We start from the raw sequence: 60,948 nt of genomic DNA, 5'->3' as shown, positions 1-60,948 counted from the left end.
AATTCTTGATCAAGAGCTATACTACCATCCATATACAATTCAAATAAAGCATAATGTAATTATCTTAATCTGTTTAATGAAGTAGCCATTCTAGGGTTGAACGCAGAGCCTCAGCACAAGTGGCTGTTCTGTGTGATGCTGGTCACGAATATGAGGTGCTCTTGTTTTAGTTTTCAGATTGCTTATCTGTGTGTGATGTAATTCCTCTACTTTACACAGTATATGAATTTTCTAACTGATAGCATTCCCCATACCTAATTTATTCAATATCCCATTTGACCAGGGTGTGAGTTTCAATGTTCAGCCAAAAACAGGGCCCTAGTGAGACTCCCCCGATTAACATGGAGTTTTTCGCACACGTTGAGCAGCCAAGACTAAACAGTGCTGTGTGATTTCACAGGGTGTTGTGCCATCCGAGAGAATGTCCTCGTGATAGGTTAGGTTAGGTTAGGTTTCTTTATTTAGTCATGTTTACACAGGAAAACATGAAACATGACAAGGTGTGACTTTGAGGTTGTGCTGGGAGCTTCTACTGGATGAGAAGGTTCAAGAAATAAAAAGCCATACTAAGTCCTTTGTCAGGATATGGCCAGGGTTAAAGCCAGAATCTCGTTACTCAAATTTAAAACTAAGGCTGCATTCGAATATTTGAACAATCTGGACAAGAACAGGCCATTCACCCCAACAAAGCTTGCCAGTCCCATCCACGTAATTCTTCCAGAATCACATTGTCAAGTTTTGAAAATTTCAACTGGTAGAACATTTCCAGTGGCTTGCTGCACACATCAAAAGACCTGAGTCTCCTTACCAAGTACAGTCTGCTTTGGCCCTTCATGTACAGAGAGCACCACTGTGTTGTCAGGACAGTCCAGTTTGTTGTTTATGTGAACCACCAGGCACTTGTAGCTTTGCATCACTTCCACATCTTCCCCCTGAATGGTGACTGATGTGAAAGGGTCCTTGGCACATTGGAACTCCACCACCAGTTCCTTTGTCTTGCTGATGCCGAGTTGCAGGTTGTTGTCCCTGTGCCACAAGATGAAGTCCTCCACAACCTACCTGTACTCGTCTTTCATTAATTAGCTGACACTTTTATCCAAACCGACTTCCAAAAGAGGTCAACATAACTGCCTAAACATCGGTCTGAGAACTGCTTGGTAATAAGCGTTACAGGACAATGATACAGACCTGATCACTGCAAGTGAAGAGCTCAGACTAAAATGCAAGCCAGTTACAATTTCTAGGTTATAAAACCCTAACGGCTAATATCACTTAGACTGAAGTGAGTGTTCAAACGCTTCTTAAATGCATGGAGGGAGTTGAATTGGGGTGGGTAGCTAGGAGCTATACACAAAAAGAGTCTGAAATGAAATTTCATACCATGCAAATATGGTGTCACTACATGTCACTCAACAGCAGACCTGAGTGGTCGTGAAGGAGTATAGGACTGCACAAGTTTCTCCACATACAGTATATAGGTGGATTGAATAGTCAAGAATTTGAACTTAATATGTGCCACTATAGTGAGCCAATTAAATACTCTAAAAAGGAGTGCCTTGTTCTCAACTCTGTTGGTTTAACACCAGACATACCACTACATTTTGAATTATCTGCAGCACCTTGGTGACATATGCCGGTAACCCTGCCAGCAAAGGGTTGCAGTAGTCCAACCATGAGAAGACCAAACCCTGGACTGGGAGTTGTGCCGCATACTCAGTCAGAGATGGTCTGATGTTGTACAGAGCGAATCTACAAGACCACTCAAAGACAGTAGTTAGAGAAGGAGGGCTGGTCATTGATCACCACCCGAAGGTGGGTGTTAGCAATAATGAGCCGTGCTGAACAGAAATGGGATAATAAGGAGTTCTGTCTTCGTCAGGATGAGCTGGAGATGATGCTTCTTCACTTAGGTTGAAACATCACTGAGACATGCAGAAATTTTAGCAGATATTGTGTGGTCACAAGTCCCTTCAGCTAAGATTCAGGCTTCTCTGTAAATAAGTGGTGTTGCTGTTTCAAGATGGTACTTGAACAAAAAGCCTTTACTGCAGCCACTTACATTATGCCAAACAGCATCTAGACAAGCCTCAAAACCTCTGGAGTAAAGTCCTTTGGAGTGATGAGACCAAAATTGAACTTTATGGTCACAACCATAAACACAATGTTTGGAGAGGATGAAACAAGGCCCATGACAAAAAGTACATCATCACTACTATAAAGCATGGAGGTGGATCTCGCCTGTATGTCAACTGCAGTGGCTTGTGGGTTTTTCTTGGCATCTCGACAAATGATCCTGGCAGTTGTGGCAGAAATCTCAGTTGGCCTACCTGACTATGGCCTGCTAACAACAGAACCCTTACCTTTCCACTTTTTTTTTTTATCAGAGCCTGACACTACTGACAGGCATTTTCAGATCTCTGGATATCTTTTGATATTCTTTTACTGATTTATACAAATGAACCTTTTCTTGCAGGTCCTTTGACAGTTCTTGTGTTTTCCACATTGGTTGGTATCCAGCAAAGTCAGTGCAGCGCTGCGTGAATTTAAATTGACTCTTAACACATGGACACCGATTACAATCAAAGAAGTTACAAGTCTGGACACTCTCCCTTAATTTGAACCTGTGTGTGTCAATTTGTTACATTATCAGCCCCAACATTCAAGGGTGTGTAAACTTTTTATCAGGCAGATTTGGGTGATTTCAGTTATCATTATGATTTTAAAAGGGCACACCCAATTATGTGATAATAAATTGCCTCCCCTGAGCACACTCCCTAATTAAAAGGAAAGCTTTCTGAATGGTTACTTGTATTTTCCAAATAACGGCCAATATTTCACAAATTCTGCCAGGGTTTGTAAACTAATGCATACCTGTATGCTGATGTATTTCCATATGCCAGCATAAACATCACATGACTTGTCTTGTCATTAGCTGTCTGTTTGTCTTCGGCTCCCAGTGTAGTATCAGAGAAAATGCGGCTTCACCTTCCTGCACTTAAGTGCTGCAATTCATTGTTCTTTTCGTCCTGACATCTGACTTGGCCATTTGTAATTAACGATATTGGCACTACCCAACTCACTTAAAACTAATGCCATTCCAGTGGTGCTTCAGATCATGTAAAGGCTTCCAAAGTCTAGTCCTGTGGTGACTGCACTGCTGCACGGCCCTCAATGTATTCTGAAACAAGCTGCTTAATCCAATTGAGGGCTGCAGGAGGATGGAGCCTATCCTGGCAGCACTGGGTGGATGACGAGAAACAACCCAAGCCAGGGTGCCAATCTGTCATAAGCCTCCTTGCATGGGCCGGTTTAGAATGGTCATTTGACTTTTTTCAGCACACCTAGGAGGGGCAACCAGAAAGCGTGCAGGAAACCTGTCTGTGCACAGGGAGAGCATGGAGACAACAAGTGGGTGCAGGACTTGAACCCTGGACACTGCTAAGAACTGCTCCTAATCTGAAACAAAGACAGTAGGAGGAAACATTTTACTTGTGAGTAAAACGTCTATATAAAATGGTTGATACCTAAAGGCTCTGATGGTATATAAATTGGCAAATAAACATTCCCCGTTAGGTGTATGGTTTGGAAGATGAATTTATGAAAAGCGAATTACACATGGGCGGCACGGTGGTGCAGTGGGTAGCGCTGCTGCCTCGCAGTTGAGAGACCTGGGGACCTGGGTTCGCTTCCCGGGTCCTCCCTGCGTGGAGTTTGCATGTTCTCCCCGTGTCTGCGTGGGTTTCCTCCGGGCGCTCCGGTTTCCTCCCACAGTTCAAAGACATGCAGGTTAGGTGGATTGGTGATTCTAAACTGGCCCTAGTGTGTGCTTGGTGTGTTTGTGTGTGTCCTGCGGTGGGTTGGCACCCTGCCCAGGATTGGTTCCTGCCTTGTGCCCTGTGTTGGCTAGGATTGGCTCCAGCAGACCTCCAGTGGCCCTGTGTTCGGATTCAGCGGGTTGGAAAATGGATGGATGGATGAATTACACATCCCAAGGGAGGAGCTCTTCCTGTACTTCTAAAGCTATAAATGTAACTTTCCTCCTTCGGGTCACACAGTTAGGCAGGAGCCTTGTGATTACAGTCCAGTTCCTTATCCAGTATGCCCCCCCCCCACCCCAGTTATGTGGATGTTTTTTTTTTTTAATTTATCCAAGTCATTGCATTTCGAAATGAATAAGATGGGAGGAGGCAGCAGTGACTTAGAAGAACAGCAAAAGGCTTCAAAGATTAGACAAGGCCCCTGCACTCTGCAGTGCAGCAGCCCACCAATGCACCGAGCACAAGATCTGTGCCTTTGAAAAGCCGCCTTGTGCCACTCTGATAAGATATCTCAGGGACACAGCATCCCGTCATGATTGGCGGAGGGGGCTCTTTAGAAGGCGTCAGGATGTGATCCTGGTCAGCGATAAGACTGATGATCATCCAGAATGCCTGCTGCTGGGAGTTGAGAACAGGAAGCCCACAAGAAGGCGTTGTGATGTGCCTTGAGCTCTTACACTGAAACTGCAACACGGTGCAGGCTACTGCTGGAAACGTTCTGCTGATCAGGTAGGACTTTGGTGCTTCGTAGTGTGACCTGCTGATGCTTTATGAATGGGATGAAAGGTGCCAAGGTGTACTGAGGGTACCGGTGAGGGGGTTTGTGCTTTTTGAAAGACTGCTGTCCAAGGTGCTGTTTCCTTTTTAATTCTTCTTCTCACCAGAGTTTCACTCACACAGTCCATTCTGCTTATCTAAAATATCTTTATAAAGTTATTTATGACAGTGCATATTATAGTCAATAGAGTGCCCTTTTAAGGCCGACCGCTCTTCTTTTATTGTGACAATGTGAATGTTTGCTGCTAGGAGGTTTGGGGCCGTACTGTCTTGGACTCCACTTCTGGTGCTTTGTGTGTTGACCTGAAGAGGAGTTTAGTGAAGCGGCACCCCGGCTTTAGCTGGCAGGGACTCCTGTGAGGAGCGCTGTCACTCTTTACATGACTTAAATACGGACAATCCACTCCGCATCACACTCGGAGCTTGAATTGCCTATTTATGCAAACCTCTGATGGAGGAGTAACTTTCAGAGGAATTCTTAAGGACTGGAAGCTACCAAATATGTTCCTGTTATATAAAAAAGATGATTGTGCTGATGCAAGCAACTATGGGCCAGCAAGCTTAACATCCATCCATCCATCCAGTTTCCAACCCGCTGAATCCGAACACAGGGTCACGGGGGTCTGCTGGAGCCAATCCCAGCCAACACAGGGCACAAGGCAGGAAACAATCCTGGGCAGGGTGCCAACCCACCACAGGACACACACAAACACACCCACACACCAAGCACACACTAAGGCCAATTTAGAATCACCAATCCGCCTAACCTGCATGTCTTTGGAATGTGGGAGGAAACCGGAGCACCCGGAGGAAACCCACGCAGACACGGGGAGAACATGCAAACTCCACGCAGGGAGGACCCGGGAATCGAACCCAGGTCCCTAGATCTCCCAACTGCGAGGCAGCAGCGCTACCCACTGCGCCACCGTGCCGCCCAAGCTTAACATGCATCATGGGTAATTTAAAGGAAGGAATTAATAAAGAAAAAAATGAGCATCACATGTCAAGAACAAGAGTGTTAGCAAATAGTTAGCAGGGGTTCAGACATGGAGGTCGCGTTACATTAACTTGCTGGAGTTCTATCATGAAGCAACAAAAGGATATGACCAGAGAGGTGGATATGATATTACTTATCTTATATATCAGAAAGCTTTTCATAAGGTGCCAAGTGAGAAGTTGGGCATTAAACTAAAAGAAGTGGCAGTTCAGTGTGTATTGTGGAGATGGGTGCAGAATTGGCTCAAACCCAGGAAGCAGAGGATGATGGTGATGGTGAGGGGAGTTTTGTCAGAACTGGTGGTGTACCTCAGAAGTTTAGTGCTGGAGCTGCTACTCTTTTTAATATGCATACATGATCTTGATAAGACTATAATCAATAAACTGGTTGGGTCCACAGATGATACTAAACTAGGTGGCATGGCAAATAATGTAAAATCAGTCAGTGGGGCACTTGGACAGCACACAAGCATGGGCAGATTTGAGGCAGATGAAACTGAATGTAAGTAAATGTAAATTACACGTTACATCTGAATGCATTGTCTGAAATTTGAAAATATGTCTTAGGAGGGACCCAGGGTTTGAGTGCCACGCAGTGTACAGAAGCGATCAAGAAGGCTAACAACAGGCTTGAGTGGAGCACCAACACAAGAGGCCATACAAGAAGAGTCAGAGTCACCTCATTTTCCTGAGGAGGTGGAGGTTGTTTGGTGCATGAAGTCCATTCTTATACGTTTCTTTACCAGTCAGTAGTGACAAGCCCATCTATGTATACAGTAGTGTGCTAGGCAAATGGCATTAGTGCAAGTGATGCCAACAGACTATGTTAAGTGATTAAAAGAAGATTTGTTCAGTCTTGAGAGTCAGGCTGCACTCACTGGAGGAAGCTGCTTAATAATCTGGACAATGACCCTTGGCTAAAGAGAGGAGAACCTTCAGTTTCAGACTAAGACGACTGTGCTGCTCTAAAGATTTAGTTCTTTATAAGGTCAAATCTAACCTTAGCCAAGAGCGACATTTGGGACTGCCAAGTGGGGCGACCACCCCAGGCTCCGTGCCTAAGGGGGCCCCGCTTTTGAGGTCCATGTGTCCTGTTTGAGCGAATTTGTCAAGTTATATTCTCCAGTATATATGTATTTGAGATGCTTCTAAGAGGAACCCTTTTAAAATCTCTCTTTAAGGTCAAATTCTGTACATGTACGTCTTTGAAAACATTCCATAGTCTGAATATTAATGCACAATAACATGTATCGCTAATGATAACTGGTTGACATGACATCAACGTCAGTTATGACTATGACATCCTGCATATCGAGACTCAGAGTATACTTGCAGTTTGGCTGCTTTTCTAGAAGTGGCCCTGCTAATTTCCGTATGACACCGCATCGCATTTCACACTGTCTCCCTAACGGGAGCAGCCGAAAGAAGAAGTGGTATGTCATGAATTATCAATTTTAAATAAATTATATCCTTATATTTTGATAAAGTCCGCGTGTTATCTTGCAGCCATTTAGCTGAATACTGTAATGAGAAAATCGGGTGTATGTTAACATTATTTTATTAAATTCACTTGCAAGTTTATACAGTCCACCCATACCAGTAACAGAGTTTTGACGTAACCGGCCCTGCGTGGGACTGGTCAGCCCTAGGCCCTAAAAACACCTAAGGCCGCCTCTGCCCTCAGCTATCAGACTCTATAATGAGTCACCCCGCAGCCGAGGTCGTCTTGTTACCCGTGTGCTGAACAGTACTGGGCTGGTCAAGCAGACATCTGAACAGACAATACTAAAATGTACACTATACAGTGCCAAAGATGGACAACTAGTACTGCGATATTGTAACTGATACATATGTGCAGTTCTAATCACTTCACACTTGGTGAATATCTATACTTTGTTAATACACTTAAAATTCTTTTTATATGTGTCTTTATATCTTGCTAACATATTTATGATTATGATCATTTTTGTTAAATGTATATTAATGTCTTTTTTATATGCTACTGTAATCCTGCAATATCCTTCAAGATTAATAAAGTTTTATCTATGTACAATATAGTGCCTTTAATATCTATCTATCTATCTATCTATCTATCTATCTATCTATCTATCTATCTATCTACAGTATGTGGAGTACAAGTCTCAGGAGGTTATGATCAAATATACAGTATAACACGCTCGTGAGGCCTCGCCTAGAGTACTGTGTTCAGTTTTGGTCTCCATATTACGAAAAAGACATAGCAGAGAAAGTCCAGAGAACAGCGACTAGACTGATTCCAGGACTATCTATTATGAAGACAGACTGAAGGAGTTAATCCTTTACAGTTTAAGCAAAAGGAGATTAAGAGGTAATGTAAATGAATACTTTAAAATTGTGAAGGGAAATGATACAGTATATCCCAGTTGTTACGTTACAGTAAATTCTTGAATGAATGCAGGGACACAGGTAGAACTTTGTTAAGAGCAAATTTTACACAAATATTAGGAAGTTTTTCTTCACACAGAGAACTATAGACACATGAAATAAGTTACCAAGTAGTGTGGTGGACAGCAGGACTTTAGGGACCTTCAACGTGAGTTGATAGAGAATGTAAAGGATTGGGTTTGGGGAGCTTGTTGAGATGAGCGGCCTGCTCTTTTCAGGGTTGTTCTGATGTTCTAATGAATTCTCGTACTTGCTTGGCGCTGGCTGAGTGGTCTGTAGGCCTCCCCTAGCTGATGTTCATTCTTTATTGTTTCTTAATGGAAGTGTTTCATTACATTTTATATTCATTACCACAAATATTCTAGCCTCACATTTTCTGGGTCGATTTTTTCCATAAGGGGACGCAAAGAGCAGAAGGCCATCCCAGCAACACTGGATGTAAAGCAATAATCAACACTGCTTGGCATGCCAAGGTATAAAGAGTACATGTTTGAAACTGAAATACCCAAGACCACCTACTGTCCTAGCAAGGTGAATACCCAACAGCTGCCTATAATCAAACCCATTTAATCCAGTTTGGGGTTGGACACAAAGCAGGAACCACCCCTGGATGGGACACCAGTAAAAACCCAGTAAAGCAGGTCTCCTCAGCCTGCTTAGACCTTTCTAAATATGACAGCTAGTGGGTGAAGACTCAGTAGCTTGGAACAAAACCAATCATTGGGGTTTAAAATTAGGCTGGTGGGCTTACTGCTTTTATACGAAACACTGAGGTGACAATAAAGGGCACGGCAGGTTCCAGCTTCTCCCACACTTTTAACAATGCTTTAAGGTTCCTTAATGGCATTTTATGGCTCTTTACTGGGTTGTGTGGTTCCTTGCAGAACCTTTGCTTGACAAAGCACCATTTCATTCTGTGGAAAGGTTCTTTGCATATAAAGTTGGTTCTTTGTGCTTTCAAAAACATCCTAATATGCAGAAAAATAAGCTGGATTTTTTAAATTCACGGTAGACTATCTAGTAGGACTCTAACAGGTTGAGAGAACCTGAACTATGCCTGTGATATTGTGTGCAGTAGGCATCCTTTTAAAATCAGGAATCGACTGGTGTTTCACAAATCTGTTACCGTATTTTCCTGATTATTTACAGCACGGAGCCTGTTACTGATCTAAATAAATAAAGGCTATTTCTAGAACACTCATGTGGATTGGTCTTTCGGCAACCAAAAATGGTTCACCTATGGTATCGCTCCGAAGAACCACTCTGGCCCCTTTAATTTTAAGAGCACATCAGGGGCTTTAAAACATACATACGAACATAAGAAAGCTGGCAAACAAGAGAAGACCATTCCATCCATCAGGCTTGTGTGTTTGGCTAATAGCTAAGCTGTCGTAATATCTCATCCAGATTCTTCTTAAAGTTTGTCATCTCTTTGTATAAAGAAGTGTTTCCCGGCTTCAGTCCTAAATGCACTTCCCTGTAATTCCCACTGGTATCCTCGAGTATGTAATTCACCATTTAGTTGGAGGAATTCTGCGGGATCAATGCTTTTGAGTATTTTGAAGACTTGGATTAGGTCCCCCCAACAGTCTCCTCTGCCTGAGACTACACAGGTTTAGTTCTCTTAGTCCTTCTTTGTCTGACGTGTCCTTAAATCTGGGGATGTACCTGGCTGCTTCAAATGTTGATGTGCTTTCTTGTACTGTGGTGACCAGAACTGCACTCATAAAGGCGTCTCACTAGTTTATTATACAGTCAGTCCCTTGACGTCTATTCAACAGTTTTTATGATACAACCGAACATTTTATTTGACTTTTTATTTGCTTCTGAACATTGCTTAGATGAAGAGAACATTACGACAACATAAACCCTTAAATCCATTTCAGAGATTTAGGACAGTGTCTAAACCATAAGCAATACTTTCATTGTAACTGGTGACCATACGCTCCATTTCCAACCGTGTGACACAAATGATGACTGTGGAGCCAGTGTGTAGGTGAACCTATTTCACTGCTGGTCAAAATTTGTGTCACATATTGCATGTCCAACGGGGAAAAATATAAAGTGGCCTCCCGAAGTACAACATTTTCCTAAAATCGAAAGCAGAGCTTCACCGTGTGCTTGTGTCAGCTTACGCACAAACAGGCAGACACATACAGCGCCTATTTAATTTTACGTTATTTTTTCCAAATACAAATAAATGGCAAAAAATTCGTATGAAATAAATATTCGTAAAAATCCACAATTTGTGCTTATCCGAAAATCGTATTCAGATTTGGCTCCACCCCTACATTACAGGGTAAGGCAAACGTTTAATCTGGACCAAAACCAGATCGAGAATGTCACCTAAAATTGAACTAGCTCACGTTCAAATTCTTCACTTGCAAATACGTTACGTTAAGTTCACCGAGCTTGATCAATGAGTGCGCTCTGTTGAACTCGTTCATGCACAGCACTGAGTGTCTACCATCTTGTATTTATAATTGATGTTCCTGTTGCCCTCCACGTGTCGCACTTTGCACTTTTCTACATTAGACCTCATGTTCCTGGTGTTCACCCAGTCCTGAGGCTTGTCCGGGTCTTTTTGAATTGTGTTGCTGTCTCCTCAGTGTCTGCCATTCTCCCAATTTTAGTATAATTTGTGAATTTCAAAACTTTACCAGTTATACCAGTATCAGTGTCATCAATATAAATCATAAAAAGTGAAGGTCCAAGGACAGACCCCCGAGGGGCTCCATTGATGACCTCACTCCAAGTGGAGACTTGCTTAAGCTCAGTATAGTATAAGAATTCTTCAGCACCAAAGTCGAGTAAAGCCAAACACATGGAGAATGCCATGGCCTTGGAAATGTATATATAGAGTAGACATGTTTGTTTGTTTTTATGTAAGGTTTTTATATGTAATATTTATTATTTAATTTTAATTATCTGTGTTGATGGAGTGGTCACATGCATTCTTAAAATGAATTTTCTCTTTTGGGGATAATAATGTTATATATTTTAAGAGGGTAAAGGGACATACTTGATACCAGAGGGGGTCCTTATCAGCGAGGGGCTGTACTCACCGCGACCTTTCTATGTGGCGACATTTAAAAGATGGCTACCTGCCTTTGGATCAAAACACAGTCTGACTGAAGGGCCTTAGTTCAAGGGCCTCACCTCAGGGGATTCTCTAGTGATGAGGGGAAGACTGAAACCGGGGATCCCCCCAATGAAATGTGCTGCCTGTCCCTACACTGATGTGAGTTGCTGTAGTTCTCCTTGTGTTGGACATTAAATGAGGAGAGGAGGAGAGGCTGGAAGCATACACTGATAGAACAGACCACCTGGATTGGGGTCCGAGTGCAGCGGGTGACACCATTAAATGTTGCTCTGGCTCTTTGTGTCTTCAAATTTAAATTAAACATTTAAAATAAATGGATGGATTCATTTTGAAGGGTAATGTAATATTGTGTATTCATTACTCTGAAAGGCGCTATACAAACTAAATACTTGGACTGGAGGTCCTAAGGCTGACAATTCCGTGTGACTTCAGTTCACTTTCTGTGCCTTTGTATGAATATCTCACTGTCACGAGCCTCACGTCACATCTCGTCAACTGTGTGACACGGGAAGCTACCTGCTGAAGTCTTCTTGGAGGTCCATTCAGGGCCAGGCCAATAATAGACCCCCAGGGCATTGTGACAGATAAAGGCTGTTTCTCCCACCTTGTCGCGCCTTTCCTGTTGTTGTCACATAATCCTGCTGAGCCACTCAAACTGCTGCTCTTTTGTTCCTCCTTCCCCACTTAATGTTGTCTCGTGACTTTTGATGCCATTGTTGTTTTCATGCCTCTGACTCAGCAGAAGTTTCTTTGAACTTTTTCAGCCCGATCTGCGGTATGCTATTTCACCCTTTCTTTTATGCCCCCCTTTATTTTCATGCATTTTCTGCCGCTGCTTTTCCTGCTTTTACACTTCACTACGGGCATCACTTGGCCTCAGTGGTGACTGATTGCTCTTCCTGCACTGATAAGCAGTTCCTTCCATTCTCTTCTCAGCTCCTCTGTTTTGAATTGCAGCTTCTAATAATGTTAACCGGATGAGATGTTATATAAAACAAATTCAGAGCTGCTGTGAATGCCTTGAAGTCAGTGATAAATAGCGTGGTGTGTGCTCGAGTTCACAGTGTTTAAGACTAGGCCCACCATTATCTGATAGCACATGTCTGTCCATCCATTATCAAGCAGGATCCATTCCATGGTCACAAGAGCTGGTGGTCTGAGTGCAAAGCTGGTGAGGGCCAGTGCTGCCCTGAAAACACAGGTGCTGTCCTTGGATATGTGTCTATAAGCTTCACTTACTTTTAAAATTGTAATAAGAAATAATAATATTAATACATTTTATTTATATAGCACCATTCTCAAGGAGCTTCATAGAGTCTTTGTAATTGTAGAGTATGAATCTTGCCTCATCCACACACACACAAATACAAATACACAGCACATATATAGATACACAAACACACATATATAGATAGATATGTATACACACATACATATACAGTAATCCCTTGCTGTATCGCGCTTCGACTTTCGCAGCTTCACTCTATCGTGGATTTTTCATGTAAGCATATCTAAATATATAACGCGGATTTTCCGCTGCTTCGCAGGATTCTGCGGACAATGGGTCTTTTTACTTCTGGTACATGCTTCCTCAGTTGGTTTGCCCAGTTGATTTCATACAAGGGACGCTATTGGCGGATGGCTGAGAAGCTACCCAATCAGAGCACGCAGTTAAATTCCTGTGTGCTGATTGGCTCAGTGACGGAGCACAGAATTTGATTCCGCTGCGTTAACCAGGAAGTCTCGTCTCGCTCATTCAGCATCAATGTGCTCCTGCTACTGCTTCAGGGGCCGTGTCCAAGCGCCAATGGAAGATACTAACGATTTCCGAAAAGGTAAAAGTTTTGGATATGTTGAAGGAAGGGAACAGCTACACCGCTGTAGGACGCCATTACGGCATCAATGAGTCCACGATTCTTTTTTATTTAAAAAGGAGGAAAAGAATATAAGATCTACGGCCGCAGTGTCCTTTAACCAGGGCGCAAAATGAGTTGTAAGTGAATGTAATAAGGCGGTAGTCCGGATGGAATCTGCTTTAGGGATTTGGATTGAAGACTGCCGGAAGAAGAACAATGGTGGTGCAACACAGTCGCCTAAAGAGGCTCCTTTAGAAGAGCTGTAACGCTCTCTTTTGTTGTGCAGTAAAATTAAACTAATCGGACAAGTCGTAGTGTCATTGTTGGTGAGTAACATAATTAATTTTCTACGTACAGTACTTATTACATGTACATAGTTTAGTATCACTGCACACACATTTTACTGTATACAATTTTTCTTGCATTGTACGTATTTATTGCTGGTGGCCTGTCTGTCGTAATGGCTGTAACATATGTGATATTGGAGACGCTCGATATCTTTAAAATAATATTTAGGTTTTACTGTAAATAAACAAACAGTGTGTTTACATACATAATTTCAATGAATCTTACCTAATATCTAAGAATACAAATGGTTTATGCTGTATAATTGTGCAGGAAATGTTTATGAGTGTGGGAGAGTTTATAAGGGCTTAAAATATATAAAAATAACCATATGAACATATGGTTTTTACTTCGCGGATTTTCACCTTTCGCGGGGGGCTCTGGAACGCAACCCCCGCGATTGAGGAGGGATTACTGCATTCAAATATTTATATACAGTATATATATATATAATATACACTTATACAGTACCTATACAGATACACACATCCACACTCACACGCATACAGTATATACAAATATATACATACACATATACAGTACACATACAGATACACACACTCATATATACAGTATATAGATATTGATATAGATATATATATATCCATCCATCCATTTTCCAATCCGCTGAATCTGAACACAGGGTCACGGGGGTCTGCTGGAGCCAATCCCAGCCAACACAGGGCACAAGGCAGGAACCAATCCCGGGCAGGGTGCCAACCCACCGCAGGACACACACAAACACACCCACACACCAAGCACACACACTAGGGCTAATTTAGAATCACCAATCCGCCTAACCAGCATGTCTTTGGACTGTGGGAGGAAACCGGAGCACCCGGAGGAAACCCACGCAGACACGGGGAGAACATGCAAACTCCACACAGGGAGGACCCGGGAAGTGAACCCAGGTCCCCAGGTCTCCCAACTGTGAGGCAGCAGTGCTACCCACTGTGCCACCATGCCGCCTATATATATATATATATATATATATATATATACACACACACACATACAAATATACAGCACATATATAGATTATATTTTCAAATATATATATGTATACACACACACACATATATATATACAAAAAAAAAATATATATATACTGTATATATCTATTTTAAAAAATACTTGCTACAAGACGAAATCTTTTGAAGAGAGACAGAGAGACACTTTCACGTCCCGCAATGCGGTCAAGTCACATGACACACATGCAGAGCAGGTTAGAGTTAATGGAAGTAGGAAAATTCGAATGTCTCAAAAAAATAAGAGTAAAGATCGAATTAGCACAAACAAACGGAAAATATTACTGAAATGATGGAACAACGAAAAGAGATTGAATAGTGTTTGAGGATGTCGGGGGGAGAAGAGAGACAAGGCAGTGAGACAAAAGGACAGCTGCTGTACAGGCTTTTAAACGTTCAAAGCGTGAAAAGCAGATCACGTGGCATGGCAGCAGCAGCAATCCAACAGCTGATCGAGCAAAGAGGAGGTTGAAAAAAAACTGCATTTGTCTCCTATTGTATCACCGATTAAGAGGGGTTTCGGAAGAGAGACCATGTCTTCTTGCGGTGTGTTCAGCCCCCCTAATCACAATGGCACATAGCACTGGTGGTGGTGGGTGGGGTTGATGAGCAAAGTGAGCAAGGGGCAAAGCCCCCTAATATGTACAGTGCATATACAGTAAACCCTCGTTTATCACGGTTAATCTGTTCCAGACTCTACCGCGATAAACGAATTTCCGCAAAGTAGGATTCTTTATTTATAAATCGAATATTTTCGCAGTTAGAGCATAGAAAACCTGTTTACAGCCTTCTAAATACATTTTTTAACATTATTAGAGCCCTCTAGACATGAAATAACACCCTTTAGTCAAAAGTTTAAACTGTGCTCCATGACAAGACAGAGATGACAGTTCCGTCTCACAATTAAAAGAATGCAAACATATCTTCCTCTTCAAAGGAGTGCACGTCAGGAGCAGAGAATGTCAGAGAGATAGAGAGAAAAAAGCAAACAATCAAAAATCAATAGGGCTATTCGGGCTTTCAAGTATGCGAATCACTACGTGGGAAGCATACTGTATATCATTGAGGAGTTTTATTTAATATGTAATACGTGCTCTGATTGGGTAGCTTCTCAGCCATCTGCCAATAGCATCCCTTCTATGAAATCAACTGGGCAAACCAACTGAGGAAGCATGTACTAGAAATTAAAAGACCCATTGTCCGCAGAAATCCACGAACCAGCAAAAAATCCATGATATATATTTATATATGATTACATTTAAAATCCGCGATGGAGTGAAGCCGCAAAAGTCGAAGTGCGACATAGCGAGGGATCACTGTATAAACTTATAGAGTACATATATAGACATATATATATATATATGTATATACACACACACACATATATACATATATATATATATATATATACAGTATATACACACACATATACTGTACATTTATAGATTAACACACACAGGAACAGAGATGGACGCAGTCTTCATTAGTCAAAATAAGAATCCATGGGTTTGAGAATCGTAGAGGCCTTGGCCGATTCAGTATTAGCCAGTTGTTGAGTGATGCTGTGGAGCACACTGCCAGTTCTTCTGTCATTTTTTCTTCAAAGTGGTTGGTCAGCTATCAGTTGAGTGAATTTCACTTCATTCTGAAAATTCTCCCTGTAATTGTTTTTTCCCTCCTTGTATTTCAGAAGCCAGCAAAATGAAAGCAAGTCTCTTCCTTTGCACCCTTCTCCTAATGCCTCCACCCCTGCCAACAAATAAAAGCTGTACAAGTGACAAGGACCCTGACAACAGAGCTAGAGTGACCTGTGTAAAGGGTGGGTTAACAGCAGTGCCCAGTTCCCTGCCAGACACCACAGAGGTCCTGATCCTACACTTCAACAGTTTCACCACCATTTCTTGGGAGGTGTTTGCTGGCTTTCCTCAGCTGTTTGAGCTGGACCTTTCCCATAATCATATTAGTTTATTGGAGAAGGGGAATCCTCCATCTGTTGGGCCCGGTGATGGTGGGGTCAGCTCTTGGAATCTTGGAAAGCTTGCCAAACTACACTTGGTTAACAACAGCATCTCCACCTTGGCTGAAGATATCTTCCAGCCTTTCCCAAACCTGATGGAACTCTTCCTCTCAGGCAACAAAATTAAGATATTCCCGGAGCAGATCTTTAATGGTTTGAATATGCTGGAAAAGTTGGACATCTCCTCCAATTCAATTAAGGTTCTGCCAGCTGATCTAATCAATCATTTACCAAAGCTAAAACACTTTGATGTGCAAGACAACCAAATGCAAATCCTCCCTGATGGTTTCTTCCCAGATCGGGAAATTCCCTATGTATTCCTGGGAGGAAACCACTGGTTCTGCAGTTGTAAGATGGAGTACTTGAGAAATTGGGTGGAAGAGCAGTCCCATAACATTTACATGTTAACTAATGGCTCGATTGAAAATAGCCCAGAGAGTGTGTTCTGCTCTGGACCAGCACGTTTACAAAAACATGAAGTACAGAATTTAGAGAATAGTGACATCTGTCCAGCTGATGACATAGTAGAACCATTTGCTACTACTACACAGTTCTTTCCAACAAGTTTTGAAACTCCTTCAATCATTCCAAATTTAACAACTGAAATAAAAACGACGAGGAATGACACCACTGCTATCAGTATGGCACCTTCTTCCTCAGCGACCTCCCCTAGCATGTCTACTTTGAGACATGTCACCAGTACTTTGATACAAACTTCTTCTTTTGTACCTTCAGAAGAGACTTCCCAACCCAACATCAGTGATTTTTTGCCACCCTCTACGGCCACATCAGCTCCTTCACAGGAGACCCCCTTCTCAACTGTTGCTTCCCTACACCCATTCCATACGACAAAATCAGGATTCCTAGTAGAAACCTCCCACTATCCTGTTACCACCATGGTAACTGTCCTTTCTAGTGTCATGAACACCACCGAGCTAGACTATATCTGGGATATTGCAGGAGGTCACCAAGAGAGAAGAAGCACCTCTCACAAGGAAAACCCCGTTGTCCTTTTCTGTCTGCTGCTCTTCAGCTGGTGCTTAGCCTCTTGCCTCCTCCTTATAGTCTCCACCTGCCTTCTTCTGTACTGGATATGGCGGCTGTACTTCAAGTTCTACAGGCCTGCTAAGAAGCTCCTGCTTAAACCACCAAACGTCCGACTGATCCGGTACAGCACACTTCTGAGAAACGAAGAAGGAAAGTCCACCTCCTGGTTAAATGACACACTAGAGCACCCAAGAATAGAGGAGGCTGATTTTTGTGAACCTGAAGATCTTTGCTCTTCCAACGAAGTGGGAAGAATGTCCTCCATCAGTCTGAATGAGGGCCTCGAGGGCTCTGCTTTCTAGCTTTGTTGAACTGCAGAAGCACACGGCTGATTCGAAACATCTAGTCTTATAAATAATTTTGTATATTATTTTTAAACTTCGGATCCTCCCTGCATGGAGTATGCATGTTCTCCCCGTGTCTGCGTGGGTTTCCTTCCACTGTCCAAAGACATGCAGGTTAGGTGCATTGGCGATTCTAAATTGTCCCTAGTGTGTGCTTCCAACAGAATTGTAGTCTTGCAACACTGCATTCATACGTATTAATCAGTCCCACTTTTATATAAGACATCGAATGTAAAGTTCTGAGCTCGGCCCGAGTCCTTCCTCTCAGTTCTTGTGTCTTTCCTTTCTGATTGGCCGGATCACAAATGCGGCAGCAACATGCCAAGAAGGAAGCTGAACTGAAGGCTTTGTCATAAACTGGAAGTGCAGTGATGGTGCACCACTGAAGGGTTGGTTAGTTAGTTAGTTAGTTAGGTAGGTAGACTTTATGATCCAAAAGGGAAATTTGTTTGAAGCAGGGAAGTACAAAACTCAGGACAAGTTACACAGATACAAGAAAATAAGCAAAGGCCCAGCAACTAACGACCAGTGTTGTCATAAGTTCACACACTCAAGATTAGTCCTTTAACAGGACACCAGATAATCATTCTCAATTTAACATTTAGCAGCATCCCTACAAGTAACACAATTTCAAATGTTTATAAATTCCTGGAATAAAAGAGTTTTTACTGTTCTGTTGCTCTTTACTCTCAGAAACCTAAATCTGCAGCCGGATGGCAACAACTGGAAATTGAAGGAAAGAGGATGGTGACGGTCTGACAGAACTGAGTCGGCCTTCTTTCTAACCAGTTTGTGACACGGCTCAGTGACAGGGGTCTGCTGTGAACCAGTAATTTTACTGATGATTTTTACAATGTTCTTAATGCTGAAGTTGCCAAACCAGCACATAAAAGCAAATGTAACAACAGATTCAGTTAAGGATTATTATAAAAAGTGGCCATATAGCTTTATCTACTTTAAAACAGTTGAGTTGCCCAAGAATGAAAAGCCGTGTCTGCCCCTTCCTACAAATGTGTTCTGTGTTAAGATCAAAGTTTAGCCTGTTATCAGTGATTGTCCCCCTTCTCCATTGTGTCCCATTTAATTCAAGTTAAGACAGTGGAAGAAGGGCAGCACCTGAGATCTATAGCCGTCTCCTTGGTCTTAGACAAATTTAGCTGTACAAAGGAACAATCGCACCTCTGAATAAAGTCATCAACAACAGGTCCATGGCTGTCCTCCTTGTAGAAGACTCACAATGAGAGAGCCATCTGCACATTTCAGGATATGTCTGTCCTCGTGTGGACTCCTGCAGTTATTGGTGTATAGGATGAGCAAAAGAGGAGATGGACAGCAACCGTGGGGGTACTGATAGATATGCTCAGGTTATTAGAAAAACAGATATCAGCACTCACGTTTTGTGTTGTTAGTTGAAAAGTCCAGAATCCACCCCACCAAGTTAGGATCCGAACAGAGCTGATCATTCGGTGTATCAACTAAAATGTGACACTGGATTGTATTAAAAGCTGAAAAGAAAACTGCAAACAACAATCTTGTGTGGTTTTTTGGTCCTTCCAAGAGTTCATACAGTAAAGTTAGAGGTGTTGCTGCGGTGTCCTCCACCCTCCTTTTTGCTCATCATAGGCCTGAGATTAATCAACCTCACAAAGTATTTAATGACATGAGAGATTAATGCCACCGCTCTGCACTCACTTAATGCCATGGAGTTTGTGGCTTTTTACTAATTGAGTAACAGTTGCCTGTTGTCATAGGTTGGGGACTTCCTGTAAATCCAGAGACATCTCAGATACGGAGTGGAATATTGGAAATTGTGAAGCATCTGCACATATACATTGGAAACAAAAAAAGACGTTCAGCTGTGCCCAGAGCCACAACTACAAAAAATGGAGCAAACCAATCCAATTGCAGCTGCTGCGTGGCACTGCCAATGTGGGACTCTGCAAGTGCAGTGACCTACAGTAGATTTGGTTTACTAGTTGGTGGCTCTTTGCTCGTTTTTTTGTTTATGATACTCGTTCTGTCTGATTTTTTTGCTGTTTGAGGCATGGTGGAGCAGTGGTTAGCTCTGCTGTCTCAAATATTTGGCCACAATATTTGGTCCAGCATAACTGGCTGAGTTTTCCCCAGCACTCAGGGACACTTAAAAAACTACTGCTCTATTATAATCCACTGAAAAATATAACAGAAGTTGAGCTTAAGAAACAGAAAGAAAAACTGTTTTTACTCTCTGTAAGACACAATTAACACAGAACTGGCAGGAGGTCAAACAAAGACAGACAACTGTAATAAAGTCCAGAAAAGAAAAGAAAAAAGGAAAACTAACAGCAAAATGACTGAGAGTGCTCTCCACTTACTCTATTTTATCACCTCTGGTCTCATGTATGGTTCCAGATGACTAGATCTGAACCTGGGTGTCTGTGTGGAGTTTTTCTCCAGTATCCCAAAGACGTTCAGATGAGGTTAATAAGCACCCAACAACTAACACTTGGTGAGGTGAGCATCCCCAGCAACAAATTGATGCTCATTCCAGAATCCGCTCCTGGTTTGTTTCCAGTGCTGTTGGAATAACTCCTGCCTGTTGTGACACTGCACTGGGCAAAGCAGGTACAAATAATGGATGGATGAACGATATTATGTGACCTAAGTATAATAGATTGATAGATAGAACTTTATTGTCCTTAGGGAGAAATTTGGCCTTTTACAGAAGTTCTTAGAAAAAAAAAAATGAATATATTAATACAAACACACACACACACACACACACACACACACACACACACACACACACACACTGTGGTCAGAACACACATCTGAAGGAATAAAAAAGGAAGAAAACTTCGGAGTTAAATGTCCCAGTGAGGCATTACACAGGCATACTGCCATCCGTATAAAGGAGCACTACCAGTGTTTCTTCACACACTTCTGCTGAAAGTACTCAATGTTAGTGTGTCAGAGAGAGGATGTGCATCATTGTTTATAATGACACTCAGTTTTGTTTTCCTTCTCTTCTTTGCTACTACCGCCACAGGGTCCAAAGTGCATACCGTACGTAACTGATCCTGCCCTTTATAATTTGCTTGTTGATTCGGCAGGCCTTTCTTGAAGTGATGTTACCAGCACAACACAACACTGCTTGGAACATCACACTGGCCATAACTGAGTTGTAGAATATGTGAAGGACACCATCTCCTAAGAAAAAGAACATCCCTTGCGTATATGGCTCCTCTGTGTTTCAACACCAGTTGAAGCTGTCATTGATGTGGACCCCAAAGTAAATGTACAAGTACACCACCTCTACATAGTGATTGGACATGGAGGCTCTATGGTACGCATATGAGAAGAGGGCCTGGGATGGAACTCAAGATCACACCTGGCAATTTGACTGGGTCCATTACACCCTTCTGCAAAATAAATACTGAGAAGACACCATGTTTCAAGGGAAAATAACACAGGGGTGATTAGGATTTGTGATGCAACATTGTAGGGATTAAACTCATATTCTTTCCCCATTAAGAGTTTATAGTATTCACAGTATATAGGGGGGTTACGGTGTCAGAAAAGATGATAGATAAAGATTATAGATTAATAAAGTATCTATTAATAGACTTCTTATCTGGAATATTCACTTGTATAAATAGAATTCCTGTTTTTTGTTTATAACAATACATTCACTTAGAAACGATCACAAAAAATTATTGTATGGTATATGTAAATCAATGACATCAAGAAATATTAACAGGCACAGAGTGAATCTTCAGTATTTCAGTGACTCTTTAGAATACAAAGTACAAGATACTATAAAACAAGTATTTCTATATGTTCCATAACTATAAATATGTTAACTACTCTGTAAATATTTCATTTAAAAAAAAAAAAATAAAACACACACACACACAAGCAAATCATCCACAGGCCTGTGGCCCTCATCACCACCAGGAGTAGGGGGTGCCAAGATGTTTTCACACTGGAGAGCACCGTCACCTGCCTCAGCACACCCCTAACATTACATATTGTCTGATGTGGCGATTCCAGAGTTCAAACACCAACCACCCTGGCCCAGGTGCCAAGTCTTTGCCAGGCCACTGATGCTGTATTAGCACTCGGTTTTGGTTTCTGTTCAAAACCTGATTGCAACATGTAATTATGAAGACATGGCCAGCAGAATGCGACAAAAACCAAATTGATTTGTCCACTGGTGAAGTCAGGCGAAACAGCCCTGGAGCAGTTTTCAAAATAAGGTTAATCATGGCATGGATGCAGTATGGCGATGCCTTTTTGGGAATACTAAGTTGGCAGATTTCACAGCTGTCAAACAGTGCAAATGATCCGCAAGGAAAAATTAAAATTGAGACAATGCTCTTTCCAAATAACTGCATGACAGGCTGTGACAAAAAAAACTTGGTTGTTCATCTACTAATTATAAACTGTAAACACGATTAAAAAACACTACATCCAAATCTACTGTAATAAATTTTAGTATCTAGTCCAAACAGATTTTATTTTATGAATGTAATTAAGGATTACTGCAGCAAAGCCGTCATATTTTAATAAGCAAACCAAGCCCCAACTTCTCATCTCCACACACAACTGAGTAAAGCATACTAGTTAGGATTACAAGCAGCATCTCTGGCTCATTACAAAGGAATTAAAACCAAAACACAAAAGAGGCTGAATTAGTATTTAACTACTTTATTTTTACTTGTTTACAATTGATTAAAACATTCAAATGTATCACAAGTGCTAGCTGAAGTTGTAGAAAGGTTATGTGACTGAGCCAATTCTTTTATGCTAAACAGGACTTCTCAAGACCTGGGGAACTTGGGCAGATTATTGCCTAAGATAACTCTTTTTTCTACACCATCTTCATTAATGGCAGCTAACCTAATTACACCTCCACTGGAGCCATCACGTTCCATAGCCAAGGAAAGTGCTGAAAGTGAGAAAAACAGGGGGGAAAAAATAAAAACAATGAAGATGCAAGAAGACAACAATCAGTATTGTTTCAGTTCTCTAATACAAGCTTCCAACTACATTTTAATATTTTTATAAAATGCCAATATTCCTCAAAAGTAGCTTTAATTAATCAATAAATCAATTTTAATCTATTTGTCAAGAATTTACCATTGGCAGCGAACTCCAGACACTCATCTTTTGACATCCCACTGCGATATGATGCATCCACGTATCCATATATGTAGGAACTTCCTGATCCTCCAACTGAGAAGGGCTGTCTGACCATCATCCCTCCCATAGGCACTGTGTATACCTGTAAAGAACAAACAGGCGCACACATCACCACCAAATAAATTGAAGACCCCTTCAAATCTTTTGCTAAATAGCTAATGACTTCTCAAATCAGTTTACTGACGCATAAAATATTTTACACACTGCAATTTGACATTAATCTGTCCTAACATAAGGAACAACTACCAAGAGATATTGTGAAACTGTCCACAACAGAGAAAATGTTTAAGTTGTTTTGTTATTTTTTTGACTTAACTGGATATGATGGAAAAATAATCTTAATATATAATTCGCCTGCCTCCTCACTCACTCACTCACGTCCGTCCAAAGCTGAATGCGCAGTCGCCCGAAAAACCTTACAAGACCGACATCCAACCCCAACATCGCGGCAGGCGGCAGATTTACTGCCGCAAAAATTCAAAGAGAAAGGCGACTTCGATTAAAGCTCTTAGAGGCCTGAAAGGTGATTTCGACTACAGCTCGAGGCCTAATTACGCATTCTGATTCAATTACGCATTCATTCAATACACCTATATCAGGTTTGTGGTGCTTATACTTATTACTATTCCATATTGTACTGGAACATTCATCATTCAATATTATACTATAGGCCTGGAAAATTCATCAACTAACAGTACAAGCCTGTACAGTAATGAGTAAAGCGGACTACAATCATTACAAAACAACTTCTTCGTTACTTAGTATTTGTTCTTCATACACTGCTGACACAAACTCGTGCCAGTTTCATCTTACATTGTCGAAACGGGCTCTTTGTCTAGTTTGAAATAAATCACATTCATCCCCTTTCATTTAAATATGGCATGTTTCATACTGAAAGTGTCCTAGCCTGTACAGAGTGAGAAACAGTACACAAATACATTGATTTGAAAGGAAATAAAAAATGACATTGTTTTCCAAAAATATCCAAAAACAAAACACAGGAGATACAGGTAACAATTCAGACATTGGCTGTCAAAAGGAAAAAAATGCTTCCTTGGAAAGAACAAACATCAGGATGTTCAGAGTAATTATTAACTATTTCCAGCTAAAAACATAGACATGGAGTATAATAATCAGTAAAGGTTATTGATTACCTGCCCACCAAGTCTTTTGTCCCATCCAGCAACTATGATCCCAGCCATCAACTCCTCTCGGTACTTGTAGCACATATCCTTGAAGAGATTGGCAGCAGTCTGGACAAGTGGTGGCTCATCAAGCTCAATGCTAAGTATAAGATGGTGGAAGGGAGGGGTACAATAAGACCAAAAATATCAGGTCAAAGTATATATCAAGTACCTTCATAATGCAAACAAACATAGCCACAGCTGACAAAGTTTTAAACAGAAATGGTCACAAGCTTTTCAGAATGTCTACCTGACCTCGAGAATCTTTCACCTCTTTATTATTAAAAAAGAAAAAAAATTGTCAGCCTCTGACTGTACAGTTATTGTGCTATAACTAAATTACACTGGTAGAAGGTGATCCTTTATGTCAACTTAGATAGCTGCATTGCTCCTTGTTTTGTCATCTGGGTGTCAAGTATCTTTTTGGTTTCAAAATTTTTTTTAAACAGAAGATTCAAAATTTCATCATAGAAGTGGATTTTCTTAAGTGCAACTTGGCAGAAAAGTACATGAAGACAGAATGTGTGTATACATCAATAAAAGGTGGCTGTTTCAATGACCACAAAAATTTGGGAACGTTCTTATTTGTTTGGTTTATGTACTACCAGATGGTAGGGCTACAAGAGCCACATCTTTGGTAGTGGATTGTATGTATGGGCAATTAATTGTATTTGAACAATATACTAAACTAGGGGGCTCTGCTCCCTGCTCACTTCGCTCGCCCACCCCCGGGTTTGGTTTACCAGATATAAAATTTAAAGAGATTGTTATTTTCATGGGAATTGTTACATATGCATTATTTACACTTTTACTTTAAAAGTTTTGTAAAAACAATATTGTACTTGTCCTTTATTTCTGGCCCGGACGTGGTTAAATCTCTTTCTCGCAGGACGTATAATGCTGCTCGCATTGTGAATGGGGGGTGGCTGAACGCACGCTAAGGAGACAGGCTGGATCATCGGCTGGCTTATTGCTGCTACTGGCAAGCGGCATATTCTGCTTGTTGTTGTTTTAAGAGCTGGGAGCACATGAAGTGTGTCTGCCAAAATCATTCCAACAACTGCTAGGTTAGATGTCCGTGAACTTGTTATAATTGTTGTCTCACTGCCTTGTCTTGTGTGACATTGAAGTGTCTCTCGCGGGATGTCAAATTGTCTTCCGAGAAGATCATGTCTTGTCTCCCTTCCAAGGTTTTTTTTTTTTTTTTTTAATAATAGAGAGATGTGCAACCATTTACAGGGTGCGCACAAAGTCTGTATACCCCTATCTTTAGGAGCATTTACAGGAATAACCATGACAATTTGGTTCGTGTGGACATCAGCCCAAGTCTTCCCGGTATTTCGAGGTGTGTTTCCGACATCCTGTCTGGTGCTGCCACCTGCTGCCGTTCAAGAAATCGCAACAACGTGGCGGTTGTTCCAAGACGAAGCAATGGGCGACACAAGTGTTTTCACGATTGAGGAGTGTTTTGTGGCCACTGTGTGGGTTCATGAGCAGCCCGTTACTGGGATATCGATCAAAAATGTCATGGATGACTTTGTTGTGCGTTTTGGGAAGGCATCGCCGACAAAGAGGACGTTGTTGCAGTGGGAGAAGAAGGCTTTTGCCACGGGCAGTGTCCGAGATGCACCGCGAAGTGGAAGACCACCCACATGGCATGAAACATGTGCAGATGTGGCAGAGTCTGTCCAACAATCCCCAATGAAATCCACTTGTAAAAGTGCTGCTGAGTTGGGAATAGCAGAATCGACAATGCGAAAACACATCAAACAGGACTTGCAAATGAAATGTTGGCGTCCATTGCCCGTTAACGAGTTATCAGTTGCTGACTTGGACAGACGTCAGGAAGCTTGTGATCTGATGCTGCACCAATTTCCAACAAATGCTGAGAAGGAAAAGGTTATGTTCTCTGACAAGTGCGAGATTTATCGCAGCTCCCGCAATCAAAACGTGTTTTTCTTTGAAGAATTTGAGCATACCTCACCACATGTGATGATCTGGGCCAGAATGACAACACAGCATTTGTTTGGCCCTTATTTTTTTGATGGTTCTGTTAACCAAATCAGTTATCTGGAAATGCTGAATAGCTGGCTCATCCCACAACTGAGAAACCAGGGCGTCCTTGACAGTGTTTGGTTTCAACAAGACGGGGCACCTGCCCATTTCGCAATCACCGTGCTTGATCGCCTCAACGATGTTTTTGGGAATCGTTGGATTGGACGAGGATCAAACAACAATCCCGCTCCTCTTCCGTGGCCTCCGAGAAGCCCTGATCTCACAACTCCAGATAATGCACTCTGGGGGTTTATCAAAGAAGGCGTGCGGAAGCGCCGTTATTCATTGAACGATGAACTGAAACATGTGGTTCGCGCAGCATTCCAGAAAGTCACCCTGAAAATGTTGCAGAACATGAGCAGGTGTACCTGGCGGCGCATTCGGCCATGCAGATATCATGGAGGGACCCATACAGATGTTTTGGATTCCTAAGAGGTAACCTTTAGCTTTCAAAATCCTCCCAAAGACAGGGGTATACAGACTTTGTGCGCACCCTGTACAATCACATTTTTAATCACTGTCATGGTACTATTAAAAATGAATATACTTCCATATTTAAACTACCTTTAACTATGATCATACTTCATTCCACCTATTTCCCACATAATATCCAAAAGCAGCAAACATTTTTTAAAAGTTAATATATGGACAGAAGGTATGATGGGAACTTTGAAAAGAGGCCTTTTTTGTGTACCGACTGGGATTTTCTAATTAACAGCAACTCAGCTTAAGTGGACTTGCTCACACCCTGCAATAAGAAAAATAATTTCAGATGGACTTGGACAGGATTCAGATTTGGGCAGATACAGAAAATAAAACGTTTCACACATAAAACGCAAAAAGTCTTTTGGGATAAGCACACATGTACTAGCTTTGCAGACTGATCCATGGTACTGTGCTGGAACATATTATGGACACAAAGACACCAAGTTTGATGATAACATCTGAATAAAGGAGAGTACGACCAAGAACAAACTAGGTCCATGTAAAACTAGCTGATCACAAGAGGCTCATCCCTTTCAAATAATGAATTAGTCTACACTATATACTATATACTTAGATATAAACAGGTAAAATGCAGATTACTGAACCATTAAACACCACACAGTGTACAGTATATCTACATCTCTCCATGTTTAGAACCAGGAAGCTTGTCAATCTTGCAGAATGTGTCTGTGAAATCACACACTGCATTGCACTGCTACAAGAAGAAGCCTATTTTTTTAAAATAATAAACAGAGCTCATGAAAACGTTTAACATGAAAAGATTAAAGGCTAGTCTCATTTTGTCGGCAAACAAAACCAGAGGGCATCAGAGAAAAAGTGAGCTGTAAGTGAGTTCTGTGCCCTTGTATTGTGAAAGCAGGGTGGCTCAACCACTGCCAATATGGATTTGTTTATATACTGTCTTATTTTTAAATATATATTGTTTCTAAAATCCTTGTGCTGTAAATAAACAATACTGCCTTATATGCAGCTTTTTTCCTATCACATAAATGGTAATGCAGTCAAACAGCTCATCAATTAAACAAATTGTTTTTTTAAAAAAAAAAAAAACAAGGTTCATTGGTATTGCTTAGGAATGGTAAAGATGTAAATTAATTCACCAACATACTCAACATTAAAATCCCAGAAGTCAGTTCAATGAATACCGAGGGACTGTGTGTTAGAATACTGGAGAACCTAAGGCAACTGCCCTGCCTCCCTTCCTTTTCAACCTCTATACAACAGACTTATAGTAAATATCAGCAGTTGCCACCTCCAAAATAGGCTGCATGAATAATGGAGATAAGTTAGATGACAGGAAGGCTGCGGAGGACTTTGTCTTGTTGTGCAGGGACAACAATCTGAAACTCAACATCAACAAGGGAAAGGAATTGGTGGTGGAGCTCCAATGTGCCAAGGAGCCTCTGAGACAAGTCACCATTCAGGATGAGGATGTGGAAGTGATGCAAAGCTACAAGTACCTGGGGGTTCACATAAACAACAAACTGGAATGGTCTGACAACACAGAGGCTCTGTACATGAAGGGCCAAAGCAAGGACACTCAGACTAGCCACATTTCAGGAGGAGGATGGGGAAGTGGCAAAATTACAAGAACTTGGTGGTTAAACTATATATATATATATATATATATATATATATATATATATATACACACACAGTGAGGAACATAAGTATTTGAACACCCTGCAATTTTGCAAGTTCTCCCACTTAGAAATCATGGAGGGGTCTGAAATTCACATTGTAGGTGCATTCCCACTGTGAGAGACAGAATGTTAAAAAAAAAAAAAAAAAAATCAGGAAATCACATTGTATGATTTGTACAGAATTTATTTGTATTGCACTGCTGCACACAAGTATTTGAACACCTGGCAATCAGCAAGAATTCTGGCTCTCAAAGACCTGTTACTCTGCCTTTAAGAAGTCCACCTCTACTCCACTTAGTAATCTTAATTAGTAGCACCTGTCTCAGCTCTTTAAAGACACCTGTCCACCCCACAGTCAGTCAGACTCCAACTACTACCATGGGCAAGACCACAGAGCTGTCCAAAGACACCAGACAAAATTGTAGACCTCCACAAGGCTGGAAAGGGCTACGGGGCAATTGCCAAGCAGCTTGGTGAAAATAGATCAACTGTTGGAGCAATTGTCAGAAAATGAAAGAGGCTAAAGACGACTGTCAGTCTCCCTCGGACTGGGGCTCCATGCAAGATCTCACCTCGTGGGGAATCACAGATGATAAGAAAGGTGAGGAATCAGCCCAAAACTACACGGGAGGAGCTAGTCAATGACATGAAGAGAGCTGGGACCACAGTTTCAAAGGTCACTGTCGGTAGAACACTATGCCGTCATGGTCTCAAATCACGCATTGCACGGAAGGTTCCCCTGCTCAAGTCATCACATGTCCAGGCCCGTCTGAAGTTTGCCAATGACCATCTGGAAGATCCAGAGGAGGCATGGGAGAAAATCATGTGGTCAGATGAGACCAAAATAGAACTTTTTGGTCTAAACTTCACTCGCCGTGTTTGGAGGAAAAAGAAGGAGTTGCATCCCAAGAACACCATCCCTACTGTGAAGCATGGGGGTGGAAAAATCATGCTTTGGGGGTGCTTTTCTGCAAAGGGGACAGGACGACTGGACTGTATTAAGGAGAGGATGAATGGGGCCATGTATTGTGAGATTTTGAGCAACAACCTCCTTCCCTCAGTCAGAGCACTGAAGATGGGTCGTGGCTCGGTCTTCCAACATGACAATGACCCAAAGCACACAGCCAGGATAACCAAGGAGTGGCTCCGTAAGAAGCCTATCAAGTTTCTGGAGTGGCCTAGCCAGTCTTCAGACCTAAATCCAATCAAAAATCTTTGGAGGGAGCTGAAACTCCATTTGCTCAGCGCCAGGCCCGGAACCTGACAGATCAAGAGGAGATCTGTGTGGAGGAGTGGGCCAAAATCCCTGTTGCAGTGTGTGCAAACCTGGTCAAGAACTATGGGAAATGTTTGACCTCTCTAATTGCAAACTAAGGCTTCTATACCAAATATTAACACTGATTTTCTCAGGTGTTCAAATACCTTTGTGCAGCAGTGCAATACAAGTAAATTCTGTACAAACCAAACAATGTGATTTCCTGAATTTTTTTTTTTTTTACATTCTGTCTCTCACAGTGGGAATTCACCTACAATGTGAACTTCAGACCCCTCCATGATTTCTAAGTGGGAGAACTTGCAAAATCGCAGGGTGTTCAAATACTTATGTTCCTCACTGTATACAGTGCATCCGGAAAGTATTCACAGCGCATCACTTTTTCCACATTTTGTTATGTTACAGCCTTATTCCAAAATGGATTAAATTCATTTTTTTCCTCAGAATTCCACACACAACACCCTATAATGACAACGTGCAAAAAGTTTACTTGAGATTTTTGCAAATTTATTAAAAATAAAAAAATTGAGAAAGCAAATGTACATAAGTATTCACAGCCTTTGCCATGAAGCTCAAAATTGAGCTCAGGTGCATCCAGTTTCCCCTGATCATCCTTGAGATGTTTCTGCAGCTTAATTGGAGTCCACCTGTGGTAAATTCAGTTGATTGGACATGATTTGGAAAGGCACACACCTGTCTATATAAGGTCCCACAGCTGACAGTTCATGTCAGAGCACAAACCAAGCATGAAGTCAAAGGAATTGTCTGTAGACCTCCAAGACAGGATTATCTCACAAATCTGGGGAAGGTTACAGAAAAATTTCTGCTGCTTTGAAGGTCCCAATGAGCTCAGTGGCCTCCATCATCCGTAAGTGGAAGAAGTTTGAAACCACCAGGACTCTTCCTAGAGCTGGCCGGCCATCTAAACTGAGCGATCGGGGGAGAAGGGCCTTAGTCAGGGAGGTGACCAAGAACCCGATGATCACTCTATCAGAGCTCCAGAGGTCCTCTGTGGAGAGAGGAGAACCTTCCAGAAGGACAACCATCTCTGCAGCAATCCACCAATCAGGCCTGTATGGTAGAGTGACCAGACGGAAGCCACTCCTTAGTAAAAGGCACATGGCAGCCCGCCTGGAGTTTGCCAAACAGCACCTGAAGGACTCTCAGACCATGAGAAAGAAAATTCTCTGGTCTGATGAGACAAAGATTGAACTCTTTGGTGTGAATGCCAGGCGTCACATTTGGAGGAAACCAGGCACCGCTCATCACCAGGCCAATGCCATCACTACAGTGAAGCATGGTGGTGGCAGCATCATGATGTGGGGATGTTTTTCAGCGGCAGGAACTGGGAGACTAGTCAGGATAAAGGGAAAGATGACTGCAGCAATGTACAGAGACATCCTGGATGAAAACCTGCTCCAGAGCGCTCTTGACCTCAGACTGGGGCGACGGTTCATCTTTCAACAGGACAATGACCCTAAGCACACAGCCAAGATATCAAAGGAGTGGCTTCAGGACAACTCTGTGAATGTCCTTGAGTGGCCCAGCCATAGCCCAGACTTGACTCCGATTGAACATCTCTGGAGAGATCTTAAAATGGCTGTGCACCGACGCTTCCCATCCAACCTGATGGAGCTTGAGAGGTGCTGCAAAGAGGAATGGGCGAAACTGGCCAAGGATAGGTGTGCCAAGCTTGCGGCATCATATTCAAAAAGACTTGAGGTTGTAATTGCTGCCAAAGGTGCATCGACAAAGTATTGAGCAAAGGCTGTGAATACTTATGTACATGTGATTTCTCATTTTTTTTATTTTTTAATAAATTTGCAAAAACCTCAAGCAAACTTTTTTCACATTGTCATTATGCGGTGTTGTGTGTAGAATTCTGAGGAAAAAAATGAATTTAATCCATTTTGGAATAAGGCTGTAACATAACAAAATGTGGAAAAAGTGATGCGCTGTGAATACTTTCTGGATGCACTGTATATATACATACACATATATACTGTATATATACACACATATATATCTATATACATACACACATACATTAGAACAATCTAGACGGAAACAGGCCATTCAGCTCAACAAAGCTCGCCAGTCCTATCCATTTAATTCTTCTAAAAGAACATCATGTCTAGTTTTGAAAGACCCTAAACTGTTACTATCTGCCTAACTGCTTGGTCACTTATTCCATATGTCTATTGGTTCTCTGTGTAAAGAAAAAACCTTCCTAATGTTTGTGTGAAATTTACCCTTAACAAGTATCCACACATACATACATATTATATATATATATTTATCAATTGATTGATAAATATATATTGGCTGTATTTTTGTCCTGTGAGTATGTATCCTTGCTTTTTATGTTTCTGAAGCTGTATTTATCTGAACTTCCCCATGGGATTAATAACGTTTAACCCAATTTAAAAAAACAGAATTGTGATGTGGATGTCCAAAAGAAATATGAAAATGTCACTTATATTTTATAGCTTAAGCATATTTTTATAAATGTGTGTAACAATGTATTATGAAAAACTGTTAACAATTAATAAAAAAAATGTACCTTAAATACTCTGCATTACATCATCACGGCTTTAAGAAGCAAATTATCTTCCTGCAAGCCATTTCTTACCTGTGAAACCCTAGTTGATATGCGACGGCATCTGCTATTGCCTGTGTGTCAGCAGCTGAACCGGAACGGCAGCAGTAGATATAATCATGAATCTTGGTAAGCTTGTCTGTCACCCTGTTAGCTATATAGGCCCTGTAGAACAAAAATAAGGACAATGAAAATTTAATCTTAAAAGAGTTCTTTACAAAAATAAACTAACAGAAAATAAGGACTAAGATGAATTAATGTGCTTTTACTCATGAAATAATTTGTACAAGAATGACAAGATAGAATGAGCACACTAGTAAGTCATAGAGTAAACTAGATTCTAATTTAGAAAGTGGCTGGAGCAAAAATCCATAGCTACTGTAATTCTCTAAAGACTGACACTGAGGACCCCTACCTTAAGCCTAAACAGCAAAACTGCCAATGTTAACACTTAAAAGGTATATATGGAAACACATACATACAATTTGAAGAGTTCCTTAAAAGTTAATGTAATGCAGGCAATTTTATTATTTACATCCTCCTAAGCTATAGAGTGCATCTTCTGCACCTTCAATGCCTGATTTTCAAATTCAAAGCACTTAATTTCAATTTAAAAAAATCTGCCTTGCTTCTGGACTGCACTTTTGCTTTTAATAATGCTAATCACAGTAACTTCCTGAAACATCTAAAGAATTGTGGTAGACTGAGATAAAAATACTATTTTGGACATTATCTTACCTTTCTAGCTACCTCCTTGCAAACTGTTGAGCCTCCTGATACTCTGTACGCGGCCAACATTTCCGGTTGACTGAATTTGTCAGAAGATTACACCCCATTTCTCCAGGTTGCAAAACTGTAAAGGATGATTAGGTTTCCCTCCTTTGTTTTGTTTGCAATTTCTCATTACTGTACAGTTATACAGTATCTATCTAGACTTTTTTAATTCTGTTACAATCCTGCAGTTTTTTTAGATGAACATCTCGTTACATAATCCCACGTTAAAAAAAATGTAAATTAATATATGAGCCTTTGCCACTCTACATAAAGTTTTATAATCTCCTTTACTCAGCTTCTTTAAAAATCATTACCCACCGTATTTAAAGAATCTAGGTCTCTCCCTGAATTTGCTAATGTAGAAGCCATAGGGGCAAAACTTTACACTTTACTACTAGATGTGGACTCATTTCTTTATCAAGATGATAGTTAGTGAAAGGAACTAAACCTGACTTGGAACTTAATTTTGCAAATGATACAAACAGTAACATGGTACAAAGCACAAATGCAACTTATTCTCAAACTATATCTTACCCAGTGGTGGTCCGAGAGTCTGCACCAATTACAACACCCCCATCAAATTCAACTGCCATGATTGTAGTCTGAAAAAAATGTCAAATTTGTTACAGCATGAAAAGTACAGTACTATCACTGACATAGACAATAAAATGTTTGCTTGAAATACAAGTTGTGATACTCTATCTGAAATTAAGAGTGTGTGATTTCAAAGCATTTATAATCACAATTTTAAAAAGTATGAGTTATTGTTTAGTGCTGCCACCACCTTACACAACAGTGTGGAATGTACCACAACATCCCATGTGAGCTTGTTCAGCTTCTGTCAGGGCAATCTTTACTGAAAAGTCGTACAATTGGGCAAACTTTAAGATGTGCCTTAACAGTAATATATCTTCATTAATAATTCTGCCTTCAGCTACATTGTTAAAATGTATATGGCCTTACATGAAACACAAAATTTCAAATAATCTAAAAGGAGTGATAAATACATAATTATACCAATCGAGCTGTACTTTCAGGTAAGTACATATGTAAAAAGGAAACAAAAAAAAAGCTATAAAATTCTTTCAATCTGTAGTGTAAAGATTTATATTTAACAAACATGTTCTAAGAAGCGGAAACTGCACACCCTAGTATTTGTAAAGCATGTTGTACAGTGAAAAGCAAGCTGTTGGCAAATAATTTATGCTACACAAGACACCAGCACAAGGTAGCGCAAAGCACACGAAAAAGCAACAAGAGGTTTTTCATTACAACGTGCATCCTGATTATTTCTGCTAGAAAACAACTACTGTAGCCTTTTCTTATATGGCAGTATTTCTAACATTACACATAACAATTATGATAAAAATATGTTGGGCAAAGCACTGCAGCATTACATTTAGGGGCTCATTATAAACTTCCCATGTTTGCGGAAGTCCCCCATTATGTGGTTTTTGATTGCTGGTGTAAGATAAACAAACACTAGCACACTAGAGGATGGAATTGACTAAATATTGTTTAAAAGTACAAAACAATTTATCCGTGACAGTGGGTGTGTGCATGAGCGGGCCTGGTGATGGACTGGCATTCTGTGCTGCCAGAATAGGCTCCAGCCTATAGCAACCCTGTAGTTAATAATTATCTGTGACAATTTTGTTTGGGTTGGCTCTACAGCTTACCCCATGTATATGTGGGAACATGGTGTGTCTGTGGTCACAAAGGCAAAATTTCAACCTTAATCAGTCAGTTTCTACTGTTGTTCTGTAAGAGTAAACATGGCTGCTCCACACCCTTTTGGCACCAAAGAAGAGCAGCGAGTGGTGATCTGCTTTTTATAGGCAAAAGTATACCAGAGGTAGAAATCCTCATTGGTTCATCAGAATCATGATATGGACTTGGTCATTGTGGTTATCATTACTGGACGTGGATAGGAGTCCAGGGCCTTCTTCATGTTTAAAATCTGTTCTACCATTGTTTAACTTCTCCATGCATTTGTAAACACTCTGCTGGGGTAAAACAATTTCTTTAAATTGTGCAGAAAGCCTTCTATGGATATTAGCCTCTGGTACACATTTAGCTTATAAAAAGTGGAACAAAATGATGGCAAAATTGCAGACAATTATTGACTTACTCTTGTATAATGCAATAAGCTGCAAATACCCTATTAACTATGAAATCTGAAACAGATACTATTGTTTACTTATCAGGTTTAGTATAGCACATATCTGTTATTGTACACACTAAAACCTACAATTACACAATACTCCAAAGCAGGCATCTATGATTTGTTAAACTCATTTTGATATTTTTCATAAATTCAGGGATAACAGCGCAGAAAGCAACATTAAACTAAAAAACAAAAAACTACATTAGTGATGCAGGTTTTAGAAATTAGTAGGATCAAGTGCAAATTAACACTACTTAAATCACTGTAACTAACTGCACATTTTACAAAAGAGCAGCCAGAAGTTTTTAATAGTAGACCTGCAACTACAACTGACTACACCTACCATGTACTTTGCTAGGGTAGACTGGAAACTAAACTATTATATTAACTGAGCAGTACAGTCTCTATAACATTCTTTACAGACTGACAAACCGAGTCCTTGAAAATCACAGTTAATGCAGATTCTCTATCAGACCTATTTAATTTAAAGCTAGTTCCAGTTTTTTTGTCATTCTGGTGTGTTTTCAGACCTTAGTGTGCAGGTGTATATATTTATGTATTGAGCTTCTGTTAAAAAAAAAAAAATCCCCTGGGGGCAAATCTATCTATGCGTTCACTTAAATGTAATTATAGTCCTATCATTCTAGTATGGCAAACTATAAAAGACACAAAGATATATAAACTATATAGACATCAACACATGTTGTGGATAAAACCTCAAATATTTAATTCGACCAGTTGATGAAAACATACAAGTGAACTATACAGGAAACTAACTGGTTACTTGTTAGTTACTGGCAAATAGCTATACGAAAAAGAACTAAATAAATAAATAGAGAATGCAGCGTTCAAGTGTAAAAGACACAATTATAGGTTCTGGATCTTGACAAGCGTGTGAAGTTACAGAGAATCTGCAAATTCGATTTGCAGCAAAAATGACTTTTAAATAAGAAATTGGCTGGAACAAAAACCTCTAACCGCTGTGCACTTCTGGAATCATAAGACATCCTCTTTTTTCTAAATATCTGGTGTTGTATGGAAGAAGATGATCCGCTGTGGCAACCCCTAACGGGAGCAGCCGAAAGAAGATGAAGCCATTAGGCTGTAGATTTAGGTTCCAAAGGATAAAGAGCAGCAGATGCAAGAACTCTTATTCCTATATCTACAAGCATTTTGAATTCTGTTACTCGAATGGATGCTGCTGAATTCTTATTTTGTATACTGTTAAAATTAATTAGTTTTCTCTGTACTAATCTTGCGCGTGCGCATTTATGATGACACTGGTTTCAGTTGTGTCTTTGCGTATTTTCTTGTACCTGTTTAACAACGTATTATATGCCGTACTTTAAATGTACGGCCGGACTAATAATGTCTACTTAACCTGCCCTAACATAACCACTACTTTACAAGAAAATTACAAGAGCTAAGCGAACTTGTTAACAGGACCACGAACATATTAACATCACAGTTACAAGCGACGGATCCCAGGCATGAACAGACAGAGCATCTCTAGAAAATAAATACTTTCGTTCTGCTTCCTTTTAATACGTGGAATCCTGGTCAGCCCTCACCTCCACATTACAATATATGAATGTGCTAAATCATGGTATGGCGGCAATGCAGCCTTCCTATCTTCTACTCCTTGCTCACGTTCACTAACGTCAACACGGTAGATACCCCGTCACCCTCAACTTTCTTACCCCAGTGCTGACTTCCTCCCGAAGCCATTCGGGGAACATATTGCTACCGTAAGAAAGCCGAGGAGCTCCTCGCGAGCCTGTCAACAAAGCCGCCATTTCCGTCGTTCTAGCAACTTCCTGTGAGGATGACGGGATGGCTCGTTGCGTACTTCCTATCACGTGCCTAAATCAGCGCTGCTCCGCCTCCTTCTCCTCCAACCTAGACGGACTGTTGGCGTGAAAAGATTTGGTTATAACTGGAATAATCGTGGTATTTTATTTCAAGATAAATACAAAATTTTAGATGCTGGTTCAATCATAATATTTTGTTTGTTACACAGTTACTCAATTCAGAAGGTAATTTTGAGGTTACACAGACTTATTTTCAGTTACTTATTGTTAGAAATGCTATCCTTCAAACTGTAGTCATGCTTGCATCTGCATTATTAACCAGAATAAAATTAAATCAGAAATTTCAGTAGGGATTTTTGTTAAATAAGTTCTTGATGGTCTTGTAATAATAAAAAATAAGTGCTGCTATTTATGAAGGGACTCAGAATTGGAAAACTATTCTAACTGGTTCAACAGTCCCAGAGTGACGCAAATATGGCACAACTCTTAGGATTAGGAGTAAAAGAATTTCCTCGGTTTTCCTAATTTAGGAAGCTACTCCTAACTTCTCTATGACATAGGAGAGCTCGTGACTGACCTAACTCCCCAGGAGCTGCCAGAAGGTGGCGTTCAGGCAGAGATCGGCACGCACACCGCAGTAAAGGCTGAATCTTCATCTTCTTCTTCTTCTTGTTTCGGCTGCTCCCGTTAGGGGTTGCCACAGCGGATCAATGTTTTAGAAAAAAATATCAGTTTGACAGAAATGAGGTTAATGATTTGAAATCACGTGGTGCAACTGTAACACATTGTACCACTCATTTTTTTTACATGCATGTCCAGATAAATAAAGGTGCCCATAAATGCTCAATGATAGAAAAGCCTAGCCAGCACCATAATATTTATTTCAGAATCTGACTGAAAGCCTGGGAAAAAAAAAATAATCTAATGTACTCATGTTTATTTTATTATTTTATTTTTTTGCTGACTCTGGAATTGATATTAGAAATGGGGTCCTTATAAGTATTGATTTGTTCTGCCTGCAGCTGCTTCAAAATTGAATGAGTCTGATGAATGTGAGTCAAGGCAAGACTTTATTCTGAATACGTATCGTTTGCCACTCACTTTAAAGCTTCTTGGCTTGCTGGTAGGATTTACTTGCAAATGAAGACATAAAAGATAATGAAATGAGAGACTGAGACGTAAAACTTAATAGGCCTCCAACAAATCTGCAAAGAATATATCTTTGTTTTATAATTATAAAAAGAGCAGTTACATACAATAGACAGCACAATATTTTTTTTCCATTGTCAAGACAATGATAGCAAATGGCAACACAGTGCACATTAAGTACATGATGTATGAATCATTATCTTAAACTGTACAAATGCACTTACACTTTATATTTTATTATGACTTATAATGCTGCGGTGGGTTGGCACCCTGCCTGGGATTGGTTCCTGCCTTGTGCCCTGTGTTGGCTGGGATTGGCTCCAGCAGATCCCCGTGACCCTGTGTTCGGATTCAGCGGGTTGGAAAATGGATGGATGGATGGACTTATAATGTAAACTTTATGAGATGGGCCACTGGAACTGTAGGGGATAGAGAGGTGTATCACTCAAGCATTTTGACTAAACAGAAATATTTAATTGTAGGTAAAAACAACAAGTATTGGATGACTTTTTTTTTACCATTTGCCATTAGATATTACAACTTATCATGTAAGTGTTTTGTATGCTTTTTAATTTAACATTTTCAAATCCTCTCAGTCCAGTTGTTTTGTTAAATTGGGTGAACGTTTATAATCCCATGGAGAAATTCAGATGCAAACAGCAGCAGAAAAATTGAAAAAACAAGGATACAAACTCACAGGACAGATAATACAACCAATCAATTATGAAAACACTGTTTATATGTGTGAATGCATTGTGTGCTGAATGTTAGCCATCAGCCAAACTACATGCACTTCAGAACATGTCATCCACCTGAAGCTACAGTAAGTATGTTTGGGCCTGGCCAGTACTTGGATAGGAGACCAACCAGGAAAAGGCTTGGGTTGCTGCTGCAAGAGGTGTTGGCGAGGCCAGCAGGAGGCGCTTACCCGGTGGTCAGAATGTGGACCCCAGTGCAGCAACATGACACTGTGCTCTAAAAATGGTGCTAACCTTCAGATAACATGTAAAACTGAAGTCCTGGCTCTCTGTGGTTATTAAAGAGTGTATCCTGATATCCTGGCTAAACAGCACACCATGGCCAAGTCATTCAGCCCCCCAAGTCATCCCCTGTGTCAGACTGGCTAATTATCTTTCACCCATTCACCACCTAACAACTAATGTGTGCTGGGCGTACAGGTGCAAAAATGGCTGCTGTGCATCTTCCAGGTGGATGCTGCTCATTGTGATGGTTGTGTAAAGCACTTTGATTAGCAAGAAAAACTCTATATAAATGTAAAGAATTATTATTATTATACAGTAATTATGTGTAGGCATAGGCTTGTACCCAAGTGGGATTTACTTTTGTGCAGCACTAGATATTGCTGTCAAATGCTGATAATGGCAGACTGTTTAAACATAACTTAGGTTACCTTGTTATTCTCTTTGTTGTCACAGTTATTTCAGACATCTTCAAAGACCAGCAATTTAGGACGCTTAATTCAAAATGTGTAGTAACAAAGAAAGACTATCAGGTTAAAGGTACAGACATGTATAAGTATAAATATTTCTTGTCTCATATAAAAAGTAATCATCATTATCATCTTCGAAAGTGCAGTTAAAGTTTTAGCTCAAATTAATTGAATAGCAATGTAACTTTAATGACTGGATTCTTAGTAAATGATTCTGAGCCTATCTTGCTTATAACTCATCAGCTGGCAGAAACAGTGCCTGTTATATTATGAGTGAATAGTTGCCAGTGTGTTCATCTATGCTGTGGTCTGCTGAAGGACAAGCAGTGGCTCAGGGGGAAGCCAGCTACCTAAGTAAACTGGTAATGAAGGCGGAGAATGACAATGGAATTACTGGAGACAATGATAGAAAAGGAGGTGATGTCAAAATTAGAGGCCACCATGACATATGCTGCTCACCGTCACTCTGACACATTGTTCTGGAACACCTTCAGCCACTGGCTAAGTGGGCTAAGACAAGCTACTAGGGTTACCATCAGACTGCTTCCTCCACACATGTTCATCTTCATCTTATCTACTGTAGTTAATACAAACACATTGTAATGGAGGCAATATTGTTTAAGGACACAATGCATCCTGAATATAATGTGTGAATAGCTGGGCATTTTCCACTTGTGTATTGGTTTTCATTTTGCTTTTACAACTTTGTACATTGACTTTGTGCATCTTATATTCTAGATGTAGATTTTCTCTTCCTATCCACCTGCATGCTATATTAGACAGCTAGTTACAAGCTAGTGCAACAATGCCAAACCATTGCAAGAACAACAGTGTTTATTTGGGTGACATGAGCTTTCCCTTGGCTCTACTGGGTAATACATGCAGAACATATATTACTGTACAAAGTATGAAACACTCGCCTTAAGGGCTCCAACTATATGATAACAACTCTTCACTAGCAACACAAAGATAAAAAGAAGTCATCCTCCTCCAAAATCTCAAACTGTGGACCACAACAGACCATTATTGTTGATTTGAGCAGTGACATTCAGACTGGCCAGCTATGAATATTCCTGACTTTCCACTACCATACCTGATGAACTTTCCAATTTCAATTCAGTCTGGTTTGCTTTTTACAAGGGATTTAACCTATAAATGCAATGAGGGTTCAAATAAAACAAAACCAGAGGAGATTTAATACAGTTCCACAACACTGAGATTGCAAATTTATCATCAAGTATTAAATAAGGATTCATTTTATTACAGTGTGTTGTAGTTGTGGTTGTTGTTTTTTAAGCATATTCAGTTTATCAAGCTAAAACAAAGCGATTTTCATGCCCAGTTTAATATCTTCATCACACTTTATTGTAAAGTTGTGGGCTGATTTCTTGCTACTTGCATTGGCCAGCAGGCTTTGAACCATTCCTTGAGAATGAATGCATTGTAAGTGACTAGCACATGATTTGTATAAAATGATTGTGTTCCTGAATGGCATAAATGTCAGCTATGGTTTTAACATAGAGTGTGTTGGAAAAGCTTTGTTTCTCTTAAAATACTCTTTGCCTTCTATTAATTTGTTGGGATGTCTCCCTGTAGATTCTTTTGTACTGTCTGACCTGGTTGAATAGGAAACTAGTTGGTAATGGTCCTGTTGTTGTTATTTTTTTTGTTAATGGTACAGTATATACTTAGGTCTTCAAGGGATAGCTGCAATATGTGCAGGCACCACCAGGGGCACTGTAACCTGACCGCAAAAGGACATTTCTAAGTCGAGTTCTGAACACTTAAGTGATTCCAAGCTAGTGAACCTTAGCGTGTTTTATAAATGGCTATGATTTTGAACTTGTAATAGAAAGTCTGAGAATGATGAACAATGCATCACTTTTAAAAAGAAAGAGAACTATTGAGGTTAGAGTAGGGTTAGGGTTTTTGGAGTTATGGTTGTCCGGAGTTGGAGTTATGGAGTCGGAAGCAATTATTGATTTACTAGAGTTAGAGTCTGTAAAATGTATTCCAACTCTGACTAAATGTAAATTGTAATACAATGTGTTAATATTTCCAATTTCACATATGCTAACTCAATAAAACTATTTTTCCTTCTATTGTTTTGGTAAAACTGTAACCTCTTTTTTAACACTGTAAATATTATTTGATAAATAATCAAAAAAAGAAAAAGCCACAGCCACATCGCTACAGTACTTTAAACCCAAACTTTAACGGTTAGTGTGCTAAAAGGTAGCCTGTTGATTCATGATGGCATTGTTTAAAAGTCTTATATCTTTTATATTGTGTGCTTTCAATCAGCATAGTATATTAGTTTAATTACAAATAGAGGAGTCACAGTTAGTGGTACTATAAATCGAGACTTTGAAGTTAGAATCAGAGTCAAAGGTGATGGTTTTGTGTGCCGATTCCACAGCACTGGGTTACAGAACTGTGTGATTTCGTGGGGTAAGCAGACAATCTGCCATAGCAGTTAGCTATGGATCCCATCTGCTGTGAGAGGAGGTTGTTAAGAGTACTGTGCAGCCTATTTTAAGATTCCTACAATTATTGCCTCATTTTGAATAAAAATATCTTTTATTTATCTGAGCTCCAGTGTTGTAGTCTTCATGTGCAGTTCAAGAGATAATGCAGGTCTCTGTAGCACCACAATTGCAGACATTTTATAGTAAAAATGAAGAACAAACAGGCAGTTTAAAGGTATATCTCATAAAGTACCATTGAAAGCCCCCGCTTTTCTGTGCTGGTCACTACAGCTGAGTGAACAGGAAGCATGCACATGAAGCTTATTTATCTTATTGTGGAACCTGTTGGTTGCTTTCATTTAGCCTGCTACCTTACTGTTTTTGGACTGTTGTTTAGTTCTTAGCTAGCATTCCTTCTCTGTGCAATCTTCATTTGTTTCTCATCTTTCCATGTTGCCTTTGTCTGGAGATTCAAAGACATGTTGTCAACTTGATTTCTGAAAATCCTTAGAACTAATTTACAAGCCACTCAGTGTGACTCAACAGCAACACTCATTCTGCTTACTATGCAAATCTGTTCAAGTTGGAACAAAAAGATCAGTGTACAAGGTACACCTATAGGTGGTCTCCACTGATATTACTTTAATTTGAAGAAACAGGGTTGAAAACAGAATTTAACTCCAGAAAATTTTATTAGCATGATGTGGCATTCCTGCCTGTAAGTTAGTTAGATGCTAGTAACATGCCTGAGGGTACAGATTCAGCTATAACCATAGAAAAAAAACCCAAGGAAATCTCCACCTTTAGCAAAGAAAGGAAGGAAGGAGGTTAAATTGAGATTGAAAAGATCAATCTGCAAAACATGACATTACCTTAAGCACAGATGTCGAACTCCATGCCTAGAGGGTTGCAGGTTTCCATTCTAACCCTTTTCCTAATCAGTGACCAGGTTTCACTGCTAATTAACGTCTTTTCCCTTCAGTTTAATAGCGCTGTTTTAAGGATTCAGTTCTCTGAATTGATTCTTTTCATCATTAAACGCTAGCCAAACAGAAATGAGACATGAAATAAGCTGACAGATGACCAGGTAAATTGGGGCTTCAAACTCTAACCAGTTTCTTAATGAGAAGCTGATTCTTGCTGTTAATTAAACCTGTGATTTAATTCCACAGCTTGTTGCTGCTCTCGTTCTGCCACAGCAGACATTTCCAAAACTGTTGATTCTTGTTTTTTTCTAAGAACACCATCAAAATGTTTTGGTGATCGCAGAGAGCAACCTTATTGAGACCACCACCCTTCTTTATTTCCACTTATATATCTGATCAGCGAGGACAATGGGACAGCCTACAGGGAGAAGGTCAGACTCCTGGCAGAATGGTGTCAGGACAACAACCTCACCTTCAACGTTAGTAAAACTAAGGAGATGATTGTGGATTTCTGCAAACAGGCAACAGAGCACAGCCCCATCTACATCGGAGGTGAGGCTGTGAAGCAGGTCAGCAGCTTTAGGTTCCTCGGAGTTACCCACACTGATGACCTTAAATGGTCAAGTCAAACTGCGGCAGTAGTCAAGAAAGGCCAACAATTCCTCTACTTCCTCAGGAGACTGAGTAAAGCCCAGATGTCCCCCACAACCCTGTGCAGATTCTACAGGTGTACTGTAGAATCCATCCTGACAGGATGCATCACATCCTGGTACAGCAACTGCTCAGTTCAGGACTGCAGAGCTCTACAGCGTGCGGTGAATACATCACAGCAGATCACGGGCACACAGCTCCCTGCGATCCGGGACATCCACACTACACGCTGTCTCAGGAAAGTTAACCATATCAGGCGGGACCCCAGCCACCCTGCACTGTCACTTTTCACCCTCCTCCCATCTGGGAAGTGACTAAAGTCCATTTAGACGCGCACCTCCAGGTTCAGGAACAGTTTCTTCCCATCTGCAATCAGACTCATGAACAATCAGTAACCTTGTGTCACCTCCACTGCTACCTGCGCATATACTTCTGCCACTGTTTCTATTTATTCATAGGATTCTGGTTTTATTTATTTACTTATTTATATTAATTTATTTATTGTGTGTGGGTTTTTTTTTTTTTGTCTATGTTCACTGTCTGCGGGGGCACATGCAAGCAAGCATTTCATTGTACATGGTACTTGTACTTGTACACATGACAATAAAGAAATGAATTGAATTGAATTGAATATTGTGTGATGGGCACAGGTTATGGCAGCTTGTTTCATGTCTCATTATTGTTTGGCTGCTAATTAAGGAAAAAGAAACAACTAAGTGGCCAGAGTCAAGTTAATTACAACTAAGGCAAAAGACGTTAATTAGCTGCAAAAACTGGTCACTAATGAAGAAGATGGTTAGAATTAAAAAACCTGCATCCACTGCGGCCCTCCAGGACCAGAGTTCGACACCTCTGCGGCTTAAGGAATAAAAATCTTTAAAAAATGTTCTAACACCGTAAGGATCCATTCACAGTAAAGGTTTCCAGATGTTTTTGTCACCATGTTTAGGACAAACTTTCTTATTGGCCTTTTGAGTGTAAAGGTTACATTTTAATTTTTTCTGTTATTTTAGTCTTTTGTAAATTATGTACGTCCTTTGTCTGTTATTGGTTTACGTTGTGTCTTACGTTAGAAATTTTGCTCCATCCCTCATCCTAGATCTTGTCATTTAGGATTCTTCTGTGAATCATCAGTTACCTGAGAGCCCTATTTAAGACTCTTACAACCACAGTTGCCTTGCTGTGGTATTGTTATGGTTTTGTAGTTTTGATTCCAAACTAGGTGGGCAGATAATGTAGAATCAGCTTGGTTGTTATAGAGGGACTTGAACAGCATACAGACTCTGGCAGATCTACGGCAGATGTAACTGAATGTAAGCAAATGTAAGGCATTAAACATAGAAAGTAGAAATGTTAGATTTAAGTACATAATGGGAGGTCTGAAATTTAGAAAAACCTGAAAGTCATACTGGGCTGTTCATGATCTACATCAAGACAGTGTACAGAAGCAATAAAGAAGGCTAATAGGATGTTAGGTTATATATGGCGATGTCTGAAGTACAAGTAAAGGGAGGTTATGCTTAAATTTTTTAACACACTAGTGAAGTCTCATCTGGAGTACTGTGTACAGTTTTAGTCACCATATTAGAAAAAAGATATAGCAGAGCTAGAGAAAGTCTAGAGATGAATAACTAGGCTGATTCGAGGACAGAGACATATGAGCTATGAGGGCAGATCAAAGGAGTAGAAACCTTTTGGTTTAGGCAAGAGATTAAGACGTGACATAATCAAAGTGTTTAAAATTATGAAAGAAATTAGCACAGCAGATGTCAGCTGTCACTTTAAAGTATTCAACAAGAATACAGAACACTGATGGAAACTTAAGGGTAAATTTTGCACAAATGTTTGAAAATTTTTCATCAGTCAGAGAACCACAGAACCAAAGGAACATGCTACCAGATATCTTTGGGGACCCTTACAAAATTTGACTTGATGTCATTTTGGAGAAGCTAGGTGAGTAAGGCAGATGAGGTTGTTTGGTTTTCTCTTATGAAACTTGAGAAAACATGAATGCTAGTCCTTCAGAGGGGTCCAGTCTCATACACATTCACACATTACCAGATAGCCTAACCTGTATGACTTTATGACGTGGGAGAAAATCTGGAGTAAGTAAAAAAACAAAAACTGCAAACATGTGAGGAATGTGCAGACTGTGCAGGAATGGTCAGGACTTGGAACCATTCTTCTGGGATTATAAGGCAGCATGGCTACACAATATACCTATTTATTGTTTTGTAATAATTACATCTAAATATTGTCAAACTGATCTCACTAATACCAGAGTTTCAGTATTTTTATTTACTTCCCTTATTTGAAATTACTATTTTATGATAAAGTATATGCAGTATTGTCAATTATGAAACATTTATAAAACAATACAGTAAATACAGTTTTTGATTTGCAGATTTTTATCATGGAATCAATAAAAACTATGTTTATTTTAAAGTCACTATATCAATTATTTGGTGGTTAATCTCTGCTAATGCACTTCATTAATATACTCAGGTGCTTGTGATCCGTTGAGTGTGACGTAGGAGAATCTCACAGTTTCTGTCAGGTCGATGGACTTTTTGTTCTTCATATTCTCTAGGTGTGTGCTGCTCCCTTCATCGTGTCATTTGCCAGCATCACAGCAGGTCTAGAGCCTGTAAACTAGAGGTGTTATCCACAATGGAGCAGCTTTTGCAGTAGCCTTTACTTAGGCACTTGTAACAGAAATATTTGTTGCACTGCCCGCAGGAAATCATCTTGCAGCCTTTGTTGGTGTGTGTCACAAGAGCATAGCAAAATGGACATGCCCTGAAGTAGGGGCAGCCTCTCACTGAACTGCTGGGCTCCTCAATAACAGCCATGGACAAAAGAGCTGCCCTGATTGCACACTTCTTGTTCCCGCAGTTGTCATTGTTGGCAAATGAGCTCTTCCATTTTCTTTGGCAATCCCAGCAGAAGAAGAAGACGGAACGATAAAGAGTTGAACATATTGCACAGGAAGTACGCAGACTCTGGCCAGTTCCTCGGCTGATGGGAAATCTACAGTTTGGGCACTGGAATGTGGATATATATAAGAAAAGAGGTTGAAAACAGCAAGAAACATTACAAAAGCAGCAGTGCATTTAACACTAAGATTATTAAAAGCACCAGTCAAGGAAGCAGCAAAATTGGTGAAGCTCAAAGCTTAAATCAGAGATGAACAGTGTCCACCAAAATTAAGTGTAAGCAAGAAGAGTACTAGTTGGGAGGCCAGTAGAATACCAATGGCCACTCTCAAGGAAATGCAATCCTCCACTTCTGGAGTGTGCTTCACAATTCTGGGCTTCAAGAGAGAAGACATTGTTGCAAATGCAGTAATATGAACAATAGTCAAGCAGAATGATTGAATGAGACCCCAAGAGCATGTCGTAGAAAAATCTATTATCAGAAGAGACTAAAATTACATTTCACAAATTCAATTCAAAATCATTTGTTTGGTGCAAATACTGCATCCATGGAATATTATCCGTGCCAACATAAATGCAATCCAGCATGTAAAATACACTGAAATGCAATGGCTATTCATGTTGTACATCATTTTTATGTCATATTTAAAAAAGAACTCACTCACATGATACATTGCTTTTGAATGGAGCTTGCAAGGTAACGCATCACATTTCTTTCTATGACCATGTGTTAATTGTGCCAACATTCAACTAAATGACCAATCAGCCTCAAGTGGTGGGACTAGGGGTGTCAGCAGTTGGAGTAAGAGGCATTCCAATCACAGTTGCTTGTCCTCAATCAGTGCCAAGAGATGCATGATGTAAAATGAGTCAATATTAAAACAAGCACTGACACAGGAGAGACATGGAGACATTACGCAGAATGACTAGTTTGGACCCTTAGAGAAATGGACTACTCACATGGTTGCAATAAGGGATGCTTCCGGAGATTTTGCAGCCAATCACATACAGTAGCTGGCCCCACCGATCAATAAGCTGCTCTCATCAGCTGTTGGCCAAATTATTATCTCTTACTCTGTACTATATTATTTACAAAAAGACAAGCTCTTAATAAATTGAGACAACTGACTCTACTAATAGATGGGCCAGTGGTGGAACTACTGCTGGCTTCATGTGCTGCTGCAGTGCCCTGATTGTCCCACTACTGATCCAGAGCATCCACAGCTTGCCTAAATAAGCCAGTTACATAATTTGTGGCCATTTTATTCTTTCTTTACCATCATCAGTCAAATGTTTGTCAAAGTATACAGATAAAGATGATAAAATGAGGTCATATATGAGGTCTGGTTATCACAAGGAGCGAGAATAAAAAAAGATCTGAAAAACCTGAGCTTGGTTATCACATCAGTGCCGACTAATCTGTGTCTATAGTCTGTGTTTAGATAGTTAAAATAGACAACTATCTATACCTTGAAAATATAATTGATAATTGGCAACAAACATAATTACACTATTTAACTTAACTTAAGAGTAAATGTCTTCCAAGAGACCACAGCTACACCTCTCATGATTTTGTTAAGTCACTTCATTTGTTGGAGAACATGTTTGTAGTGGTGAGTGTACCAGAATGCAGTTGTCACTGTATTGTCTTCTTACCATTACAATTGATGCCCCTTTTATGATCCTGTACATCTGGATTTGTCTGGGCCATGACTCATTGGGGCATCTAGTGCCAACATGAATGTTATAATTAAACTGGCTCATGGCCAGGTGGCTCTTGATTCTACCCTGTTGGCCTTTCTCTTTGTCTCTTTCCTATTATTTTTCTAGTCCTCTGTTGGTGCTGTGATGGCAGTGTGCCACCTGTCTGGTGCAGTAATGCTCATATTAGGTTTTTTCAATTTATGACATTGCAGAGTAGAGTTTGGTTGGGGGTGGGCGTGTGGGACAATGAAGAGTTTCCTTTCATAGATAGATTCATAGAGTCAGTGTTATTACATATAGAGAATACAGTGAAATTCTTACTTGCATGTGGTGATCAACATGCAACATGTCACCACTGCCCAACACCATGATCAGAAAGCATTACTACCTTACCTCAAACTTGTTTGTATTTCAAAAGTGCAACATCATTGCATTTTTATTATTCTACAAATGCAGACTCTAATTGTGTTATGGTTGCACTTTCAGATTTCCCTACAGGAAACTAGACCCACTCTCGAACTTACCTGTTTCTGGATGTTTGACTCATTCATTTTGTATTGCTCTGCCAATAAGCACCCTAGAAAAGAATATAATATGTGAGTAATAATATTTCTAAAGTGTCGAGAATCCCTCAGAGGTTTATAATGTCCATTATTAAAATATGGAGAGAATACGACAGAACCATAAATCTGTCCTTCCACCAAAACTGAGTACTGAAGAGCACTGGTTATTAAAGAATTAATGGCCACTCTTAAAAAAGCCTCTTCACCTTGTCCTGTAACATGTTCCTAAAAAGTCTCTTTGACTGATATTTACATGATTATGTTGGCTTCTTTTGTAAGTCACTTTGGATAAAATTGTCTGCTACACAAACAAGTGGAATTGTAAAGGTACTGTGATGTAGCTTCTGGATACTGACTGACAGATCACAGGTCATTTTTATTTTCCTGGACGTGCACCCAATGCAAAAATTATAAAGAACCAAATAAAATTAAAAGTAGCAATTATAATTTACCTAGTGCAGGTACCTCCCAACCATTGAATCATTGCATTACCCAAAAGTCAGACCAGGTCAGGTTGAGGAGCATGCACAGGTACAGCCTGTTGCCGCACCCACCATATGATGAAACAGCTCAGGATCCCATTTAGCAACCCCCCAGGTAGACACACGGTCCAGTCCCACCCTCTGGAAATGACCATCTATCTGTCACAGCCAGGTGTTATATGGATGACCCCTTGGCCTGGTCTAGTCACTCAGTTCCTCAACAATGAGGATCCTGTGAGCCAGTTCACCCTCGGAGGAATCACTCCATGTGGCTGTAGTGCCATATCTGACTCCCCCTCACAATACAGGTAATGTGCCTCATTTGGGACTCCATGAGCAACCTCGTTCAACATAAAGCCAAACCAGTGGTACCCAAGGATTCTCTGAAGAGACACAGCGCCAAAAGTGCACAGTCTTCATTGCAGGTCACTGGATAGTGTCCATGTCTCGCAACCATATGGCAAAACATGGAGCACCAGGAGTCTAAACACTCGGACCTTCGTCCTTTTGCAAAGATGTTGGGACTGCCACACACCCCTTTCCAGCAACCTCATTCACTCCACTCTGCATAGCACTCACTTTACCAGTGTACAGACCAGCCATGATATCAAGCAACTATGAGGGGATCCCACAAAGTCTCAGGATGTCCCACAGGGCAACACAATTAACTGAGTCAAGCATAACCCAAAGAGAAACATTTAACTTTCTAGCGCTTCATCTGTATAAATCTGCAAGAATTAGTACTAGTTACATAAAACACCTTTAAATGGTGTTCATTATACAAAGTTGTAGTAGAAAAAAAAACTCAAGATTGTTTGTTCAGCTGTCACCATTCCCGTGTGAGTATCATAGGCTGCAATTGCTCCAACTGTGGCAATATGGAAATAGTTTTACCATGCATGTAAAAAGCCTTGCTATGATCTTTACTAGGAAAAAAGTGCTATATAGAAGCAAAAGATACTGGCTCATTGTGCAACCCTACTGATACGACCATTGACTTCCAAAGCAGTTAAATTATATTGTAAATGGTAGTATCTAGAAAGATTTGAACTGTGTATGACAAGGGTCCTGGTGCATGTCCATCCTGTGATTATGTGACTCTGAGCATTGAATTAACAGTTGCAATGTCCATCATCTTAGTTGATATTAACAGTTTGTGCAGAAGCAAGAGTTTTCAAGTTCATGACTAGAGAAGTGTCTCAGTGACTTCACTGTGCTTTAAAGTCACTCTCTTAATGGTGTTTGAGTAATGCCCTTTGTAGCTTTACAGCCAATCCTAGCAAATTAATGTTAATGTCAAATTTGCATAAATGTTTGCTTAGAACAGAATGTTAGTTTGCATAGCTACAGTACACATATAATGATGGACTCTGTTTTGTCCCCTACTAGCTGTGTTTACCCGGCTTTGAAATTTCATAAGACAACAGGCCTCATTTACATTTACATCAGTTAATCGGATTTATCAGAAGTACTAGGAAACTAAATAGTGCTGACCAATTTTCATTTTCTATAGCATAACTTATTTTTAATCAAGTCAATAAAAGCATTTTTGAAATTTTGATTTCGTTGTGAGACTTTTAACTCCTAAATACTGATATATCAACATGTCCTTTCTTAGTGGATACCTACTGTCCTATGTGTACAATCCTGCCAAATTTCAGCCTGAAGTACTAAATGGGAAAGAATGTATTCATTGTTGAGTGAGTGAGTAAATAAACCAGTAATATGGCCATGGAGGCATGCTTAGGTAGAAGTATACTACCTATATGCTGCATACCACGTTCAGAGCAGGTCATCCACCTAAAGTTAAGCATGTTCAGGCACAGCCAGTTCTTGGACGGGAAATCAACCAGGAAAAGCTTGGGTGGCTGATGGAAGAGTTGTTGGTGAGGCCAGCAGGGGGTGCGTACCCTGTGGTCTAAATGTGAATCCCAATACCCAATTCAGTGACGGGGACACTGTGCTGCAAAAATGGCGCCATTCTTTGGATGAGATGTAAAATCAAGGTTTTGACTCTCTGTGTTCATAAAAGATCACTGAGCATCCTTTGTAAAAAGTAGTGTGTATCCTGAAGTCCAGACCTAAATTGTCCACCACGGCTTGGTCATTCTGGCCCTCTAATCATCCGCTGTCTGTGATTGGCTAACTGTCTTTAACCCCTTCATCACCTAACAGCTAATGTGTGGCAAGCATACTGACCATTACAGAACTTGGTGATGTCTATGATGTCTGGATAGCATAAGGCATATGATAAAACAGAAAAACAAAGGTAGTTATGTACAAACAGGTAGTAAACACCCTTCAGGCTAACTTTGTATATGCATAAACTAGCTATATAGTGATCTTATATGGGTTTTAGTTGTGCTAATAGTGACAGCAACAAAGTCACATTGCAGTGGTAAACCAAATACTGTTTTATGCAATGAGAGAATGTTCATACCTATGTGTTTAGTCTGCCTCTCCACTCCTTCCTTTTTCCTTCTGTGCTCCTGAGTGCCTGGTGGTTTTTGCCTTTTAATTTTGAACACTCCCCGATAAGTCCTCACCTTCATGTCACCACTTTACTTGCAATATAGTTTTTGGTGGCTGGGTGGGTTACACCACACTATCCTAACAGCAGTCTAAACACCTTTCCCAACTTCCACATTGCAACAATAGTACACTTGGAAAACAATCCATAAAACTAGGCATTTAACCCCCACTTGAAAAATTTATAACTAGTCTGCATATAGACGACTGGTGGTTGAACTGGTCAAGGGTGTTTGTTTCAGGCTGATAGTTTAAAGCTACTAAAATCTTTTTTTCCCAGTTTGGCACCCTCTGCTCATTCTCATTCTATTCAAGATAAAGACTGTCAGATTTCATCACGGTGCTGAAAATCTGGCAATAAAACTGCAGGGTCACACAAAAGTAGTGATCTGCAAAAAAAAAAATATTTCACTCTGTCAAACATTGTGAGAGTTTTGTGGGAGATGAATTCAAATTTGGCAACAGAATCGCTCTATCACGTTCAGGTTTTGAAATACGAAGGTTTAAAATGAAGATACATTTGTAGTATTAAAATTCATTGCAGTTGTCATTCCAACACTTCAAAAACATTAGCACTGTTTTTACAAATCCCATATCAAATTGCATAAAACAGAGACAACTGAACTAGGCGGACACACAGACACACACACGCACACACACACACACACACACACGCACACACACACACACACACACACGCATACACACACAGATAGTTGCCCTTTTATTAATGTAAATAAACTGATTTCTGCCTGTGCGGCAGTTGCTCTTTGCTGTTGTATTTAGCGTTAACTTTTTCAATGCACTGTGTCCGTCCAGTTGCAATGTCTTTGTTAAATGCCATCTGGTACAGTATAGGATTTATTAAGGTGGATTTTATATGGCAACTGCAGATTTGCGTCCTGTCCAGGGTTTGTTCATATCTTGCATTTCCAAATAGACACCAAAAATTGGACAAAATTGGCTCAGAAATATAAATTGGAAAACACAGTGGATAACCACGAAGGGTGTAATATAAGCAGCTGGAAAAAAAAGAAATACCAAAGAAGCAGAGATACGAGCGTGATGTTTTTAAAAACTTCAGAAAACAGGGAAGAATGCAAGAAAAAGCACCGAAGCTCGGATTAATTAAGTGCGCCCTGCTAGTGCGGCTCCTTTTCTAAGAAATCCCGCAGAAGGTGCGGCGGCTCCCTGTCCACTGATTGTTTACTATGAAACGCCGTTTAGTTTAAACCGTGTATTTTTTTTATTACGGCTACTTTGAAATGCTGGTGCTCGGTTTCAGCGTAACTTTTACGGTTTGCTGCGCTAAAAACAAACGATTTTCCCCCATACTCTTCATCTCCACGTTTTCTTAGGTATCTACAGACAAAACTCCTTACCTGACAGACTGATGTTCACCAGTTCTATTGATAATAAACCCGTCCAAGTTGTTTACCTGTAGCTTACTGAATGTCTGGCGTGTGAAAGTGAAAGTGCAAGTTCTCCTGAATGCGGGGTTTCCCTTGAAGGAGCAGCCGTGGTTTATATCGTCGTTATCAGCTGCCGCATCTCGTGAAGAATTTGCCTGTTCGGTGTTTACAAGAAATAAAAGCATTTATGAGAACTGATCTAATGTTTTTTTATGTAGCGCCTTTCCTCGATGCCTTCATGTCTACATGGGTTATTTTTGGGGACTTCTCGGGGTTTACTTGAACATGCCGCATATTAACGTTGACTTAATGATGTGGTGCTCCGTCCAGGCTTGAGTGCCTGGATTTTACAACCAGGGCCATCTAACAGAAACATACATAGGCAACAGAAACATTTCTGTTGGGGTCTCCGGCCAGTGCCCATTGTGTCCATACGTTAAGATGGCCCTGGTTACTACCATCTCAACCCCAACAGGCAAGGAAGGAAACCCTTTCACCAAAAACACCATTTTCAGGTATGTAGTGGTGACTTTTTTTTAGTACTGCGGTCCTGTTTTGGTGTTAACTTTAATTTTTTTTTATAAGAACTAGGGAAACGTGTAACTTGATGCTCTCTACACGTCACAAAATATCAATCAGACAATGGGATGCTGGTGTCTGGTCTGTCTCGACTGGCACAGTTAGAAACTACTAATTGTACATCTACTTATCTATACAATTATCTATTTTGTGGCAGCAGCACCATGCCTAAAACCATGCAGATACAGGTCAGGAGCTTCAGTTTAATATTCACATCAAACACTAGAATGGGGAAAAATGTGATTTAGACCACCTATGCTGAGATTGTTAGTGCCAGACTAACATGTCTGCAGGTTTGAATATTTATGTAACTGCTGATCTCTGGGATGTTTACATACAAGAGTTTCCAGGGTGGACCCAAGCCATAATGGGGCACTAAGCAGAACAAGATTTGGGGTCCCCCCACCACCTTGGTGCTGCCAAAACTACTATTGTCAATGCTTGATCATTTGCACACCTGCTATAAATCTAGCACACCCATTAAAAATTGTATTAGTTGTTGCTGTTGCTTACATTATACCAATGTCAGCCTGGAATGTTTACACTCTTCTGTGGTTTTTAATCTTAAAATGTATTAAACTCATCAAAGTGGTCTCATGTTAACGTGCATTTTAATATTCAAAGTGAAGGTTTCCTAACCCAGTCCTCAGGCTCCACTAGACAGTTCAACTTTTTGTTTTATCCTAATTCTCAGCACACCTGAACCAGCTGTTCAGTATTACTGATTGCTTGGCTCTGTTGTAGAGGGGAGTTAGAATAGAACAAAAAGTTGGACTGTCTTTGGGGGGCTTTGGGGGGAATGAGGGCTGGGATGAAAATCCCTATTCAAAGAAATACAGTGCTTTGAGTACAGTACATACATTGATTGCATACATGGCATGCATTGATTTTACAATGAAATACACATGCGTTTATATCCTTCCTCCCCCTCACCCCCCAACTAGCTATTGTTAGCCAAACATACCTTGACTAACGCTATTTAGCAAGTGCGTATGGTATTGAAATGCTGAAATTCATCATGTAACTTACCTTTATCTTGCCATTTTTCTCATCTTCTATTTTTTTATTCTTTCTTTTCTCTGCTACAGTAGGATATGTCCTTTTCTGTGACATAACTTTTTTGCAGCTTTTCAACGCAGAGAAGACTGTAACCTAATGTTAGTCTGACTGATAACATTCAATATAATGTCCTTTACAATGCATGTTCATGCACACGATTTGTGACACCAGCTCACACCAGCTTAACATAACATTGTGTTTCTGTGTGATTACTGTAGGCATAATATATCACAAAATATTAATATGTTCCCTTAAGATTATAAAGTTCTTTCTGTCATTTTTCCCATTTCTTTGCCATGTGGTCACACTGTTTCATTGCGGGGCCGTAACATGTAGTATAATTAATGAGATTTCAGATAAATCTTGAACGTTTAATCCAAATGACACGGATCCATGCCAGAATACAACATGTCAAAATATTTACATCACACTTTATGTCCAACATCATGCAGAATTACATATATTTTAAATTTAAATGCAGCGATTTTCTTTTATATTCCAGGTAAATTGCATCATACAGAAATAGGGGAAAAGCGTTCATCTGTGCCCTCCAAACTATCTCCTTGTTTTAATAACATGATTGGGTGCCCTGTAATCCTGGCAAAGCAGGAGACCCGAGGAGTAGCCTACTTGTGTTGTAGTTAGATTGCTGATTGAAGTTGTTTTTTGGCGAGACTGACAATTTGTTGAAAATGACTCGGCAGAGTCACCATGAAAGATGACCTGACGCATTGGAATATTTTTTCCAGCTCAAAGAAGAAAACGAACAATGTTGTTCTTATTTGGACTTGGAAAGATACTGTCATGAGAATGGTAAAATAAATATTCCTCAGGCTGGTTGTGGCCTCAGGGGCCCTAAACAGTCGTTTAGTTCGCTTATGCCTTGGGCTGGCTCTGACGGTCTCTACAGTTCACTCAGAATGATGCAAAAAGCAAAAAAAAAATCCAGTGAGTGGCAGTTCTACATACGGAAATGCCTTGTTGATAAGGGAGTTCAGAGGAGAATGGCCAGATTGGATCCAGCTGACAGAAAGGCTATGGTAACTCAAATAGTCACTCTGTACAACTGAGCAGAAAAGCATCTGAGAATGCACAACACATTGAATTTTAGACCACAGAAGAAGACCACGTTGGGCTCCATTCTTGTCAGCCAAGATCAGGAAGCTGATGCTACAGTAGGCACAGGCTCACCAAAACTGGACATTTGAAGACTGGAATAATGTAGCCTGGTCTGATGAATGTCAATTCATGCTGAGATACATGGATGGTAGGGTCAGACTTTGGGGGCAACAGCATGAATCCATGTGCCCAACCTGCCATGTGTCAACAGTCCAGGCTGGTGGTGTGGTGCAATGGTGTGAGGAATGTGTTCTTGGCACACTTTGGTTCAATTAATATCAATAAGTCATTGCTTGAATGCCATGACCTATCTGAGTATTGTTGAAGAACATGCACCTTCCTTCATGGCCACAATTTACCCATCCTTAGTGGGTAGTACAGAACAGTAGGAGTACAGAAGAGGACTTTAGCACATTGCTCTGTGGAGTTCCTGGGCTGAGGGTCAGCAAGGAGGATGGGATGCTGCCTGTCCACACAAGTTGAGGTCTGTTGGTTAGGAAGTCCAAACCCAGAGGGAGGCACTAAGACTAAAGTCTCAAAGTTTGCTGACATTGTGTTTATAACTCCTGCTTAGTGATAGCAATTATGGTAAGGAATCATTCCCAGTGATCTTTCCACTTAGGTTTACAGATGAGGGAGCAAATCCAGCTTAAAGAAACAGCAAAGTAAACGCAGTTACAGTAAGATAACCAGGGGTGGACCTACTATGAAGCTAATGAAGCTTAAGCTACAGGGCCCTAAGTCTAGGAGGAGCCCCAGAAGAGACATTAGTCCACATTGCTTAAAAATTCTGGGTGTCTACTGAATCAGAGGGGGTTTTAAGAAAAAATAATATTAACAATATAGTGTAAGTCTTTACAAAATAATGTTTTATTAAAATGTCATTTAAGCTACATGACTGAGCATTGACATTAGAGTTCTTTAAATTGTGTAGTAAAAATGGACAGCCAAACAGAATAATAATAAATTATATCACACTGACATAAGTACATGAGCACATATGTTCTCAAACTTACACACAGATGCTCAAACCCCAGCACATACATATGTATTTAGCATATACATATGTACACACAGTGCCACTTAAATACACACACTAATTTCAAGATTTCACATATGACTAACTACATGATCAAAGTGTTTAAATTTATGGAAGGAGTTGGTCCAGTAGATCCAGTTGTGAAATTAAAATAAATTCTTCAATAAGAACACTAGGACACAATTGGAGACTTTTTAAGGGCAGGTTTTGCTCAAATGTTGGAAAGTTTTTCATTACTCAAAGAACTTTGGACACATGAAAAAATACCAAGTAGTGTGGTGGAGAGTTGGACTTTAGGGACCTTCAGATCCCCATATGATGTTATTTTGGACAATCTAGCTAGATAGGATGAACAAGCTCATTGGGCTGAATGGCCTGTTCTTCCCTAATGTTCTAATGTTCTACAAAGAGACACAACTGCTGCACACAAACACTTGTATCATTCACAAGGTTTCATGAACTGGCAGTGTAACTGAACATCAGGTTAGATGATTTGTGGTTTCGATTCTATAAAAAGAAGTGTTTTCATGGCACTGGAGAGTGGTGAGCTGTTGCATGTTGGTTACGCATGTAAGTCACAATCTCACTGTACTCTGTACGTGCAAGTTACTTAGCACATGTGAATAAGAATTTTCCATATACTCTATACATGTGTTAATAATGACCTCATAAGCCTTTAATTGGCAGCTCCTAAGGTTTCATGTAACAATGCATAAAAGGAATGGTGCAATTTTAAGGGGTGTTGCCTGAAGGGGGGTACTTTATCTCCCCAAACCTGACACAGACAGACAGAGGCGCAAGTTCAGCAACACACGCAGGTTTTTTATTGTTTTGTGTGAAACTCTCCCTTAAGCGTATCCCACAATTCAGCCACAATTACAAAGCACAGTACAGTAAAGCATGCAGCACTCTTTGTCTTTGCCTTCTTTCTCTCTTTATATTTCTCTGCCTCTGTCCACCTCCACTTCTCCTCCAGGAAGCTTCTTCACTTTCCTCCTGATTCTGGCTTTTGTAATGAAGGCAGCCGGTTTCTTTTATGCTCTACCTGGGAATATTGCTGGTGGCTTGTTAGCTTGGTCCGGAAGCACTTTTGGGTGAGGCAGAAGCCCAACGAAGTAGGGCTTCTCAGTCCCTGCAGCACCCCCTGGTGGTACCCACGGAACACAGCAGGGCTGAGTAGCACAACGCCACCCCCCCATGAAGCCGCAGCAATCTAGCATTCAGGGGAAGGTAATGCCCTATGCACGTTCTCTCCCCAAGTGCCTGCGTTATGGAGGCATCCCAGGTAGATAAGGACCCCGGCTGTCTTACAGTAAGTGTAGTTCTTCTTGATGTTGCTAGTTAACTTCATCCTTCATTCACAAGGAAGGAAAATGACGAACATCCTGCTTCTATGTTCAGAAGTTTTAGGAAATAACCTTAAAGACAGCTGTAAGATGAGCAACTATATCTGTTATATAGTTAGTGTCTCAGCGAGTGTGGGGGTCAAAGATAGGTCAAAGATGGGCTGAGAAGTTAGTGACTTATAGACTATTGAATATTTTATTGTTGATTGCACTGTTTCATTTAAATTCACACAGGACACTCCAAAATATTTTGAAATCTTTATTCTGATTATTGTTCTATGATAGAATTCTCGTTGTTAGGACTACACATACAGTACACAATTTTAAAATACAATACATGGTAGACTACTTGAAATACATCTAAATAATCAAATAAATCTGAAATAAGATGAATGAGTAGAAAAAAATGAACATGATCATGTTAGATTACATGAACTACAGTAATTAAAAAAGAAATACAGAGAAAGGTCTGCTCTTACTTTCTATACTGCAGATTCTATTAACCCCAAACTGACTTAAATGAACTGAAATGATTAAATTTACTGGTCACTAAGTGCAAATCGGTCATTACAGGCAGCAAACAGTACAAAAATCTATATGAGCTGATACACCAGAAATATGAATTGAGTATAATGATACACCAGAAATATAAATTGAGTATAAAACACGAGGGTCACCAAGAAAATTTTGGAACACAGTTCTTCATGGGTGGCAATGTATTCTAGAATTGTTTGACTTCTAAGATAACCAGATGTATTTGTTAGTGTCGTCATTTTACTGCATGATCACCAAAAATTATCACTGTAAATACAGACAGACAGACAGACAGACAGACAGACAGACAGACAGATAGATAGATAGATAGATAGATAGATAGATAGATAGATAGATAGATAGATAGATAGATAGATAGATAGATAGATAGTACTTTAATTGTCTCAAGGGAAAAATTTGGGAAATATCTCTTTTGAATTATTTTTTAGTTTTTCTTTACTGTGCTCTGCTGAAAGAAAAAAAATACAATAATCTGTTAATTTTCTGATTCTTGTGAGTGCGATGTGAAAAAAAGGTTTGAAATAATGAATTAACTTGAGTGCTCATAGGTGCCTATGGTCTTGGAGATAACTCCAAGTGGGTTTTTTTTAGGTGAGTCCCTTAGGTGCTGGCTTGTTAATTCAGAAAGTTATGTAGAAATGTAATCAAGTAAATGGAGATCTCCCATGACTTATAGTACATTCAACTTTCAGGCCAAAACTGTGTCTTCCCTGACCCAATGATCATTTGCCCTATTGGAACCTCTAATAATGTGTACAGTAGCAGGCACATCTTGGCCATCTGAGAGGCTGATAAAAGTTTTTTTCCTTTTCCTTTCAGAAGAGAGCTAGGAGCAGAAGTAATGCTTGACTGACATTATCTAAGAGTTTTTACTGGCCTCACCTCCTTACTTGCCATCTCTTTGAATTCATTGATGTTCTAGCCTTTTCTTAACCCTTTGGATAATTTTTCTGTCATATTTGTACTACTACAGAATGGAAGCTGGCAGGCAGGGTTAAGCAAAAAGAACCGGAAGATGAATCATAATTCAGTTAATGCTACTAGAGGAAAGTGTGTTCAGATCAGCAGAAGCTCACAGCTGTCTGTCTTGGTGCTTTAATGCACCAATATTCCCTAAACATGATATCCATGTTTTCTGGATACATGTAAAACATAAGGTCTGGAATCATACAGCATATTCTGAGACACCGGAAACAGAAATGGTGTTCGCACCTTGGGCAGATGACCATTGTACACCCTTTAAGAGAGTGTGAAATGAGACAGAAACATTTAGGACATGCTCGGAAAGAGGGACAACCATTCAAACTGCTACCTGGTCTTCTAATCAGTGGGCAGGACAAGAGACATGCCAGCATATAACAGTTTTGGTTTCCACAGAGGTCATCCTGCAGAGATGTGCCTTTCCATTCCTGCTGGCAATCACTGCAGAATGAGAAGATCTTCGGCTGGCTTGTCGAACATGGTCGGCAGATGATGGAGTTGGTCTCTGGATTTTCTTTACTACATAAAGATTTGCAGCCTGGACACTGTTTTGAAGACAAAAGACAAGTGTTATGGATTTACATTTCATTAATAACTTTGAAGCTCTTTTGCTCTTGTCAGACTGTAAGTGGTGCTCATTGGCTTACCTACAGAGAAAGCTGAAGCCTGGTGTCATATATAAGAAAATCTGTGTGAAGACATTATGTTAGCTCTACCCACATGATAAAAAGGAGTGACAGAGGTCAGGTGGGTCTACCTCGTCTTGAGATGTATGTAGTAAATAATGGACAATTAGTAGTTGCAACCTTGCTTTATATGTCGAACAATCAATAGGTTTTAAGACTGGTGTAATTGCACAATCTAATGCATGTTGTTTGATGACACATGTCAAAAAGTAAGGTTGAAAAAAAGCTGTGGGTAGCTCATTTGCTTTTTTGTGTCTGAGTGCATTCCATTTTCATTCATGAGAGTGTTTCTGACAAGTAGTCGGTTAAACAAAATTTTAGTAAAAATGCATTTATTTGAGAAGCATATGGATTGTTGACTT

The 60,948-nt window shown here is 40.2% G+C and overlaps 4 protein-coding genes across 5 annotated transcripts in view; 1 reads left to right on the top strand and 3 right to left on the bottom strand.

The window, feature by feature from the left end:
* Positions 1 to 4,300: 4,300 nt before the first annotated feature.
* LOC114648865 (SLIT and NTRK-like protein 6) lies at positions 4,301 to 19,382 on the top strand. Of its 2 annotated transcripts, none has more exons than XM_028798147.2 (2): positions 4,301 to 4,547; positions 16,038 to 19,382. In XM_028798147.2, exon 2 carries the CDS (start codon positions 16,049 to 16,051, stop codon positions 17,711 to 17,713), a length of 1,665 nt encoding a protein of 554 aa, XP_028653980.1. In that variant the 5' UTR covers positions 4,301 to 4,547; positions 16,038 to 16,048; the 3' UTR covers positions 17,714 to 19,382. The 2 variants fall into 2 exon arrangements, with proteins under 2 accessions (XP_028653980.1, XP_028653981.1); XM_028798148.2 differs by lacking the exon at positions 4,301 to 4,547 and adding an exon at positions 8,191 to 8,546.
* Positions 19,383 to 22,428: 3,046 nt separating this feature from the next.
* LOC114648864 (proteasome subunit beta type-6-like) lies at positions 22,429 to 37,004 on the bottom strand. The gene is made up of 6 exons (XM_028798146.2): positions 36,842 to 37,004; positions 33,509 to 33,576; positions 32,234 to 32,365; positions 24,094 to 24,223; positions 22,877 to 23,021; positions 22,429 to 22,685 (listed from the first exon to the last, which is right to left on the bottom strand). Exons 1-6 carry the CDS (start codon positions 36,935 to 36,937, stop codon positions 22,558 to 22,560), a joined length of 699 nt encoding a protein of 232 aa, XP_028653979.1. The 5' UTR covers positions 36,938 to 37,004; the 3' UTR covers positions 22,429 to 22,557.
* Positions 37,005 to 45,871: 8,867 nt separating this feature from the next.
* On the bottom strand, positions 45,872 to 53,291 carry si:ch211-284e13.9 (uncharacterized protein LOC566600 homolog). Its single transcript, XM_051924098.1, has 3 exons — positions 53,193 to 53,291; positions 48,761 to 48,813; positions 45,872 to 46,640 (listed from the first exon to the last, which is right to left on the bottom strand). The coding sequence occupies exons 2-3, from the start codon at positions 48,785 to 48,787 to the stop codon at positions 46,224 to 46,226; spliced, it is 444 nt and encodes a 147-aa protein (XP_051780058.1). The 5' UTR covers positions 48,788 to 48,813; positions 53,193 to 53,291; the 3' UTR covers positions 45,872 to 46,223.
* Positions 53,292 to 59,362: 6,071 nt separating this feature from the next.
* LOC114648862 (uncharacterized) overlaps positions 59,363 to 60,948 on the bottom strand; it is a 5,176-nt gene continuing 3,590 nt past the window's right edge. The window contains exon 4 of the mRNA XM_028798145.2: positions 59,363 to 60,445. Coding sequence (XP_028653978.2) covers positions 59,981 to 60,445 — 465 coding nt within the window. The 3' untranslated portion in view covers positions 59,363 to 59,980. The remainder of the gene's footprint in view (positions 60,446 to 60,948) is intronic.

Source organism: Erpetoichthys calabaricus, chromosome 3 (assembly GCF_900747795.2).
Source record: "Erpetoichthys calabaricus chromosome 3, fErpCal1.3, whole genome shotgun sequence".
Lineage (NCBI taxonomy): Eukaryota > Metazoa > Chordata > Cladistia > Polypteriformes > Polypteridae > Erpetoichthys > Erpetoichthys calabaricus.
The sequence above is the reverse complement of the archived record's forward strand: the minus strand, read 5'-3'. Positions and strand labels throughout refer to the sequence as shown.

Coding starts and splice junctions, on each gene's coding strand:
- LOC114648864 (XM_028798146.2), bottom strand. CDS start 36,937: ATGGCGGCTTTGTTGACAGGCTCGCGAGGAGCTCCTCGGCTTTCTTAC. Junction 23,022..24,093: donor ACAAAAGACTTGGTGGGCAG/GTAATCAATAAC, acceptor TGTTCTTTACAG/GTATACACAGTGCCTATGGG. Junction 22,686..22,876: donor TCTGGAGTTCGCTGCCAATG/GTAAATTCTTGA, acceptor TCTCACTTTCAG/CACTTTCCTTGGCTATGGAA.
- LOC114648865 (XM_028798147.2), top strand. CDS start 16,049: ATGAAAGCAAGTCTCTTCCTTTGCACCCTTCTCCTAATGCCTCCACCC.
- si:ch211-284e13.9 (XM_051924098.1), bottom strand. CDS start 48,787: ATGAATGAGTCAAACATCCAGAAACAG. Junction 46,641..48,760: donor AGTCAAACATCCAGAAACAG/GTAAGTTCGAGA, acceptor TCCACATTCCAG/TGCCCAAACTGTAGATTTCC.